General features: G+C 42.7%; 1 pseudogene; it reads right to left on the bottom strand.

The window, feature by feature from the left end:
- Positions 1 to 28094: 28094 nt before the first annotated feature.
- LOC110288031 (splicing factor Cactin pseudogene) lies at positions 28095 to 30814 on the bottom strand (annotated as a pseudogene).
- Positions 30815 to 72089: the final 41275 nt, after the last annotated feature.

The raw sequence follows: 72089 nt of genomic DNA, 5'->3' as shown, positions 1-72089 counted from the left end.
CACTCTGCTAACCCACAAAACACTTTGTTCTGTCCTCCCTAGTGCTCAGGTTTGCAGCATCTTCTACTCATGTTTACTTTTAAAAAGAGTTTCATGGGCCAAGGAAATGGCTCTGTCAGGAAAGGGTTTGCCATGAAAGCAAGAGACCCAAGTTTGGGCTCCCAGCACCCACATAAGAAGCTATATGTGATGGCATGTGCCTTCAGTCCAAGGTGCTGGGGATGCAGAAACGGGGATCCCTGAGGCTCACTGCCTGGTCAGCTTTGCTGAATCAGCAAGCTATCATGAGGTGTCAGAGACCTTGTCTCAACAGGAAGGAAGAGGTCAATCGAGAAAGACACCAAAAATTAACCTCTGACCTCCACGTACATGAGCACCCATGTATGAACACACAGAAACATATGCATATATCATACACACACTTCAAGTAGTCTGCAAGGAATATTGAAGTGATAATTCACTACGTAAAAGCCCATTGCATCTGATAAAAGGCAGCTACCTACCTGTGTCTGTCTCCTGACAGGGCTGGCCAAGGATTCTCCAAGAAGCTTAGCAGGAGTATCCTTCTCCTAGAAGTTATGTATTATTAAATGAAAACTCAGTGCCAGGCATAGGTTACCTCTCTACAAGGTAGTGGTCAAGAAGAACCCAGGAGCGCCCAGAATAACACCTACTGTTGTCATTACCTTGGATTGCCCCCATAAGGCCCTATTGCTTAAGACACCAAACACTTAGCTAGAAAACAAAGAGAAACCCATCTCCAACTGACCAGAAAAATTCCTTCTTGATGGCTAGCTGGATAGTCTCTATAAGCAGGGTACATGCTCACTCTATGACACAAAGGAAGGACCATAGAAGTCCACACCCAAGTTCCGTCTCCCCGAGTCCTTATCAGTTTGTGGTCTTATCCTTTGCCTGGGTGGTGGGGAGTGATATTCAACTGAACATAAGGTAGTATCCAATTTTAACTTTTGTTTGGATTTATAGCATGTCTTCAAGAATTTCTTAGTCATTTGGACTTTCGCTCCTGTGAGTTATAGCTTTCTCTTAGAGTCTTCCACTTTCTTTTTGTTTTGGAGAAGTTTGTATTAGCTTTGCTTAGTCCTGTTGACCTAGACATAGGCAGGCTCTTGGGGTTCATCAAACTCATAAGCAGCTAAAAGATCTCCCAACTACCACCCCCACCTCCACCCACAGGGTTCTAAGAACAATCACTTGCAGGTTAAGCAGGGAGCTTTCCTGAGCATCAGATAATCTTGGGTAGGATTTGGGGGATACCAGCAGCCTCTGTAACCCAAATGAACTCATTGGCTCACCAACCAAGCCTTGAATGGAATTACTGCTTCACTCCATTGTTACCCTTCCTATACAATAGACAGCAATAGATGGTACAGGAAAAGCAACCACGGCACATCACCCTTGACTCTCCTTGAAAAGAAAACCCTAAATATAGAGGGAACTGTGACACTGAACGCTATGTTTTAGGGTTATGGTTTTGATCACAATGTACAAGTAAATTGTTCAGTCTCCATGGCTCCCTCTGGACTCCAGAGCAGAAACCACATTGGTCTTATACCCCAAGTGTCAATAACTTGTTATACTATTGCATGAATAAATGTTTGTAGAAATAACATGACCAGACTCCGCATGCTGTCAGAAGTCAATAAATAGAGGCTGATAATTTTAATGAGTGAATTTGTTTGCCCAGAGGGAAAGCTCAAGAGAAATGTAATGAAGCTGTCTTCTGAAAAGAGACAAAGCCAAAGACAGAGACATCAATACTGATGGAAAAGAAAGATGCCCCAGCTCTCTCCTATCATACTGCTTTAGTTTTATTTTACATGGGAAGCCTTTGGGAGAGGTGTATCCAGGTGTCAGACTATGGAATGGCAATGTTTTTGTTTTAAGTATTACAGCTATGTGTGGTTGATATGGAAACCACAGATGGGGTACCATGTCCATGAGATTCTCCCATGTGTAACACAATGAGGGCCTCTTGCTAAAATCCACGTAGAAACTGTGGTCAGCAAAACAAAGAGTACATGAGGAGTTATGTGAAAGCCTACAATTTGCAAGTCAAGTAGAAAGCAAAGAAAGAGTATCAGAACACATGTAGAAAGAAAGAATGGAGGTGACCAGGAATCTCTGTTGGGCTTAAGACTTTAAGCAGAGGTCAGAGACAGAAATGGGGTAAAGGTAGAACTGGTCAGCCAAAACCAGGGAAGTATGAAGAGGCTTTATGAAAATGCATTCATTTGTAAAGTAATTTTAAAAGTATTTTTTAATAAAACCAGGGTTTGCATAGAGGTGTCCTGCATGGATAAACAATGCTTCTCCTAGAAGTTATGTATTATTAAATGAAAATTCAATGCCAGGCATAGGTTACCTCTCTACAAGGTAGTGGTCAAGAAGAACCCAGGAGTTACCAAAACAACACCTACTGTTGTCATTACCTTGGATTGCCCCCATAAGGCCCTATTGCTTAAGACACCAAACACTTTAGCTAGAAAACAAAGAGAAATCCATCTCAAAGTGACCAGAAAAAATTCCTTCTTGATGGCTAGCTGGATGGTGCCAGACAGGTCATTTAGAGACAAAAGACATCAATGACTTTCCGCTGCACTAGACCTTTTACACTATAATACTGACCTTACAGGACAAATTTGCCCACTGGTACAATAAAGGCATGGCTGTTACAGAGGGAACCAACTGCTTGCTGATTTGAAGATCTGCTTCATAGGAAGTAATTCATGTCTGCTGTTGTAAACCTGGTCAAAGTTCATGGCTGGGAAAGTCATAAGCCCGACTGGAAGACTTACTGTTGTTTTGCTACGTAGTCATCTTGTCAGATTGCCTTCTAAATGTTTATGTTTATGCCCGTAGACCTGGGCTACTCTCAGCTTGGTAAGAGAAGCTCTTTATTGAAGCAAGTAGTGCTTGTTCCCTGACTCGAAGAGACTGTGAGGGTCCAGCCTCTTCCCTACCCCAACACCAACACCAAAAGGCTTAGGGGGGGTAGGTAGAAAGAATGGGAGATAGAAGATAGGAAGGGGTTAAATGCTGTCTTCTGAACATGACATAGAGGTTGTATGCACAAATTCACAGCTGCTGTGGTTACTCTCACAAGATCAAGCCAGTTAAAATTCCAGCATGGGTCAGGGGAGGGACTTCCGAAGTCCCACCTCTAACTGAAAAGTTATTGACACTTGATGGCTTCTGGAAAAGGAAGAGTAATTTTTATTTGGAGGCCTAGAGCCACTGTAGGATGCCCACACTTCAGAGGTTCTATTGTTTAGGAAGGGCAGGAATGAATAAGAATGGAATGAAGCAATAATTCAAGTCTTGGTTGGTTAACCAGTGAGTTCATTTGGGTTACAAAGGCTGCTGGTATCTCCCAAATCCTACCCAAGCCTGACTGACCGGTGAAGCTCCCTGTATAACCTGCAAGTGAATGTGCGTATAGTACATGTGCATATAAGTAGTACTGAGTAGACACAGAACATTATTGAAGAAATTAAGGATATGATGTTGGGAGGAAAATGTGTTGGGGGAAAAAAGGAAGTTGAAGGGTAAAGAGTGAAATGAATATAATAAAGATACATTGTATAAATGTATAAAATTGACAAAGAAAAAAATTAAAAATATTATTTAAGAGGAGAGTCTATGGTTATTGCTTCTGATTCAAGCAAATTATCCCATTAGCGTGTGTGTGTGTGTGTGTGTGTGTGTGTGTGTGTGTGTGTGTGCTCCAATCTCTGGGTTCCTTGTCATTTATGAGGTCTTAGATATTACACTTAAACTGTCTTGATGTCTAAACTACTTTAGAAGGAAGAAGAATTTGCCTTTTTAACAGTTTCAGGAGGCAAGTGTCTAAATTCAAGTCTCCCTAAGCAGAAATGACAGCTTGTCACTGTCCTGATGCTGTAAAGAGACCATGGCCAAGTCAACCCTTTGAAAAGAAAGCATTTAATCTGGAACTTGCTTATCACTTTAAGGCATTAGCCCATTATCGCTATGGTAGGGAGCATGGTGGCAGGCAGGAAGACACGGTGCTGGAGGAATAACTGAGAGCTACATTCTGATCCACAGGCAGCAAGCAGAGAGAGACACCAGGTCAAGTGTGGGCTTTAGATCCTTCAAAGCCTACCCCCTGTGTCATACTTCCTCTAACAAGGTCATTCCTCCTCCAACAAGGCTACATCTCCTAATCCTTCTAATCCTCCTCAAAGAGTTAACCAGCTGGTAACTAAGAATGTAAATATATGAGCACATGGGGGAGGCTCTCATTCAAACCCCCACACCCTCCACCTTGTTATATGTAAGTTGCCCATTGCCAGGGAGAAACTTGATGTAGAAGTCATCAAAAGCCACCTTAGAAGAATGGATTCCCAACATGAGGAGCACCACTGAAGTCTATGAAAATAGGGGGAAAAAAAACAGATTCCAAGAACACAGACATTCAAATGTTTCTTAAACTGTTTCTAAGTGCACACAGCAAATGAGAAACACTATTCAATAAAACCTAAATGTTTTGGCCAGGAAGGCACATGAAGAAATTCCTCTTGTCTACAGTTCTGCTTGTACTTGCTGGCTAGTTTAGTTGCCCATAGTCAACAGCAGTCAAAAATAGGAAATAAAACATTCAAGAAACAGCCAGATGTGGTGGTACACACTTTAACTGCCAGGGGCCTGCCCTAGCTTTTAGGGTTGAATGGTATTGGGTAGGTCACCGAATCTGACAAAGGCTCATGGTCCCTGGCCTTATAGTCTTACTGTTTGTGCTTTAATAAGCACTGGTTTTCTTTCTCTTACTGTCTTGTGCTTTACTATTGTATGCTGGTTTCTTACTCTGTAAGTCTCTCTTACTATTGCATGCTAATAAGCGCCGGTTTCTTTTCTCTCTTGCTCAAGGACCTCTCATTGGCCAGGTGAAAGGCTTGGAACTCATGGACTCTTTGTGAACCAGAGAGTAAAGAAAGGAAAACAATTAAAATATTTTACACAGGCAATATGCACAGACATATACACACTCATACACACAGACACACAGACACACACACATATCCCACTGGTCAGGCCTAACCACCTGTCTCATCAACTCCACAAGTGTCCATGCAAACTTACATATACACACCTATACTTACGTAGACAGAGCGAAACCCCCATGAGCAAATTCTAATGAGTAAGAATCAATGCAGAAAACACTCACTCATATTCTGGATGAAAAGGAAGCTCCAACCTTTATTGCTTAGAGAAAGAAAAAACGTCTACATCTTTATTGCTGCTAGGAAGAGAAAGTCCTGTGTCTCAATCATTCTTAGTTCTTATGCTTTCTTAGATAAATGATCACGTGGTTTCCCAAGCATCTTTACCTTCCAGAAGTTCACAGCAAATGTATGACACTAATCCAAATCATAAACTGATAAGGAGTCACAGCAGGAATGTTTATATGTGTTTCCATTAAGACTAGTATCTGACTAAATATTCATTATCTGTTACTAGCTCGACAAATCCATTAAAAGTTTAAAATAATAATTCTTAGGTCATAAATTAGCATGATTTTGTCAAGAGCAAATCATCTCTCATGTGTCTCATTAGTTTGAAAGTTTTATATACACAGACTGTTGTGCCAGGGAAATGTTAATGATTCCCAAAAACACACACAGGAGCCGATCTGATGCAACTCGCAGCAGGGTCTTTCTTCTATTCGAGCTAGCTGGGGCCCCACCAAAGCACCACCATCACACAGGATGTTTTTTTTTTTTTTTTCGGGGGGGGGGAGTGAATGTCTACTGGGGCAAGGCTTTATAGTAAGCAGCAAGCAGGGAATACATGTGCAAGCATCTAATTGGAAAGTTTCTGTGGCCTATAACATAATTGGCTGGTGCTGGGAGTCATATCATAAACTTAACTTCTGCTCCCCTCTGCATTGGTGGTCGTTAGGCAGGGGGTGGGCTTGTAACCTATAGGTGCAGGTTTACTGGGGAGAATAACCTGGTCTTGTTGGGGATTAGCCTAGAGACTGGAGCTAGGCTCAGGTTTTGTTGAGGGGCAACTTGGAAACTAATGCTAGATACCAGCCTGTTAGTGAGTTCAAACTTAGGTCAAGTTCTCTAAAATGGAGTCTGAATTTAAAAGCTTTGGCATCTCAAGACCAGTTAATATTTTATTTTCTGTCCTCCCACCTACAATAAATTATTCATTCCCAGTTTATGACCTTCAGTTATCACATAGCAGTCTTACAGCTAACCTAGGAGAGATGTTTTCCCCGATTGAGAATCTGTTCCAAGCTGGCTTTCCTATCCTAGTGCAATTAGCCCGTGACACATGAAGGTTTACAGAGCCCTATTTGCAGCTTTTCAGATAACTGGAAATTACTTGCATAAATTTAGAAATTCTATAAAATCATTATCAGGAATTATAAAATCATCAATTTGTCTACACAGCATTGCTGCCTGAGAGTATATCTTTATTGATCTACAGAAAATCTGCCCAATAGGGTGGGCTAATGCCCATGAATCATCTACATCTTGATCTGAAGGCTGCTAGGAGGAGACTGGCATCCTTAAGCAGCTAGGAAGAGGATCTCAAAGCCCACACCCGCAGTGACACATATCCTCCAACTATCCTTCTAATAGTTCCACTCCCTGGGCCAAGCCTATTCAAACCACCACAGTGAACCATCCCCTGTGTTATGAGACTGAGTCTCTCAGTAGCCTGGAGTTTGCCAAGTATGTTAGGATGGCTAAGCCAGCATGTGCCAAGGATCTGCCCATATTCATCTTCCCCGCACTGGAACTACAAGAGTGGACTACTACGCTCATCTTATTTTACATGAGTTCCAGAGTCCAAACTCAAGTCCTTGAGCTTGCACAAGAAAAACAAACAAATATTTTACCAACTGAGCTATCTCTCCAAACTATGGTTTTTACATCTCAACTTCTCAGTTTCTCTCCAGAGAAATACTCTAGAATAGGTTTCTATGTTGTATTATTTATGCATTCATCTCACTAAACTTGTTCATTAATTGAGTTATATTGTCACTGCCCTGTCTCTGAGAGAGAGAGAGAGAGAGACAGACAGACAGACAGACAGACAGAGACAGAGACAGAGACAGAGACAGAGACAGAGACAGAGACAGAGACAGAGACAGAGACAGAGACAGAGAGAGGTGCCTATCTGTATGTGCATACATATAGAAACCAGGGGACAACTGTACAGCTGTGGGTGTCATTCCTCCACCATTTTTGTAACAGGATCTCTAACTAATCTGGAACTCATCAAGTAGGCTAGGCTGACTAAACAGCCAGCCATAGTAATCCACCTGCCTCCATCTCTCCATTACTAGAATTATAAGTACACATCATTGCATGGGATTTAAAAAAAAAAATTCTCAGACCTGTGTGTGTGTGTGTGTGTGTGTGTGTGTGTGTAATTGAACTCAGGTTCTCCTGCTTGACAAACCAGCCATCATCATCTAAAGCCCCCAGTGAATGGTTTTCAAAGGATAAGGAAATCTTGCCTTCGTCAGATAAAGCACATACGATAACAGTGTTTACCCTTTTAATATATTACTGAGTTCATTTGGCTGAAACTGGGTTTATAATGTTTGTTTGTTTGTTTTTTTCTATCAAGTGATGTTGGTGAGTAGTTTCTTCATAGAACTTTTCCTAGCTGGGTGTCAGGGAAGTCCCTATCATACTTAGGATTCTGGAGTGTACTTCCTCTGCTGCTCTGCATGACTATAAACCACATATAAATTTCCCCCAAGCCTTTACTAATCTACAACCTACTAATGAAGTCATCTGAGCCAGGAGTTTCCTTTATGCCATCAATTCAACATAGTGAAATTACATGGTTGGTATGCCTCATCTTCAGTGATATTTTAGGAATTTTTTATGTTTAAGTGGCTGAAGGGCCAGGGACATAGGTTGGTTGGCAGAATGCTTGCCTAGCATGCATGAGGTCCTGAGAATAATTTCCAGCAACACATAGCGTGGTGATACATGCCTGTCATCCCAGCACCTGGGAGGTGGAGGCAGAAGGATCAGCTCAGAGTCACCCTTGGTGATTTAGTAAGTTCAAGGCATGCTCAGGTTACATAAGACCCTGAATCAACAAAACCTTAAGCTGGATCCTGGCACCTTCCCTGCCAGAGGATAGGTGTCTGCCCGGCCCTGGAGGGATTTGCCTGAGCATCTGCAGGAGACATCTTGGCTCCCGGACTCCACCGAGACTAGTCTGCACAGGTGAGAGTGTGGACTACAGAAGCTAACAGTTTCTGGGACAGGTCCTGTTTCGGGACTTGATCTTCTGCCAGGAGGCAAGTCTGAACATCAGATATCTGTGCACCTTCCCTGAAAGAGGAGAGCCTGCCTGCAGAGAGTGCTCTAACCACTGAAACTCAGGAGGGAGCTAGTCTCCCAGGTCTGCTGATAGAGGCTAACAGAATCATGAGAGGAACAAGCTCTAACCACAGACAACAATAACAACTAACTCCAGAGATTACCAGATGGCAAAAGGCAAACGTAAGAATCATACTAACAGAAACCAAGACCACTTACCATCATCAGAACCCAGTACTCCCACCTCAGCCAGTCCAGGGCACCCCAACACACCCGAAAACCTAGACCCGGATTTAAAGGCATATCTCATGATGAAGGTAGAAGACATCAAGAAGGTCTTTAAAAACTCACTTAAAGAAATACAGGAGAACACTGCTAAAGAGTTGCAAGTCCTTAAAGAAAAACAGGAAAACACATCCAAACAGATGATGGAAATGAACAAAACCATACTAGACCTAAAAACGGAAGTAGACACAATAAAGAAAACCCAAAGTGAGGCAACGCTGGAAATAGAAACCCTAGGAAAGAAATCTGGAACCATAGATGCGAGCATCAGCAACAGAATACAAGAGATGGAAGAAAGAATCTCAGGTGCAGAAGATTCCATAGAGAACATCAGCACAACAACCAAAGAAAATACAAAATGCAAAAAGATTCTAACTCAAAAAATCCAGGAAATCCAGGACACAATGAGAAGACCAAACCTACAGATAATAGGAGTAGATGAGAATGAAGATTTTCAACTCAAAGGGCCAGCAAATATCTTCAACAAAATTAAAGAAGAAAACTTCCCAAACCTAAAGAAAGAGATGTCCACGAACATACAAGAAGCCTACAGAACTCCAAATACACTGGACCAGAAAAGAAATTCCTCCCAACACATAATAATCAGAACAACAAATGCACTAAATAAAGATAGAATATTAAAAGCAGTAAGGGAAAAAGGTCAAGTAACATATAAAGGCAAACCTATCAGAATTACACCAGATTTTTCACCAGAGACTATGAAAGCCAGAAGATCCTGGACAGATGTTATACAGACCCTAAGAGAACACAAATACCAGCCCAGGGTACTATACCCAGCCAAACTTTCAATTACTGTAGATGGAGAAACCAAAGTATTCCATGACAAAACGAAATTCACACATTATCTTACCACGAATCCAGCCCTTCAAAAGATAATAACAGAAAAAAACCAATACAAGGATGGAAACCACGTCCTAGAAAAAAACAAGAAAGTAATCCTTCAACTAACCTAAAAGAAGACAGCCACAAGAACAGAATGCCAATGTTAACAACAAAAATAATAGGAAGCAACAATTACTGTTCCTTAATATTTCTTAATATCAATGAACTCAACTCCCCAATAAAAAGACATAGACTAACAGACTGGCTACACAAACAGGACCCAACATTTTTCTGCTTACAGGAAACCCATCTCAGGGAAAAAGACAGACACTAACTCAGAATGAAAGGCTGGAAAACAATTTTCCAAGCAAATGGTCTGAAGAAACAAGCTGAAGTAGCCATTCTAATATATAATAAAATCGACTTCCAACCCAAAGTAATCAAAAAAGACAAGGAGGGGCACTTCATACTCAACAAAGGTAAAATCCTCCAAGAGGAACTCTCAATTCTGAATATCTATGCTCCAAATACAAGGGCAGCAACATTCATTAAAGAAACTTTAGTAAAGCTCAAAACACACATTGCATGTCACACAATAATAGTGGGAGACTTCAACACACTACTTTCACCAATGGACAGATCATGAAAACAGAAACTAAACAGGGACACAGTGAAACTAACAGAAGTTATGAAACAAATGGACCTAACAGATATCTACAGAACATTTTATCCTAAAACAAAAGGATATACCTTCTTCTCAGCACCTCACGGGACCTTCTCCAAAATTGACCACATAATTGGTCACAAAACAAGCCTCAACAGATACAAAAATATTGAAATTGTCCCATGCATCCTATCAGTTCACCATGGATTAAGGCTGATCTTCAATAACAAAATAAATAATAGAAAGCCAAGATTCACGTGAAAAATCAACAACACTCTTCTCAATGATACCTTGGTCAAGGAAGGAATAAAGAAAGAAATTAAGGACTTTTTAGAGTTTAATGAAAATGAAGCCACAACATACCCAAACTTATGGGACACAATGAAAGCATTTCAAAGAGGAAAACTCATAGCTCTGAGTGCCTCCAAAAAGAAACTATAGAGAGCACAGACTAGCAGCTTGACAACATGCCTAAAAGCTCTAGAACAAAAGGAAGCAAATTCACCCAAGAGGAGTAGACAGCAGGAAATAAACTCAGGGGTGAAATCAACCAAGTGCAAATGAGGAGAACTATTGAAAGAATCAACCAAATGAGGAGCTGGTTCTTTGAGAAAATCAACAAGATAAATAAACCCTTAGCCAGACTCACTAGAGGGCACAGGGAAAGCATCCTAATCTGATCCTAACAAAATCAGAAATGAAAAGGGAGACATAACAACAGACCCTGAAGAAATCCAAAACACCATCAGATCCTTCTACAAAAGGCTATACTCAACGAAACTGGAGAACTTGGATGAAATGGACAATTTTCTAGACAGATACCAGGTACCAAAGTTAAATCAGGATCAGGTTAATTATCTAAACAGTCCTATATCCCCTAAAGTAATAGAAGCAGTCATTAGTAAGCTCCCAACCAAAAAAAGCCCAGGACCAGATGGGTTTAGTGCACAGTTCTATCAGACCTTCAAAGAAGATCTAATCCCAGTTCTTCACAAACTATTCCACAAAATAGAAGCAGAAGGTACTTTACCCAACTCATTCTATGAAGCCACAATTACTCTGATACCTAAACCACAAAAAGACCCAACAAAGATAGAGAATTTCAGACCATTTTCCCTTATGAATATCAATGCAAAAATCCTCAATAAAGTTCTCGCTCACCGAATCCAAGAACCCATCAAAACAATCATCCATCCTGACCATGTAGATTTCACCCCAGGGATGCAGCGATGGTTCAATATACAGAAATCCATCAATGTAATCCAGTATATAAACAAACTCAAAGACAAAAACCACATGATCATCTCGTTAGATGGGGAGAAAGCATTTGACAAAATCCAACACCCACTCATGACAAAAGTCTTGGAAAGATCAGGAATTCAAGGTCCATACCTAAACATGATAAAAGCAATTTACAGCAAACCAGTAGCCAACATCAAAGTAAATGGTGGGAAGCTGGAAGCAATCCCACTAAAATCAGGGACTAGACAAGGCTGTCCACTTTCTCCCTACCTATTCAACATTGTACTTGAAGTCCTAGCCAGAGCAATTAGACAACAAAAGGATATCAAGGGGATACAAATTGGAAAGGAAGAAGTCAAAATATCACTTTTTGCAGATGATATGATAGTATATATAAGTGACCTTAAAAATTCCACCAGAGAACTCCTAAGCCTGATAAACAGCTTCAGTGAAGTAGCTGGATATAAAATTAACTCAAACAAGTCAATGGCCTTTCTCTACACAAAGGATAAACAGGCTGAGAAAGAAATTAGGGAAACAACACCCTTCTCAATAGTAACAAACAATATAAAATACCTTGGTGTGATTCTAACTAAGGAAGTGAAAGATCTGTATGAAAAGAAGTTCAGGTCTCTGAAGAAAGAAATTAAAGATCTCAGAAGATGGAAAGATCTCCCATGCTCATGGATTGGCAGGATCAATATAGTGAAAATGGCTATCATGTCAAAAGCAATCTACAGATTCAATGCAATCCCCATCAAAATTCCAACTCAATTCTTCAACAAATTATAAAGGGCAATCTGCAAATTCATCTGGAATAACAAAAAACCTAGGATAGCAAAAACTCTTCCCAAAGATAAAAGGACCTCTAGTGGAATCACCATGCCTGACCTAAAGCTGTACTACAGAGCAATTGTGATAAAAAACTGCATGGTACTGGTATAGCAACAGACAAGTAGACCAATGGAATAGAATTGAATACCCAGAAATGAACCCACACACCTATGGTCACTTGATCTTTGACAAGGAAGCAAAAACCAGTGAAAAGGGCTGGTGAGATGGCTCAGTGGTTAAGAGCACCCGACTGCTCTTCCGAAGGTCCAGAGTTCAAATCCCAGCAACCACATGGTGGCTCACAACCATCTGTAACAAGATCTGACTCCCTCTTCTGGAGTGTCTGAAGACAGCTACAGTGTACTTACATATAATAAATAAATAAATCTTTAAAAAAAAACAGTGAAAAAAAGACAGCATTTTCAACAAATGGTGCTGGCACAACTGGTGGTTATCATGTAGAAGAATGCAAATTGATCCATTCCTATCTCCTTGTACTAAGGTCAAATCTAAGTGGATTAAGGAACTCCACATAAAACCAGAGACACTGAAACTTATAGAGGAAAAAGTAGGGAAAAGCCTCGAAGATATGGGTACAAGGGAAAAATTCCTGAATAGAACAGCAGTGGCTTGTGCTGTAAGATCGAGAATCAACAAATGCATAACAAATCATAAACAAATCATAAAATTCAAAGCTTCTGCAAGGCAAAAGACACTGTCAATAAGACAAAAAGGCCACCAACAGATTGGGAAAGGATCTTTACCTATCCTAAATCAGATAGGGGACTAATATCCAATATATATAAAGAATTCAAGAAGGTGGACTCCTTGTGGTACATTTACACAATGGAGTACTACTCAGCTATTAAAAAGAATGAATTTATGAAATTCCTATGCAAATGGATGGACTTGGAGGGCATCATCCTGAGTGAAGTAACCCAATCACAAAATCAAATAACCCCATTTTAAAAATGGGACTCAGAGCTAAACATATAATTCTCACCTGAGGAATACCGAATGTCTGAGAAGCACCTGAAAAAATGTTCAACATCCTTAATCATCAGGGAATTGCAATTCAAAACAACTCTGAGATCCCACCTCACACCAGTCAGAATAGCTAAGATTAAAAATTCAGGTCACGGCAGATGCTGGCAAGGATGTGGAGAAAGAGGAACACTCCTCCATTGTTGGTGGGATTGCAAGCTTGTACAACCACTGTGGAAATCAATCTGGCGGTTCCTCAGAAAATTGGACATAGTACTACCGGAGGATCCAGCAATACCTCTCCTGGGCATATATCCAGAAGATGTTCCAACCGCTAAGAAGGACACATGCTCCACTATGTTCATAGCAGCCTTATTTATAATGGCCAGAAGCTGGAATGAATCCAGATGCCCCTCAACAGAGGAATGGATACAGAAAATGTGGTACATTTACACAATGGAGTACTACTCAGCTATTAAAAAGAATGAATTTATGAAATTCCTAGGCAAATGGATGGACCTGGAGGGCATCATCCTGAGTGAAGTAACCCAATCACAAAAGAACTCACACAATATGTACTCACTGATAAGTGGATATTAGCCCAGAAACTTAGAATATCCAAGATATAAGATACAATTTGCTAAACACATGAAGCTCAAGAAGAACAAAGACCAAAGTGTGGACACTTTGCCCCTTCTTAGAATTGGGAACAAAACACCCATGGAAGGAGTTACAGAGACAAAGTTTGGAGCTGAGACAAAAGGATGGATCATCTAGAGACTGCCATATCTAGGGATCCATCCCATAATCAGCCTCAAAACGCTGACACCATTGCATACGCTAGCAAGATTTTGCTGAAAGGACCCAGATATAGCTGTCTCTTTTGAGACTATGCTGGGGCCTAGCAAACACAGAAGTGGATGCTCACAGTCAGCTAGTGGATGGATCACAGGGCCCCCAATGGAAGGGCTAGAGAAAGTAACCAAGGAGCTAAAGGGATCTGCAACCCTATAGGTGGAACAACAATATGAACTACCCAGTACCCCCCAGAGCTAGTGTCTCTAGCTGCTTATGCATCAGAAGATGGCCTAGTCGGCCATCAGTGAAAAGAGAGGTCCATTGTTCGTGCAAACTTTATCTGCTTCAGTACAGGGGAACGCCAGGGCCAAGAAGTGGGAGTGGGTGGGTGGGGGAGTGGGTGGGGAGCAGGTGGGGGACTTTTGGGATAGCATTGGAAATGTAAATGAAATAAATACCTAATAAAAAAAAACAAAATTAAAAAAAAAACAATGTCACCTACAGAGAGTCACCCAAAAAAAGGGGGGGGGGGAGATAATGTAATTATATACTAATCTTAAAAATAAAATAAAAAATATTATTTAAAAAAAAAACCTTAAGCTGGTGACTACACCCAGGTGAAGTTGCACAAGGGCCCCTATAGCTGCAGTCTGACAATGCCACTCCATTCATTTTTTTTTTTTATTCAGGATAGTTTACACTATCTTTGTCAAAAGTAGAAGCTGTAGAAACATAAGCATCACCCAAGAGTCATACAGTAAGTTCGGATACACCGTTTCCTATCTCCCAGTGCAGATACTGTCAGTTGACAACAGTACTGTGACAGACACATCCCTGATGGGCAGGAAATGCTTTCTCAGCTTGATGTCATCTCCCACCACGTCAGATATGAGATCCAGGACTCCCTGGTAACTTAACTGCAGGAGGAAAATGTTCAGATCAAGTAGATGTGAGCATGTCTAAGTTCACTTCTTAGAAGCCGCATTCACCCCTGTGTGATGTCAAGCCCACATGGAGCTCTGTGAATCCAAGTGAACTAAGGGAGCAAATGGATGCAAACGCAGGTCTGCCCTGTACAGGGCTGCAGGGCTTGTGGAAGGAAATTATCAGGGGAAGAGGAGCTGTCAGGACCTGCTTTACCATTTTTCCCCTTGCAATACTCCAAAGTCATCACAAGTCCTCATGCCTCTAGCTCTTTTGGGCATTGCACATAAAAGGATTATCCAGACAGCTGGATATTCCATCCCAAAGGATCAGAACTTTTAATTTCAAGCACAATAATCATAGCTGATCTCTCTCTCTCTCTCTCTCTCTCTCTCTCTCTCTCTCTCTCTCTCTCTCTCTCATCTTCAATATTTTGACAAGAGGCATAAATAAGCAACTGAAGCCATACACATTTACAAACAGAGTGAAGTATGTGATCTGTGTGGGTGCATATCACAGCCACAATGGGTGCTAGCCAAAGGAATCAGAGTGGTGCCAATAATGAGAGTCACTTCTCCTACCTCTGTAAACGTGAGCTGGCCTCAATCACTTCTCCTACCTCTGTAAACGTGAGCTAGCCTCAATCACTGTTTGTTAGTTGCCAGGAGCCCCCCTCCTTGTCCCTGCTCCCTGTCTGAAGGGTGACAGAAGAGTCTCTGGCAAAATTCACAAAGGAGTTACAGATCTAAATACAGGGACATGGGAAAGCTCTGAAAGCTTTCATCTTCACAAAATGTCACACACTTGGGGCCTTCTTGTCACAATCGGCAAAACCAGCCACTTCCTGAGTCCTGCTTCCCACCAGAGACCTCTGTCACCATCCTAGTAAACAGATCCCAGTAAATGGCACTGCATATTGACTAGAAAGACAGCCCCAGAGTGTCTTCTTTCTTGCTCTAGACAGGTCGCCCCAAAGGGATGGTCTAGAATTTCAGGAGACTCAGCAAATGCCGGCCAGGTGCTCTGAAGAGAAAGGAGCAGTTGGGAGCCTCCCGGGCATGGGTGCATGGGAATGAGTTGGCTTTGGTGAAGACATCTCAAGAAACTTTGACGGATAGGAGAGGTCAAGAAATGTGAAGCTAGGGATAAGGTTCAGTGGGCAGCAGTGTTTGGGGCTATCATGAGGACCCAAGTGTGAACCACAGATGTAAGTGTAAGGTTATAGGCATGGCCACTTGCCTATGACCCCAGTGTTGGGGAAGAAACAGGAAGACAACTGGGGCTCACTGGCTGCTAACTCAGCACTGGGTTCAGTAAGAGACCCTGTCTTGAGAGAGTGAAGGACAGAACACCATAAGTTCTGCTCTGGTCTCTGTGCATGAGTGTGCACACATGCACATATACCACACACACACACACACACACACACACAATGAAATAAAATAATTTTGTAAGTAAAATTTAAATTTAAGTAAGTGAACTAAATTTTCAAAATAAAACGGTCAGGTTGGGGAGGTGGCTCAGTGGATAAGGGGCTTAGTGCCCTGGCATAAGAACCTGAGTTTGTATCCCCAGCACCCACATTAAAAGCGGCCATGGTAATGCAAGCCCAGTGCTTTAAGGAGCTGAAACAAGCAGCTCCCAGAAGTTTGCTCACTAGCCAGTCTAGCCTGATTGACCAGACCCAGGTTCAATTAGAAACTCTGTCTTAAAAAATAATGTGGAGAGCAATCAAGGACACCTGGTGGTGACCTCTGGCCTCCACACACAGATACACAGGTATACATACCTGCACACACATATATATGCCTGCATGCATCTCTCTCTCTCTCTCTCTCTCTCTCTCTCACAGACACACACACACATACACTGACATACACATGCTGTCACACCCGGATACACACACGTTAGTTCCCCTCCACTTCTCCCCCATTCCAGAGATGGCCCCCAATCTCCAGGAGGAAAGGGGAATGAACCTCATATAGCCTGTTAGGAAAGGAGCCACAGAAACAGATGTGACCCCATCCAGCCTCTCTCACAAATGCCCACAAATACCCCACAAATGCCACCACTGTCATCATCCCTACCTTACCATTCTAGCTTGCCTGTGTCCCTCGCCCATTCACAAGCCTATTTCCCTTAGCTAAGTGTTCCTCCCTGTCACCATTCACACCCTAATAACAGCACAATACCAGGAACACACTGCTCCACTAAAGCAACTGAGCATGCTCAACCAGAGATGAGACATCAACCCCCAGGAACCACGCCAAGGCTTGGGGAACATCCTGGAGGAAGGGGAGAATGTAGGAGCCAGGGGTTGGGGCAGAAAGAAAAGGCATGTGAATTGCTGTCCTCTGGATAGTGCATCCTGTTACACACTTGATCTCACGGCAGTTATGATTAATTGCATGAGATTAAACCAGTTAAAATTTCCAGCATGGGGGACTGGAGAGATGGCTTAGTAGTTAAGAGCACTGACCACTCTTCCAAAGACCCTGAGTTCAATTCCCAGCAACCACATGGTGGCTCACAACCATCTGTTATAGGATCCAATGCCCTCTCCTTGTCCGTGTCTGTAGACAGTTACAGTGTACTCATATAAATAAAAATAAAAATAAACCTTTAAAATAAATTCCAGCATGGGTAGGCAAGGGGATATCAAGGTGCCACCCTTAGCAGATGAGCTATTGGTAGTTGATCCCTGCTGAGATAAGGGGTCACTTTCCTTTGGGTGACCACTGATAATTTGTCCATGTTCCAGTAGATGTCTACACACCCAATAGCAATAATTAGACTCAGTGGGCTACATTCTAATTAATTGACTAATCGATTAATTCAAAAGAATCTTATTCAGGGAGACTTACTTAGCTCTCTCACCCTCACACCCAGGCTCCTGTGTGTTTCCAGAGTGAGCATCTGACCATACTATCCGTACTTCGGCCGCATGTGGATCCCAGAGAACTTTGGGTATGACAAGAGCCTACTACACCTGGACTCTCCTGGCTTTGCATCTTACTACCCCTTCCTTGACAGCTCAGATTTGACCATTTCAGTTCTGTAAAAATGTTCTAAAGAACATCCTGAAGATCTGGAGAAAAACAGCTACCTGTACCATAGGCAAGAGAGTGGGGAGACACCCCCAAATCAAAAGGGATCACCCTCTCTCTTTGCCCTCACATCCATGGCACACAACTTTTTCTATGCAGCTTAGACATCAATTTGCTCTTATTGAGCACCTATGTACAACATGCAAGGATGAACCCAAGCAGGTGATCTGTAAGCTGAATCCTTGCAACTCAGCATTTGAACTACAAGCTCTTGGGCAAGGGAAACTCCAGCTGGCCACAGGACAGAGTGGGGAAGGGTCCTGATGCATCCCTATGATGGGGTTCTGTGGAAGAAGAGGGCTCAGAGGATGGGGTGTCCTACAGGGACAACAGACATTTATTCAAGGCACATAGGGAAGTGTGTGTATTGATAAAAAAAAAAAAAACAAACACTTCCTGATTCTCCTTCCTCCAAATGCTTCATGAAGTTTCTGTGATTGGAGAACCATGAATTTCTGTGATGTAAAGTTTCACTCAGGGTTTGGAGAAGAACATTCTGTCAATTTGAATCAGATACAATCCTACAAAGAATCAGTAAATCCAAGAGCTGGTTCTTTGAAAAAAATAAACAAGATATACAGACTTTTGGCCCAATTTACCAAAATGGAGGAGGAGGAAAAGAAGGAAGAGAAAGAGGGAGGGAGGGAGGGAGGGAGGAAGGAAGGAAGGAAGGAAGGAAGGAAGGAAGGAAGGAAGGAAGGAAAAGAAAAGAAGAAAAAGAAAGAAAAGACCCAAATTAACAGACTCAGAGATGAACATGGACTTAAGAAACTTAAAATAAGTAAGAAAGTACTTTAAAGACTCACACTCCATTTAGAAAACCTAAAATGAAGGATGCATTTCTGGGTTATTCTAAACCATCAAAGCTAAAGCAAGAAAAGATCAACAACTATCAAATAACATCAAAACAGTGGTAAAAAAGTTTTCTGTCTTAAAAAAAAAAATTGTGAACTGAATACAGTCACATATCTAAAGGCTCATCCACCATGACCAAGTCAACTTTATCTTAAACATTCAAAGATAGTTCAACATACATAAGTCAATAAATATAGCAATTCATACAAATGGACTTAAAGAAAAAAATCCACATGATCACCTCAATAAATGCAGAAAAGCCTTTGACAGAATGTAACATGCACCCATGATACATGTTAGTGTGCAATTCTGCTAGGCGGAACTACTACTTTGTGTGCTTTTAGTTTTAACATATACAGCCAGTTTGCTAAAGACATGGAGCTAATTACATCTGCACCAGCCAGATAGCACAAGGACTCAGCTGACTCTCAAGGCTTCAGTTTTGAAGGCTGGGTGTCTTAGGGTTTCTATTGCTGAGACAGAGCACCATGGCCAACAAGCAAGTTGGAAAAAAAGGGTTCATTCAGCTTACACTTCCACATTGCTACTCATCACCAAAGGAAGTCAGGACTGGAACTCAAGCAGGACTGGAATCTGGAGGCAGAGCTGATGCAGAGGCCAGGGAGGGTGCTGCTTCTGGCTTGCTTCTCCTGGCTTGCTCAGACTGCTTTCTTATAGAACCCAGGACCACCAGCCCAGGAGCGGCTACACCCACAATGGGTTGGCTCTCCCCAATTGATCACTAATTGAGAGAATGCCATACAGCTGGATCTCATAGAGACATTTCCTCAACTGAGGCTCCTTCTCTGATGACTCTAGCTTGAGTCAAGTTAAAACACAAAACCAACCAATAAAATGGGTATTGCCAACCCACTGTGGCTTAATCTGTATTGATTGATAGTTTGTATAGGTAAGCATCTTTTCAATTTTGGGGGGCTATTTGTATATTGCTTTGCTGGAGTTTCTAGTCAAGTTTTGTGTTTGTTTGTTTGCTTAATTGATTGCTTGCTTGTTTTGATTTCTCCCATCCCATTTTATATCTATCTTTTCTGAATGATTTTCAGGGTTTCCTTATAGGTATTAAAATATATTCACTTATTTTTATCGATGACTATTTCCTCCGTTTTACTCAATTTTTTAAAAAAGTCCTTAATTTAAGGGCGTGGGGGAAATGTTGTGTTCAATAAAGTGGGGACCTGAGCACCACATAAAAATCCAGGCTCAAAGGAGTGCATCAGTAACCTCAGCGCTGTGTTCTCAGACAAAGGATCCCTGAGGCATGCTAGCTAGCCAGTCCAGTGAGAGACCCTGATTCAGATAGATAGATAGATAGATAGATAGATAGATAGATGATAGATAGATAGATAGATAGATAGATAGATAGATAGATGATAGGAGAAACAATATAAAATGTTGATCTTGTCCTCCACTATCACTATCAAGTGCATGCACAAACATCTTCACATACCTACACACACACACACACACAAACTCACAATATTTAGGGTCTTGTTTCTGACACATAAAACTTGCACATGTTTAGAAATAGTGTAGTAGTTTCTTTCATACATGCAAACTGTGATAGCACATGTGGTTGGAATTTCCATCTGCCTTCACATTTATCATTTCTTCTTGAGTGGAGACCTCACACTCCTTTCTTCTAGTTCATTATCAAATATCCAATAAATAGCTGTGAACTACAGTCTGGTTCTGCTATGCCATAGACCACCGAAATTATCCTTGCTACTTGATTGTATTTATTACCCAGAATTCTACTTTCCCATTCTTCTCAATCTCTAGTGACCACTATTCTGGTCTCAACTACCCCAAAATCAACTGTTTGGGCTGTATGTATAAGTGAGAACATGCAGTATTTGTGATAAAAAGCTAAACTTTAATGTTTTCTAGTTTACCAAGCTCTCCCTTTGCATCTACTACTTTGTGTTTTTTTTTTAATTTATTTAAATAACTCTCAGGCACATCAACACACATCTGTAATCTAAGCACCCAAGATACTAAGAGGGAAAAATGACAGACTGAGCTATGTAACTAGTTCAAGCCCCCCACAGCAGCTACATCCTGAAGCCTGATCTCACAAACAAAACAAACCATAACAATAAAATAAATAAGTGGGTGGATCAAATGGCTCAGTGGATAAGGATGCTTGCCACTAAACCTGACAACCTGAGTTTAATTCCCAGGACACACATAGTAGAAGGAGAGAACCAACTCCTGCAAATTGTCCTCTCAACACATAGGCCATGGCACATGTGTGCTGCCCTCCCGCACCCCACCCCCACACAAATTAATTAATGTCATTTTAAAAGATTTTTTGATGAAAAAAAAATAGCCATAATTATTCTTCACTTTTCATCCCTGGTACTTATTAACCCAATGAGTTACCTGGCTATACCCAGCTTTAAGTCTATTGAGAAAAATGTCCTCTATATACCCAGAAGTATAGAGAGCTGGGTATAACAGAACAGGATTCCTGTTTAGCATACTCTGTTTCCAAGAGTCTGAAAGCTGGAAGAAGACAACAGTACTTAGAGTTTTGAGCCTCTCTAGGAAGCCAGCAAAGCCTCCCAGAGAAAGCAGCTGCTAGATGCACTGAACACCGGCCCCTACCCCACTCACTCACAAGCTTCATTGGCGGCTGCAGCAGCCAGCCCATTGGCCTCATCCTGGTCTTCCCAGACCTAGGAACACAGTATTTGTTAGAATGGAAAGTGCTTAAACTGTGTCACAACTTTCTTTTTCTTGTTTCAAAAGTTATAATTTTCCCTGGCAAAGCTTTGCACTGAGCATGTCAGTGCTAAACTTATTACAAGAAAATTGCCCTGGTAATGATCTGGACTTTAAAAATCCATTTTCCATTTCTGAAATGAGAGCTCAATTTCTCCCACATTTTATTTGTTTCATGACCCAGATTGGAAACAGTATCAATTTTCTGCCAGCGTATTAAAACATAATTTTATTAACTAGTAATTGCAGTGAGACTTAGAAATCAGCAGCGAAATGCTTCTAGAGGATTGAAAAATATACATTTCCCACTTTCTTAATGAAAATTACAACTCTGTCTTTGCTATAGTTTCTCGTGTTCATACATTCTAATACACAGTTGCATCTTGGGAATTTTCTCATAGGCAACTTGAAGATTACACATTAGCCTCATAAACTATTAACTGGCCTTAGAATATGTATCCTGCCTACCATGTACAAGGTCTGGGTTTAACCTCCAGTACTACATAATAATAACTAATAAACAATTAGTTAAACTTGTATCAACTTATTTAAAAGTTGACTTTGTATCTGGGGAGATACCAGAGCAGGAGGAGCTGAGTTTAGAATCCGAGCACTCAAGGAAAAAGCCAGAGTGATGGCCAACATACATAATCTCAATCCTGGGAGTGGAGACAAGAGGATCCCTAACACTCACTGGCCAGCCTAAACTTATGTGGACAGAGTTCAGTGAGAGATCCTGTCCACTTTAAAAGGTGAAGATTGGTTAAGCAATAAGTAAAACATTTGACATCTGTAGCAAACTTTTGGGCTACTTTATTGGCTTCTTACATCTACCACCCTTCCCCACACCATCCCTTCCAACCCCCCAACACTAGGTAGGCAAGTAAGTAGCTTAGAGAGGGAAAGGAGCATCAACCTCAGTAGACTACTTCCTGCTGATTAGAGGCAAGTCCAATTCTCATTGTCAGGATATCTCCAACCAACACCAAAACTGCAAACAGCACATGCAACAACAGGAACCAGCACCACCACCACCACCGGCATCAGCAGGAGGACCAGCAGCTGCCACCCCCTCTTGGGGATCTGGCATTTATATACTCTCTCAAGAGTCTCTAAAATTCCAAATGTAAACTATCTTCAGCTGGCAGAATCGCTCCCCTGCCAGAGCACAAGACAAATCATAGTTAACTGCTGTGGACAATCTGAAACAACCTCATATCCCACAACTGGGATTAAAACAAAAACATATTCACATAATTACATATTCATATAACATAACTTTAAAGAAACCAAAATTCTCACTACAGACATCAACTTCTGACCTCCACACACATGCACACATACATGAACATCTACCCACATATACACCACATGCAGAAATACAATAAACAATGACTGGCAGAATTTATAAACAAAATAGAGATGGCTGATGGAGACTGGTCAGAGCATCTCAGCTTGGAGAACAATGAGAAGTACAAAGTTCAAATCTACCTTGAAACGCTAGATTCAAGCACCCGACTCACAAATGTGTGAACTTGAAAAATCTCAATCTCCCTGGCCCTGTCTGCCTGGTCAGACTAAGATCTGAGTGGTACATTTTTTATTTTACATGTTAAAGGGCCCAGCTCCAGAGGGTGTGTGCACATGAGTGCAGGCACCTACTAAAGCCAGAAGAGCATGTCAGAGTTATATGAGATTGTGAGCCACCTGATATGGGTTCTAGGAACCAAACTTCAGTTCTCTGCAAGAGCAGCAAATGTTCTCTCCAGCCACAGATACATTGACTTTTAACAATACAAGTGACCTGTTTGAAGAATGTTTGATAAATTCAAAGATTGATTGAAAGTATGTGAATCATAGAGACATGAAAACTAATGCCTTATAAAAAGTAGACATGCCATATAACTAGATTTAGATCAACAGTGGATGGACCAAATGATAGCAGTCAGTAAAATGCCTTCCTCTCAAGCATGGGAACCTGAGTTTGATTTTTCAGAACATGTGTAAAAACATAAAAATAAAAATCCAACAGCAAAAATGAACAGACAAAACACAACAACAGCAACAACAACCAGGAATAATAGTGCATGCTTGTAATCCCAGCACCAGGTAGGTAGAGACAGTGGAGTTTACTGGTTAGATAGTCTATAGGAATACTTGGGCCAAAGAGAGCCTGTGAAAGAAAGAAAGAAAGAAAGAAAGAAAGAAAGAAAGAAAGAAAGAAAGAAAAAGAAAGAAAGGGAAAGAAAGAGAGAAAGAAAGAGAGAAAGAAAGAAAGAAAGAAAGAAAGAAAGAGAGAAAGAAAGAAAGAAAGAAAGAGAAAGAAAGAAGGAAAAGGAAAGAAAGAGAGAAAGTGAGAGAGAAAGGAGAAAAGAGAGAACAATGAATGACAACCAAAGCTGCCTTCTGATTACTACATGCATACTCAAGCATACATGAATAAACTTACCTCCCACAGGCACCTACACACACACGAACATACACATATGTAAAATAGTTATGTTTGTAATGGTTAATGTTTTATTATTAACTTGGCTGAACTAATATCACCTAGATTGGTAAGGCATGCTTTTGGGTGTGTCTATGACAATATTTCACAGAGGATTAAGATCTACTCTGAATATAGGCAGTAGAAACCCATGAATGTCATCCTGAACAGGATAAAAGGGGAAAAGTGTATTATCTTTGTGTGTATGTGCCCATTGCACTCATATCAGGGTCCACATGTGGGGATGCTCACATCAGGGTGCACATGTTGGGGTGCTCCTGTTGAGATATACATGTGGGGGTGTATTTGTGGGGGAGCTCATATCAGGGTGCACATGTTGGGGTACACAAGTGAGGGTGGACATGTTGGGGTGCACATGTGGGGTGCTTATGTGGCAGTGCACATGTGGGCATTCATACGTGGGGGTACACATGAGGGAGTGCATTTATGCATACATGCATATGGACATATGGACACCGGAAGTCAGACTTGGTCATTATTCTTCAGATGCTATGCACTTTGTTTCTCATTAAGACAATATCTTCGCCAGGCATAGTGGCACAAGCCTTTAATCCCAGCACTTGGGAGGCAGAGGCAGGTGGATTTCTGAGTTCGAGGCCAGCCTGGTCTACAAAGTGAGTTCCAGGACAGCCAGGGCTGCACAGAGAAACCCTGTCTCAAAAGAGAAAAAAAAAAAAAGGACAATATCTTTGCTGGCCCAAGCACTTGCCAGTTACATTAGGCTTGCTGGAGAGCAAACCCCAAGGATCTACCTGTGTCCATGTCCCTTGCACTGGGATCACAAGCCACCATGCCTAGATCCATTTTCGCATGGATTCTGGGGGTGAATCTAGGGTCTTCCTGTTTGTGCAGTAAACATTTTAATGAATGATCCATCTTCCCAGCTTAAGAATATATATTTTCTTGAAGAAGTGTATTTGCACATCTGTGGCTTCAAATGTTTCTGACATCTACCATATCATTATCAGCTTCTGCCATTAAGCTGGCCTACCAAGATGAACAGAAAATATATAGGCTAAGAAACTTAAACTTCTATTGTCTTTCTTGCAAAAATGTCCGGAAACTTTGGGGTTATTTATTGCTTAAGTGGAATTGTAAATGTGGTTTTTAGGGTTTATTTACCACTTAAAGTGGGTGTTCCAACATGATTTTGGCAATGGAGAACAGCCATCTTGTTAGGCTTTGACAAATATCAAAAATAAACACATAAGGTGTGGTGGTTTAAATATGCTTGATCCAGGGAGTGGCAATATTAGGAGGTGTGGCCTTGTTGGAGGAAGTGTGTCACTATAAGGGTGAGCTTTAAAGCTCCACCCAATATGGAAAAGACAGTCCTCTCCTAGCAGCCTTCAGATAAAGATGTAGAACTCTCAGCTCCTCCTGCACCATGCCTGCCTGGACGCTGCCACGCTTGATGATAATGGATTGAACCTCTGAACCTGTAAGCCAGCTCCAATTAAATGTTGGCCTTTTAAGAGTTGCCTTGGTCATGGTGTCTGATCACAGCAGTAAAACCCTAACTAATATATAAGGGAACTAATTTAATTTTAAAGATTGGAGATACTGACTCCATTGTGTGCTCCCAGGGATAGTACAGCTGAATGAAACCACTCATGAAGAAGCCCAACTTGTATATCTAGGAACTGTGAGATGTGCAAAGACTTCCTTATGAAGAAACTCTTGTAAACCACAGAAGGATCCAAAGACTGATTTTCATCAAAAACCCTGACCCAAGACTTAGTGCTATAGAGAAGTAAGAATATACTCTGGCAATGAAGTTTTGTAGGTGTTGGTAAGTTTGGGGTTTTTTTGTTTGTTTTTTGTTTTGTTCTTTTTTTTTTTAATTGGTCAGATTTATTACAGTAAATTCTCAACCCACAAACACCCTACACAGACAGACTGCAAACACAAATGATATCAACACAAGCTTCACGACTAGATGGGGCTAACCCACCCTACATATGATTTAATCTTCAAAGAAATGCCCACTTCGTATGGCTCCCTGGACCACGCGGTTAGGATTCCTCTTCCTCTCCTATAGGTTCCATCTTATCTACACGTCTCCATCTTCCTCTCTGTCCCTGAGTGCTGGGGCCACCCCAGCATGGGATGTTCTTTCTCGTGGGTTCTTATTGAGGCAGCGGCAGGGGAAGAGCTTAGTTGGAGGGTAGGTCTTTGTGGAGATATTTAGGGTTGCTGTATAATAAAACGTTTACTTATCTAAGCCCAAGTTACTAAGCTGTTGTAGCTGACCTGCTTTCTGTGATCCTCTGAGGCCAGAAACTACAGTTTCTGGCACCTAGTGCCACTTCTTCAAGCCACAAAGGATTAAGTAAATAGCCTTTGTTCTATCTCAGCAGGAACTGCTGGGCTCTAACTTTCAGCCTGCTAGTTTAGAAGTCTCAGGAAGAGAAGACACTTAGAGAAGTGATTATAGAGTTTATTACTAAGTTGTAAAAAGTTTACTATGAAAGCAAAAAGAAAGAAGAAAAAGCAAAAAATCCTGTGTGGGGGAAAAGGAAAAATTCTCTAAGTGGGAAAAGGGAAAAGATTCTAGTCTAAGTGGGGAAAGGCAAAAAAGTCTCCTCTGTTGATCTTAGCTCACTCACCTCTTTGTCCTCAGTACTTATACATCTTTCAGAATACATGAACACGGGGCTGGTGAGATGGCTCAGTGGGTAAGAGCACCCGACTGCTCTTCCGAAGGTCCGGAGTTCAAATCCCAGCAACCACATGGTGGCTCACAACTATCCAAAAGGAGACCGGACTCTTCTGGAGTGTCTGAAGACAGCTTCAGTGTACTTACATATAATAAATAAATAAGAATACATGAACACATGTTACAAAATCACAAGTTCACACAAAAAATCAAATCATACATTGAAATAGAAGTTTACAACAGTGAATGTTTACATGCATATCCATTAGGAGTAGTTATCTGGCCAAACATCCATCACCTGTCTCAGCTCCACAAGTTCACTGAAGGTTTAAAACCATAACTAAGTTATTAGTGAAGTTTTGTATAGGTAAACCCAGTTGATACTTTATCTTCTGTCCCAACATCTATAATAAATCATTAGTTCCCTTTTAACGACCTTTGGTTAATTTTTTTTTTTTCTTTGAGACTGGGTTTCTCTGTGCAGTCCTGGAACTCACTCTGTAGACCAGGCTGTCCTCGAACTCAGAAATTCACCTGAGTCTGCCTCCCAAGTGCTGGGATTACAGGCATGCACCACCACTGCCCGGCCTAGTTAATTGTTTTATAATCTCTTGGAATGTGCTCTGAGTAGAAGAAAGTCTGGTTACCATCTAAGAGCAATTACTGGTGACACTTGGGAGACTGGCAGAGTTTTCATTGCAGCTTTGACTATCAGAAAAAGATCTAATAGCAGTCCTGTTAATAAAAGAGCTTAATATTCACAGATATGATTTTAGGAATTCTAATAAGATCATCACTAAGATTTAAGTCATCTATTTTTCTATATAGCATCACTACAAGATAGTACATCTTCGTGGATCTGCAGAGATCTGCTCCAAAGATGTGCTCCTACTTAGTGATTGTTATATATGTTTAATAATAACATGAAAAGCATATTAATAGCAGGAATCTTTCCTAAAATGAGTCCCTCACAGCCTTGCTTAATGAGGGCTCACATGTCACAGATTATATAATAATCCGAGGCAGGCCACTTCAGGATGATCGCCTGCTAGCTTGTCCCATTATGGCTCCTGACACCTGAGTCTCTCTCTAACCAGCCTCTAAAACTATCTCTTTTCCCACTGCCCAATCCCAGGCCGCCCTCTTTTCCCACTGCCCAATCCCAGGCTCTAGCCTCATTTTTCACCCGCCCTCACCTCTGTGCAGTCAGCAGTCTTCAGCACACAGATTCCCCAAGGCTGAAGGAGGCCTCCTGGTCCTATGGCCTTGGAGCTGTTCAGCTGCGGGCAGTCTATAGGCCTCACCGGCGGTAGCCATAGCGCTTGAAGTGGAAGCGCTGGAAGATTCCGTTGGTGAACTGGCAGCAGAAGTCATGGCGGTGTGAGTAGTCCCACTCGCGCCTGACGATCTTGAAGGCGATGTCCTTGTAGGGTGGGCCAGCGTGGAAGCGCAGGACCGCAAAGTCCGGGTTGTCCGGGCAGGCCTCCAGGAAGTACTCGGGCGTGGCGCGCTTACGGATGAGGTCCGGGTAGAAGATGTTGAATTTGTAGCCCTGCACGATCTTGGGCAGAGGGTTGTCCGAGTCGTCTGGTTGTATTTGTCCCACTCGAAGCCCGTGTGCACGCGGTTGAAGAAGCATGGCTTGTGAGGCCGATACTTGTCGACCCACAGGTAGGCGCTGCCGCCCAGGGGCATCTCCAGGATGAACTGCACATCGTCCTGCCCCATACCCTCCCTCGCGGGCCGGAAGAAGATGTCCTCAGCGCTCCCTCGCATCACCCGGAGCCTGAAGCTGCTGGCGAGACAGCTGCAGGCGCTGCAGGTCCTTGTGCGGCTCCAGCACGTGCGCACCCACGGGCAGCCCATGTGCTGTGAGCAGCCGCGGGCTATAGCAGCCTAGCTCGTAGTCTGCCAGACTCTTCAGGATCAGGCCCTCCTCCAGCAGCACTGCCTCCCCATCTGCCTCCCTTGGTACTGTGGCCGCCTCGGGTTCCGCTGTGTCCACTGAAGTCCCCCGGCTGGGAGGCCACTCCTCAAGTTCGAGGCTGTGGGTAGCCGTGAGCTCTTCTGGCTCTTTCCTGCTTCAGTTGGAACAGATTCTGTCTAAGAACATCTTGGTGGCGCTCATAGAGCCTGGCCCTGGCCGTGTGTGCAGGCAACTGCTGCAGCAGACTCTCCCAGTAGCCCATGTCGAGGTTGGGGCCACCAGCACGGACCTTGCCCTCGATGGCCTGGAAAACGACCCGCAGCTAGTTGTCTTTCCCTTGAACACCGACTGTATATCGGAGCTGACAGAGGCGTTGACCGCCTCGCGGCGCTCGCCTGAGCCCTTGCCAGAGGCCTCCAGCTTGCGGAGCTCGCGAGCTCATCCTCTGTGATGGTCGTCATGCCCCGCCAGAAGTCCACGTTCTTGCCTGGCTCCAGTTCCATGGACACCTGGATGTCCTCGAGCGGGTCCTCCATGTCTGCCACCGTGAGGCCGTTGAGGAAAGTGTTGGGTTCATGCATCTCCGCTGGCAGCTCAAAGTCCTCCTCTGCACTGATGTAGTTGGCCAGCAGGTCGTTGGGCTTCACCTGTCCATCTTGGATTCGGATCTTGGAGCGAAGCTTGGCCTGCCGCAAGTGGAAGCTGTCCTCCTACTCCTCCCAGGCCTGAAAGTGTTCTGCCTCCTTCTCCCGCCGCAGTGACTCCAGGTCCTGCTCCCGCAGGGCTTTCTCCGGTTCCCGCTCTAGCCGCAGCCATTTGACCTTTTGCAGCTCCAGCCAGTTCTTCTCCCGGATCCTCTTGTCGCCTCCTTCGGCTCCTTTTCTCCCAGGTGGCTGATGCCTTTCTTCTCCAAGGCCTCCTTCCAGATGAAGGTGCCCAGCAGGTTGTTGTCTCCAAAGGGGTTGTCTGTGTTGCTGTAGCCCATGTACTCCCCACCCCGGCCCATCTTCTGGCGCTTCTTGTGCTCCTTAGCTTCCTTCTTGGCCAGTCTTCCTGCACCCTTCTCCTCAGGTGTCTCCAAGACCTTGAGCAGCTCTTCTTGCTGCTTGCGCTCCTCATGAAGCCCCAGTCTTTCCTGCAGGCTATGCTGCTGGCTCAGGGCCATGGCAGCTGCCCTGGGACCCCGGGAGCGTCTTGGAGAGTCCAAGCTAGACGCTGATGATCAAGAGTGTCTGTGACCCTTCCGGGCCCAGGAGCCCTGTGCCTGCTCCTCACCCGAGTCATGAGAACTGGTCCTATGAGTGCCACCACCGAGGTGGCCGAAGGCTGCTCTGGTTTCGCCTCCTAGACTCTGCTGCCAGGGTCCTTCGGAATCTGACCTGCGCCCCTGGCTGCTCTGCTTGTCTTCCCACTGGTGCTCCTGTCCCACTGGTGTTCCTGTCGCCTTCAGCTGCTCTGCCTGTGGCCCCGGCTCCAGCTGTGGCTCTGGCTCTGACTCCTACTTTGCTACTTCCATCCCCATCGAGAGTCAGGTCTCATTTGGTGGGCCAGCCAGGTGTTGATAAGTCAAACTCACAGTTGCATCATGGGACTAATGTACTCCCTAGACATATTCCTCGCCACTTATTTCATACAGCTCAGTTCATAAAACTTAGGAATTTGAGCTTTGCTCGGTGTTGTATTAACTTTTCTAGGGAAGACAAAGGTACTGCTTAACGTCTTCAGATGGTCACCAACAACAGACCAAAGATCTTTGTGAGAGCAATGAATTTGTTGGGCTTTCTTTTTTTTTTAAGATTTATTTATTTGTTATATGTAAGTATACTGTAGCTGTCTTCAGACACTCCAGAAGAGGGAGTCAGATCTTGTTACAGATGGTTGTGAGCCACCATGTGGTTGCTGGGATTTGAACTCTGGACCTTCGGAAGAGCAATCGGGTGCTCTTACCCACTGAGCCATCTCACCAGCCCTTGTTGGGCTTTCTTATAGATCATGGGTGAAGGGTTATTTATAGATGTGTAGGTAACTCCAGATAGTGCTATCTCACTGCAAAGCCCTACCCTGTTACGGATAGTGGCCTCATGGAAGTACATCACCGAATCTTGGTCTTCATAAACCTTCTACTGCTCGTATAGTCTAGCATCTCTCAAGACACTTGCAGGCAGGGAGGGCGAGAGGGAGGAACAGTGACCAGAATCTCAAATACAGTCCTGAGTTCCCTTTACTTCAGTAACCAGAGCAGAAATGACTGCATCAACACTACCATAGGCCTAGCTGCTGTTATCTTCATCTGTCCTAGTCAACCTGGCTACTGGGACCAGTTCCAGGATGGCATCCTGTTATGACCAGAAGAAGGAAGTACCACATGCATAACACACTGAGAAAGGTAACTTCTCTCATTCAGCAGAGAGAGAGAGAGAGAGAGAGAGAGAGAGAGAGAGAGAGAGAGAGAGAGAGAGAGAGAGGATATGAGCATGAGCAAAACCCCAGCCCATAACAGCCAAGGTACCTTGCCTATGAAAAGCCATGTACTTTTCTTCACTTGGCCCATCCCCATCCAAAGCAATACTACAGTGGGTGCTGGCAAGCTTTTATCAAATCCCTTGCCTTCATTGTTAAGCACATAATGAAGGAGCCTGGAAACCTTTGTGGTTGTGTGCTTTGTGACTGAACCCACAGCTAATGAAGGAAAGGGTGCTATGTACCCAAATGCCTCCACCCGCCATCTGCCTGTCAGCAGACTTGGACCACTGTACTAGAGAGTCTATATTTGGGGGTAACAGGGGGTCTTACAAACTGGCCTGACGCCTCGCTTCTATGGAGCAGGCATTGTGGGAGCAAGAAATAAAATCCTAAGGTGTTAAGTCATGCCAGTAAGAAGGTAAAGTGTATAACAGGTTTTAAAATTGAGCGAGCATGGGTAGCACCGCAGAATTTAATAGCAATACCGCATTGTTGATGAGACCACACACATCGGTCACAGAACGCCAAAGAAATAATAATAATCATCAAGTCAGGATCTGTAGCAGTAAATTGTTAATCTGAGCTCCCGGAGCGTGACCACCCTTCTAGCCACCCGCCAGAGTTCTCTGGATTCTCGAATGAAAGACGCACACATGTGAACACACACACACACCTGCTTAATTCTGATATGCCTTAACTAGCTCAATAGCTGGACCACCCCTGGACCTCCACATGGCTAACACACTCCCCTCCGATATACCAGTGTTAATACTTGCTAAGTCTATACTTCACCTCTGCTACCCCAGACCCAGTCAAGGGCATGCTCCCTGGGGCCACTTACCCTGATTCTTACATGATTCTTACAGACCTTAAGTCTGATCTTTCTGATTCCCTGTCATGGCAAATCTCCCCTTCCCCTGTCCTGCATTTCCTCTCAGGAACCCTCAAAGTCCCACCTCTATTCCCCTGCCCAGCCATTGGCCATTGGCTCTTTATTGATCAGTCTAAAAACCAAGTGTTGGCAGGAGCCTGTAGTTCCCAGTAAGCACAACTCAAACCCCCAACAATTATTAATGAGGGAGATTTCTTCCTGCTGGCTACCTTTCATGGTTTTGTGAAATGCTATGCAGGCTGAGGAGAGGCGGAGGGGTCAGCAACCTTCTTCCTTGGCTGTGAACCCTGTGAGCTACAATAATCACCAGTGTGGATGGTGGTATACCAGTGGCACACGTGTTACAAAGGATGACCAACAACATTCTTATTGGCTTTAGGACCCATTACATAGGAGGAAGCATACCTGGTACTGCAAATTTGGCTAAGAGCCTATCTCTGGGGAGCTCAGGGGGCCCTAAGCTATTTCTCCCGTTCTGCTAAATGTAAATAGTGTTAAACTGCCCTCCAAATGTTGAACCCATGTCCCCATAGATTAGTGCAGCCCTCAGACTGCATCAGAGAAGTTTCTGAGCACCAGAGAGTGGTGAGCACACAAACTCACCACTGGTGAGCTGTGAGTGATGTGACCAGCTGCTCCGAACTCCTGCTGCCTCCATTTGCCCGTCAGAGTGACTAAACCCTTTCTTTTATTTAAGTTGCTTTTGTTTGAGTGAGAGAGAGAGAGAGAGAGAGAGAGAGAGAGAGAGAGGAGAGAGAGAGAGAGAGAGAGAGAGAGAGAGAGGGGAAAGAGAAAGAGAGAGAAACAAAGAAGGAAAGAAAGAAAAAAGAAATGGGGGAAAGATAGCAATCACATTCTTTCTACTTAATTCCCTATGTATCCAACAGTGTCTTGTATGATTTTATGGAGGCAAAAGAAGAATGGCATTATCTTATGCTAATGCTGCTGGCTGTATCACTTCATCTCATGAATACCAAATTCCCAGTGACAAGCATGATTTCAAAACCTACTGGGTTCATATCTCTGCTGAAGCTGGTAAAATATTTATAGTCCTGAAAGTTATAGAACCATAATCCCAAAGTCAAAACTGGAAGAAAGATTTGAAATTTGAGCATCCACTTAATTTTCAGTTCATTAGAATTTAATCAGGAAAGAAAATTGAACATGCCTGAGACAGGGGAACATTTGGTTCCAATACAGATGCACTCACACATACACCTGCACGCACACACCTCTCCATCCGACATTTCATTACTACAGTACCCTCAGAGTGATGGACGGCCGCCCATTCATCTATCAATGTGTAGGCCTCAGCATCACTATTATCATATCTAAGATCCTCCTTGTTTCACATTTTAAAATTACCTGTGGTGACCAGGTATAATGGATGACTTTATTCCCAGAAGTTGGGAGTCAGAGGCAACAGATTTCTGTGGGTTTGAGGCCAGTCTGGTCTACATTGCAAGCTCCAGGACAGCCAGGGCTACACAGTGAAATTATCTCCCAAAAAAATTGCTTGTTGATGTGTTTTTCTACTGTGTCTTTTATCTAGTAAGTTTGAAGCTAGAAAAAGAGAAAGAACCAGAGAGGCTTCGAGGATGTTGTTAGGGTTATGTCACACTGGGGAAGGAGAAGGAGAATCATCTCAGGCTGGATTTATTCCTTGGTGGAAAGGGAGCAGCTAACAATGGCACACTAACGAGAAGGCTCCTTGTTGCTTTTCTTGGTTTTATGTTATTGAACTCCATTTCCTGAGGTGAGGTAAAAGCAAATAAAGTTAGAAATCAACACATCCCCTGGAATAATTGAGCTTGTGAACCCAGCACTCTGAAAGCCCAAGGCAGGCTAAGTTTCTGAGAGTTCAAGGCCAGCCTGAGCTCTGATGTTTGGGTTCTAACTATCAAATCATTTAGATACAAGATCTCTCATCGTGCTGGCTGTAGCGGTGCACACCTTTAATCCCAGCACTTGGAGATAGAGGCAGGCACAACGCTGTGAGTTTGAGGCCAGCCTGGTCTGCATAATGAGACTCAGAATAACCAGAACGACATAGTGAGACCCTGTCTCAGGAGGAAAAGAAAAGAAAGATCTCTCATTTCCCCCCCCCCAAAGATTAAGAAACCATAGTGAATTTATGAGATAAAGGATGGCCCCTCCAAACTTCACTTATGTTTACAGGGTATCATGGAGCCTAGGCAGGTCTCCAACTCACCATGTAGCCTAGGATGACTTTGAACTTCGGTCCTCCTGCCTCCATCTCCCAGGTGGTGAAACTACAGGTCTGTGCCACTGCCACCATACCAGGTTTATGTGGTTGGTGCTGGGAACTAAACCTAGTGCTTGCTCAAGTTTGTTCATGTTAGGAAAGCAATCCACCAACTGAGATACATCCCCAGACTGCGATCCCCAAATCAGGTGTCTTCTTTTATATGTTGCCTTCATCTCAGTGCTTTGTCACGGAGATAGAAATGTAACTCAAACCATTGGTGAGTGTTTGCCTTGAAAGCCCATGGTCTGCATTTGATCCCCAGAACCCACATGAAAAAGCCAGACATGGTAACACAAACTTGTAATCCCAATCCTGGGAAGGCAGAGGCGGGCAGCTAGGGCTTGCTGGCCAGCTTAGCCCATTTAATGAGATTCTGGCGTGGCAGACCCTGTCTTTTTTTATTATTATTATTTATTAGATATTTTCTTCATTTACATTTTAAATGCTATCCTGAAAGTCCCCTATACCCTCCCCCTGCCCTGCTCCCCTACCCACTCACTCCCACTTCTTGGCCCTGGCATTCCCCTGTACTGAGGCATATAAAGTTTGCAAGACCAAGGGGCCTCTTTTCCCAGTGATGGCTGACTAGACCATCTTCTGCTACATATGTAGCTAGAGACATGAGCTCCGAGGGTACTGGTTAGTTCATATTGTTCCACCTATAGGGTTGCAGACCGCTTCAGCTCCTTGGGTGCTTTCTCTAGCTCCTCCATTGGGGGCCCTGTGTTCCATCCTATAGATGACTGTGAGCATCCACTTCTGTATTTGCCAGGCACTGGCATAGCCTCACAAGAGAGAGCTATATCAGGGTCCTTTCAGCAAAATCTTGCTGATATATGCAATAGTGTCTGCGCTTGGTGGCTGGTAATGGGATGGACCCCTGGGTGGGGCAGTCTCTGGATGGTCCACGCTTTCGTCTTAGGAAAAGAATGCTCCTGAAGAATCACAGCAGAAGTTGTCCGCTGGCCTCCACCTGCATGGGTACACATGCACACACAAAGGAGATGACGGGTGTGAACTGCTTGTGAGTCCGTCATGTTTTAGAAAACTTTGGGATAGTTGTACAAAGATTTTGCTATGTGTTGAGAGGGCTGTGGCTTTAGACCTGTGCATGTGGCTTACTCAATGGCTCCTAAGGATGCCCAAGTGCTAAAGATCACAGCCAGGGGGATATTGAGTCACACCCATCACCACTGCAAGGACTTAGCCCCAGGCTGCAGCCAAGGTGGTGTATCAGAGTCCAGGACATAAGCGGTAGTCCTTATTTTTATAACTTAAACTACATGTATATATTCTATCTGCATCTATATGTATGTCCATACAAATGCACAGATTTTAAAATCAGGCATCTAACATTCAATAAAATCAACTGTGGTCACAGGCCTTATGATACATAAAACAAATTTGCATGGACGAGACACAGAATGTTATGGCCACAGATAACAAACAGCTATAGCACATAAAAATATGCTAACATACCGAAATAACATGATCACATTTAATCACTGAGGGAAAAAGGGTACCGTGAAACTTTCGTACACAGGCCTTCGGCAAGACTCTCAATAAAAGGAGGTTCGTGCAGCTGGAGTGGGTTCTGTTTTCCCTCCCTGAGAGAGCATCTTATCCATAGCTGCCAGGCTGCGGGAGACGTGGCAGACAGGGTGGGAAGCTAGAGCAAGCTCAGACAGGGAGATGGCACCCCTGCAGGCTGGAGAAGTTTGGAGTTCTACAGATTGAATATAACTTTTAAAAAAAAGTCATCTCAGGGAGCAGCAATGAGAAGCCCCTAGTGTGCTCAGTGCATCATCCCAGTGGATGGAGACAGGCTTGTCATCTTAGAGAGGCTGAGAATTTGGTATTTGCTTTGATCTAGAAGTCAGACTAGAGGAGTTGCTCGTGGAGGGTTGTAATTCTCCCTAGACATCCATGCAGGCAGTCTCTGGGCCAGGCACCCACCCGTATGGAGGGTAATGCTCACTCCAGTGTTGGGCTGCCTGGGGTCAAAAGAAGCAAGAAACAAATGGAAATGGCGAGATTGGGAGCCTGGAGAGATGGTATAGTGGTTAAGAGCACTTGCTGCTCCTGAAGAAGACCTGGGTTCAAATCCCAGCACCCAGATGGTAGCTCATGCTGTCTGTAACTCCAGTTCAGAGAATCCAGAATTCTCCTCCAAACCTCCACAGGCACCAGGCATGTGCATGGTACACATACCTATGTTCAGGCAAAACATTCATACACATAACATTCAAAGGAGAAATATGCAGAGACAATGAAGACAGGTAAGTGTACCTTTGACCCTTCATCTAAGAAGCATTTTATTTATTTTTTCAACAGATAGAGGCTATTTCAAGAATCCACAACTTGTCAAAATGTAAAGAATTAGTGACTGTGGTCACATCTCCAATTACATCTAAATTTTCCAAAATTTTACCTATGTATCATGTGTGTGCATGTCTGAATAACAGTAATGTTCATATTTATTAGAAGTCTTTACAAGTACCTACTGAAATGTAAGATATTCAATTACATCCTTAACACCTACTGATATAGTATCTTTGGGTCTATTAAATGTTTTTTTATCTTAAAATCCTATTTTTTATATAAAATATAGTTCATTCAGAGTCATAAGATAAAAGTTTTATTAGGGTTTAAAAGGTAACATTGACCACAAAGATTTTAATTAAAAATAGCTTATTTTTTAAATTGTTAATTTCTTTTGTTTGATAGTCACCGGTAACCAAAAACTGATAAGATGTAAAATTGCTCTGTATCAATTGGGATACTTCTATGTGCCGTTTCCTTTGAATGGTAAAGATAATAGCAGATAAAACACCACCAAAAAAATACCTTTCATAATCGAGGCAACCTCACCCTGTACATAACAGAGATGGCTGTGTTACTGTAGTGGTTTGAATAAGAATGGCCCCTTAGGCTCCTATGTTTCCATACTTGGACCCAATTGATGGAACTGTTTGGTAAGCATTAGACAGTGGGGCCTTAGAGGAGGTGTGCCAGTGGGAGTGTGCTTTGAATCTTCAGGAGACTCTAGCCATTTCCAGCATCTCGTTTGGCCTCCTGCCTGCAGGAGATATGAGCTCTCAGGTATTCCTGCCACTGTGCCTTTTCTCCGCCCTCATGGACTCTAAGACTTGGAAACCATAAGCCCGCTGAGATGTTCCCCTGTATGAGTTGCCCTGTTAATGGTGTTTTATCACAGCAATAGAAAATGACTGTGACATGTATTAAGTCCTGACAGTAATAACTAGTGTCTTCCCTTCCTAAGCTAAATTTTAACTTACTGTCAGAACATTAAGAGGTAAAAATGAGGGCTGGAGAGAAGGCTCAGCCAGTCAAGGTTAGGCTCACAACCAAGCAGATGAGAAAGGAGAAGGTTTCCTCCCTACCTGCTCTCCTCATTAAACACACGCTTTCCAAAGTTCTTACCTTGTCCAATTTAAACTAAAGAAAACAGCGTCCTTTAAAAATCAAGCTGCTGGTGCCTGCTCAGCCTGTTCATCAGTGATCGACTTAGGCTGAAATCAAAGGTCTTTTACCTAATATCAAAGTCGTCTCTAAAAATACAGATTTTGAATTTAAAAATCACTAAAGTTATTAAAATGTAATCAGACTGTCTTAGTTAGGGTTTTACTGCTGTGAACAGACACCATGACCAGTGCAAGTCTTAAAAAGGACAACATTTAATTGGGGCTGGCTTACAGGTTCAGAGGTTCAGTCCATTGTCATCAAGGCAGGAACATAGCAATGTCCAGGCAGGCATTGTATAGGAGGAGCTGAGAGTTCTACATCTTCATCTGGAGGCTGCTTGCAGAATACTGGCTTCCAGTCAGCTAGAATAAGAGTCTTAAAGCCTAAACCCACAGTGACACACCTACTCCAACAAGGCCACACCTACTGCAACAAGGCCACACCTTCTAATAGTGCCAATCCCTGGGCTCAGCATATACAAACCATCACACTGATCAACAGTGTAACCCAAAACTAACAAATGATACAAGAATCTGGTTTATTTTTAAATTTTTCTTTATGACTATGTGTGTATATTGTTTATATATGCTTGTGTTTTTACATTGTACATATTGGCAAAATAAGTACATGGTCTTTTTAATTAAAACTTTCAAGTTAGACCAAATCTCTTCTAATTCATAATATAACCAATTTGGTTATAAATTAGTTATGGTGGAGTTCTTGTCCCTATGTGGGACTCCACCACCCACGGCCAAGGCTCAGGAACATTGCAGGGGCAGGAACAGCATTCAAAGATGAAGGAAGAGGGAGGACAGTGTGACGATATCCTCCATCATGGAAGCCATGCTGTTATACTATTATAGATGACATGGCTGTTATACTCTTGGACTCGTGACATATATGATTACCTGCAAAGGATTGGGCCTGTTATAGAAATGTAAGGCTATCACGAGGACCTTGCTTTTCCCTGAGGACTTATTTGCTGAGAAAATAAAGCAGGTGAATGCAGGAAGGGTGTTTTCTTCAGTGGTGTAGCCTCTGGGCAGATGCTTATAGCATTTGAAATGTAAATGAAGAAAATACCTAATTTAAAAAAAAAAGAAAGAAAGAAACTCTAATGAAACTGGCAGAGTGAGCAAGAAAGAAAATAGGCATGAAAGCAGGAAGGGGGCAAGCTGGGAAGAGAGAGGAGTTAGTAAGAGGTGGGGAGGGTTGAGAAAGGATGGGGGAGTGTGGTTGAATGGTCCCCATAGACTCATATATCTGAATGCTTCATTAACCAGGGAATGCACTATTTCAAAGGATTAGGAGGTGTGCTATTGCTAGAGGACGTATGTCACTTAGGATAGGCTCTGAGGAATCAAAGGACCAAATTAGGCCCCAGTGTCTTTCTCTTCCTGTTGCCTGCAAATCCAGATGTAGAACTCTCAGCTACTGTTCTCTTCCATGATAAAAAAGGACTAAACCTCTAAAACTGTGAGTGAGCCCTAATTTAATACTTTTTTTTTTATAAGAGTTAGCAGCCGGGCGTGGTGGCGCACGCCTTTAATCCCAGCACTTGGGAGGCAGAGGCAGGCGGATCTCTGAGTTCAAGGCCAGCCTGGTCTACAGAGTGAGTTCCAGGACAGCTGGGCTACACAGAGAAACCCTGTCTCGAAAAACCAAAAAAAAAAAAAGAGTTACCGTGGTCATGGTGGCTCTTCACAACAGAGCGCTAGCTGAGACAGGGAGATGGATAGAAATCCATTATGTACTTGTCTGGAAATGTGATAATGAAATCATTTTTATGTATATTAATATATACTAATAAAACTAATTTTTTTTTTAAAAAAAGGAGCCCATCCTTGGATAAAGCTATAAGCTGGGTTGAAATCATGTGATGTGCATATGTCACAGAAACGTAACAGTGGTAGACCAGAGCACAATTTTTATCTATGACCAAACATGTTTGATAAAGTCAGGATTAAGCAGAATTCAGTATGCTTTTCTCCCACAAGAGATCTTGAATTCTTCACTCACGGGACAGGAACATGAGTATTGTCCCTCCAGTCATGAGACTCCTGGAAAGAGCCACTCTAAGAGAGGTTTTTCCACAGAGGGTGTATGAAGCTTGGATGTCTCAGAACACTCAAGTCCCAACGTCCAAGGGACACCCAAGACACCAGGACAGACAACGAAGAGGAAGACATGCATGACTATGCATGAACCCCTGGGGGCTCATAGAGAGATTCATAATACTGGGCAGCAGCAAGCTCAATTCCATTCCCTCAGTTTGGGTCAGAAGGAAGAGGAAAGTGGCCTCACTCTGGTTCACATGCACCTGATTTATCTTAAACTAGCATTTAAGAGGCAGGCATGCCTGTGGGGACTAGGCCTTATGTATATATGTATATATGTATATATGTATATATGTATATATGTATATATGTATATATGTATATATGTGTATATGTGTATATGTGTATATGTGTATATGTGTATATGTGTATATGTGTATATGTGTATATGTGTATATGTGTATATGTGTATATGTGTATATGTGTATATGTGTATATGTGTATATGTGTATATGTGTATATGTGTATATGTGTATATGTGTATATGTGTATATGTGTATATGTGTATATGTGTATATGTATATATGTATATATGTATATATGTATATATGTATATATGTATATATGTATATATGTATATATGTATATATGTATATATGTATATATGTATATATGTATATATGTATATATGTATATATGTATATATGTATATATGTATATATGTATATATGTATATATGTATATATGTATATATGTATAGGCCCAGCCCTCTTGCGGGTGTATCCAAATCTTTTCACATGATGACACAACATTGGCAAAGTTCACACTTGAGTACCTTGCCATCATGTTACCAAAGAAAAGCAGAAGCAGAAGCAGAAGCCAGGCAGTGATGGTGCACACCTTTAATCCCAGCACTTGGGAGGTAGAGGCAGTCAGATCTCTGTGAGTTTAAGGCCAACCTGGTCTACAGAGTGAGTTCCAGGACAGCCAGGATTACACAGAGAAACTGTGTCAAAAACAAAACAAACAAACAAAATGTCATATAGAAAAACTCAAAATGCTTTCAGTAAGCTTATTGTGTTGTATTGGATCACTTTCCGGGATGCAAGGGTTCATGAGCATTTGGGTTAGACGAGCCTGCAAGGTTTTTGTTATCTGTTAGGGAATTGAGCAGGTAAATCCATGTTCCTGGGAGGAGATCAAGGCAGTCATACTCCAGGTGGGGGCAGTAAAGAGACAATTCACGCAGCAGCCAGGTGGTCCTCTACCCAAGGCTCTGCCTTTTCAGTCTTGCTCACAGAGCACCTGCCACCAGGAACATGTGGGCTCAATTACAGCCACTGAGATCCTTTCTTCTGCCAGTGCTGTGACTGCAGCCCCTGAGGGCCTATTCATCATCAGGATTGCCTGTGAAGCCCAGTCTCTGACTCCCAAACAACCCACAATCCATGCCATGGATGGGCATCAGTCCCTTTGGGGATCATGGGAAATTGGAAAGTGGGGGTTCACAATGGCCATAATTATGTAAAACAGCACTCAATTGCAGTCAATCTGTTATATTTAAAAAGTAGAAGAAGGAGGTTAGAGAGATGGCTCAGTGGTTAAGAGTACCTGTTGTTCAAGCAGAGGACCTGGGTTCAGTTCCCAGCACTGACACAGAGATTCACAGCCATCCAGAGCTCCAGTTCCAAGGGATCCACTACTTGTTTCTGATGTGAGGAGGCATCAAGAGTACATGAGGTGCGTGTGTATACATGCAGGCAAAACACTCATGGCTGTAAACTAAAAGAAGTAAATCTAAAGTAAAATGTTTTTATTTTATTGTTTTATTTAAATGGGAAATAAGATTTAAATAAGAAAAAATAATTAGAAAATGCTCAGTGTCCACTAGTAAGAATTCCACTAGAATACCAATCCTCTCAAGGAGCAATAGCATTCCTATGGGTGTTTCATCTCTGACAGCACAGGGGAAAGATCTTTCCCCTGAGCTGGGGAAATGTCTGTGTTTGTGAACAACTTACCTTGCAAGCACCCCAATCCTCTTTACAATCCATGAAAAAATAATAGCAAAAGCAGCCAGAAACAAGAGGATCCCAGCCTGCTTGGCAAATTCTAAGCTGGTGAGAAACTCAAGAATGCAGGCAGCGGTAGCCTGGCATGCTCTGGAGGCAGAAGGCCTAGTAGACTCTGAGTTCAAGGCCGGCCTGGTCTACAGAGTGAGTTCCACGACAGCTGAGTCTACACAGAGAAACCCTGTCTCAGAAGAAGAAAATGGGGGAAGGAGGCAAAGGAAAAACACATGAGATTGTGCTCTGGCCTTCACACATTCCACACATAAGTGCATACCTGCACACATGTGTGCACACATACACACAAACATGCACAGATACACACACAACAGCAGAGCCTTAGCCTGGAAAAATATCAGATTCTGAACAGGAGCCTTGAGCTCACAGAAAAGATAGTGTTTACTTTTTAAGGCATATGTGGGGAATGTGTAGTTTATATAGTTATAATTCACGGACACCTGTGCGTATCGTTTTAACTGACGGACAAGAGCTATATTTCCCAGCGGCCTTGTTTAATGGTCCTAATTACTTTTTGTCTCCTTTACTGAGGAGACAATTTAATTTTCTCTTGGCAGTGAGACATTATCTGAAAATTAGTTCAAACAAGTTCAACGAAACCAGACTCATATTTTAACCTCTTATTAATCATATTCCAAAAGAAGTAAAATTGTCTGCCTGAAGCATTTCCAAATTCCTTTCAGTAGAGGTTTTTGAAGCTTGATTGAAATTACTTGACAGAGTGAGCCCAAAGAAGGTAGCCTGCTATTTACTGCTTCGGTGCCTAGGGAAACTGCAAGCATCCCACGATTAAACTGCTTGAAAAGTCCTAACTACTCTGCACAGACACTTAAGAGAAATTGAATTAGGCCCTGGCTGGTCATCAATTTTAAAAAGTACTAACAGCTAAAAAAGAAAAAAAAATGTCCATGTGCCTACCTTCCAAAGATCTATCTAATTTCATGTTTTTCTGCCTCTTAAAGATACTGGGGCTATGAGAGGGAACTGGAAAGATAGCTCAGTACATCAAAGTGCTTGCTGTGTAGGTGAGTAGACCTGAGTTCAAATCCCAAGCACCCACATGAAAACAGTACCTGTAAGTCCAGTGTTGTGGGCCACAGAGATAGGAGGATTGCTGGGACTTTCTGGATACCAGGCTAATTTCAGGTTTGGTGAGAAAATGTCTCAGGGGAATAATGTGGAGAACAATAGGAGAGGCCAGTGTGTTTCTCTAGCCTCAGTGTGTGCACAGGGGCACACATACCCTATACCTACATACATCACACACACACACACACACACACACACACACACACACACACATGAATGCACTAAAAGAAGAAGAGGTGGAAGAGGAAGAAGAGGAGGAAGAAAAGAGAGAAGGAGAAGGAGGAAGAGGCAGAGGAAGAATGAGGAGGAAAAGGATCCCTTTCCAAAAGCATTTTCTTCTTACTTCCTTACTCATCTGTCTCTTGCCTCCTGGAGAAGGATGCCTCACTTATGCCTTGGAGAGAAATTAAGCCAGAGCCTGCCCCCCCCCCAAAAAAGGGATTTTGCCCGGAGCTGATCCTGTGCCACAGCACTACATACACAAATACTACCAGGAGAGAGCTAGCCTCACAGGAGTACAGACAACCCTGTGAGTGCAAGGAAAACAACTACCACTGCTGCTCAGAGGGACCCTCCTGGAACCCTCAGGACACAAGAACCAAGGAGTGGCCTGGAACAGGAGCCTCCCAGTTTCCTTCTGCCCCCAGGGCCGACTCTGTGCCACAGGGCTCCCTCCATACCCAAATACCGCCAGGAGAGAGCTGGTCTCCCAGGGGTGCTGACAAATGTGCAATCACAAGTAAGACCACCACTTCTCTTCAAATTCCTGGCCCGAGAAGGACTCTCCCACAGCCATCAGGACACAGGAACAAAGGAACAGTTGGGGACAGGATCCTTCTGGTTTCTGTCTGCACCCTAGAGCTGACCCTGTACCTGAGTAATCCATACATAAATTCCTTCCAGTGAGAACTGGTGGCAGGAGGAACTAGCCACAGTCAGAGAGAGCAAGACCAGCTTACACCAGAGATAATCAGATGGTGAAAGGCAAGGGCAGGAACACAAGCAACAGAAACAAAGGCTACTTGGCATCATTAGAACCCAGTTCTCCCACCACAGCAATCTCTGGTTACCCCAACACAACAGAAAAGCAAGACTCTGATTTAAAATCACATCTCATGATAATGATAGAGGACTTTGAGAAGGACATAAATAACTCCCTTAAAAAATACAAGAGAACACGGGTAAACAGGTATAAGCCCTTAAAGACGAAACACAGAAATCTCTTAAAGAATTACAACAACCAAACAGGTGAAGGAATGGGAAAAAAACCATACAGGATCAAAAAATGAAAATAGAAACAAGAAAGAAATCACAAGGGAAACAACATTAGAGTTAGAAAACCTAGGAAAGAGATCAGGAGTCATAGATGTAAGCATCATCAACAGAATATAAGAGATAGAAGAGAGAATCTCAGGTGTGGAAAATACTGTAGAAAATATTGATACAACAGTTAAAGAAAATGCAAAATGCAAAAAGCTCTTAACCCAAAACATCCAGGAAATTCAGGACACAATGAGGAGACCAAACCTAAGGATAATAGGTATAGAAGAGAATGAAGATTCCCAACTTAGAGGACAAGGAAATATCTTCAACAAAGTTATAGAAGAAAACTTCCCTAACCTAAAGAAAGAGATGCCCATGAACGTACAAGAAGCCTACAGAACCCCAAATAGACTGGACCAGGAAAGAAAATTCTCCCATCACATAATAGTCAAAACACCAAATGCACAAAACAAAGAAAGAATATTAAAAGCAGTAAGGGAAAAAGTCAAGTAACATATAAAGCAGACCTATAAAAACTACTACAGACTTCTCAGCAGAGACTATGAAAGCTAGAAGATCCTGGGCAGATCTCATACAGACCCTAACAGAACACAAATGTCAGCCCAGACTACTATACCCAGCAAAACTCTCAATCACCATAGATGGAGAAAACAAGATATTCCACGACAAAACCAAATTTACAAAATATCTTTCTACAAATTCAGCCCTACAAAGGATAATAAATAGATGGAAACGGCCAACACAAGGAGGAAAACGACACCCTAGAAAAAGCAAGAAAGGAATCTTCTTTCAACAAACCCAAAAGAAGATAGCTATACAAACATAAAAATAACATCAGAAATAACAGGAAGCAACAATCACTATAACTTAATATCTCTTAAGATCAGTGGACTCAATTCCCCAATAAAAAGACAGAGATTAACAGACTGGATACATAAACAGGACCCAGCATTTTGCTGCATACAGAATTACCTCAGAGTAAAGGACTGGAAAACAATTTTCCAAGCAAATGGTCCCAAGAAACAAACTGGAGTAGCCACTCTAATATCAGATAACATTGACTTTCAACCAAAAGTTATCAAAAAAGATAAGGAAAGACACTTCTTATTCATCAAGGGTAAAATTTACCAAGAAGAACTCTCAATTATGAACATCTGTGCTCCAAATGCAAGGGCGCCCACATTCATAAAAGAAACTTTACTAAATTACAAGCACATATTGCACTGCACACAATAATAATGGCCGACTTCAACACCCCACTCTCATCAATGGACGAATCATGGAAACAGAAACTAAACAGAGACACAGTGAAACTAATAGAAGTTATGGACTAAAGGGATTTAGCATATATCTATAGAACATTTCATCTTAAATCAAAAGACTATACCTTCTTCTCAGCACCTCATGGTACCTTTTCCAAAAGTGACCATATGATCAGTCACAAAACAGACCTCAACAGGTACAAGAAGATTGAAATAATCTCATTCCTCCTATCGATCACCACAGACTAAGACTGGTCTTCAATAATAACAAAACAACAGAAAGCCCACATACGCATGGAAGCTGAAAAACACTCTACTCAATGATAGCTTCGTCAAGGAAGAAATAAAGAAAGTAATTAAAGGCATTTTAGAATTTAAGGAAAATGAAGGCACAACATACCCAAACTTATGAGACACAATAAAAGCAGTGCTAAAAGGAAAACTCATAGCTCTGAGTGACTCCAAAAAGAAACTAGAGAGAGCATACACTAGCAAGACACCTGAAAGCTCTAGAACAAAAAGAAGCAAATTCACCCAAGAGGAGTAGACTGCAGAAAATAATCAAACTCAGGGCTGAAATCAACCAGTAGAAACAAAAATCACTATACAAAGAATCAACAAAATCAGAAGCTAGTTCTTTGAGAAAATCAGCAAGAAAGATAAACCCTTAGCCACACTAACCAGAAGGCAGAGAAACAGTGTCCAAATTAACAAAATCAGAAATGAAAAGGGAGCTATAACAACAGAAACTGAGGAAATTTTAAAAATTATCAGATCCTAATACAAAAGCATATACTCAACAAAATTGGAAAATCTGGATGAAATGGACAATTTCCTAGATAGATACTAAATAGCAAAATTAAATCAGAATCAGATAAACCATCTAAACAGTCCCATAACCCCTAAAGAAATAGAAGCAGTCATTAAAAGTCTCCCAACCAAAAAAAAAAAAAAAAAGCCCAGGACCAGATGGGTTTAGTGCAGAATTCTCTCAGACCTTCAAAGAAGACCTAATACCAATACTCTTCAAACTATTCCATAAAATAGAAACAGAAGTAATACTACCTAATTCATTCTATGAACCCACAGTTTTGCTGATACTAAAACCACACAAAGACTCAACAAAGAAAGAGAACTTCAGACCAATTTCCCTTATGAATCTTGATGCAAAAATAGTCAATAAAATTCTCACAAACCGAATTCAACAACACATAAAAATGACCACTCACCACAATCAAGTAGGCTTCATCCCAGGGATGCAGGGATGGTTCAATATATGGAAATCCATCAATGTAATCCACTACATAAACAAACTGAAAGAAAAAACCCATGATCATATCATTAGATGCTGAAAAAGCATTTGACAAAATTCAACATCGCTTCATGTTAAAAAGACTTGGAAGAATCAGGAATTCAAGGTCCATACTAAACATAGAAAAAGCAATATACAGCAAACCAGTAGCCAACATCAAACTAAATATAGAGAAACTTGAAGCAATCCCACTAAAATCAGGGACTAGACAAGGCTGCCCTCTCTCTCCCTGTCTATTCAATATAGTACTTGAAGTTCTAGCTAGAGCAATTAGACAGCAAAATGAGGTCAAAGTGATACAAATTGGAAAGGAAGAAGTTAAAATATCACTATTTGCAGATGATATGATAGTATACTTAAGTGACCCCTAAAACTCCACCAGAGAACTCCTAAACCTGATAAACAATTTCAGCAAAGTGGCCTGATATAAAATTAACTCAAACAAATCAGTAGCCTTCCTCTACTCAAAGGATAAACAGGCTGAGAAAGAAATTAGGGAAACAACACCCTTCACAATAGTCACAAATAATATAAAGTATCTTGGTGTGACTTCAACCAAACAAGTGAAACATCTTTATGACAAGAACTTCAAGTCCCTGAAGAAAGAAATTAAAGAAGATCTCAGAAGATGGAAATATCTCCCATGCTCGTGGATTGGCAAGATTAATATAGAAAAAAATGGCCATCTTGCTGAAAGCAATATACAAATTCAGTGCAATCCCAATCAAAATTCCAACACAATTCTTTATAGAGTTAGGAAGAGCAATTTGCAAATTCATTTGGAATAACAAAAAACCAGGATAGCAAAAACTATTCTCAACAATAAAATAACTTCTGGGGGAATCACCATCCCTGACCTCAAGCTGTACTATAAAGCAATAGTGATTAAAAAAAAAACTGCATGGTATTGGTACAGAGACAGGCAGGGAGATCAATAGGATAGAATTGAAGACCCAGAAATGAACCCACATACCTACAGTCACTTGATCTTTGACAAAGGAGCTAAAACCATCCAATGGAAAAAAAGACAGCATTTTCAACAAACAGTGTTGGCTCAACTAGCAGTCAACATGTAGAAGAATGCAAATTGATCTATTCTTATCTCCCAGTACAAAGCTCAAGTCCAAGTGGAACAAAGACCTCCACGTAAAACCAGATACACTGATTCTAATAGAAAAGAAAGTGGGGGGCTGGAGAGATGGCTCAGCGGTAAGAGCACTGACTGCTCTTCCAAAGGTCATGAGTTCAAATCCCAGCAACCACATGGTGGCTCACAACCATCTTTAATAAGATCTGACACCCTCTTCTGGTGCATCTGAAGAGACAGCTACAGTGTACTTAGATATAATAATAAATAAATCTGAAAGAAAGAAAGAAAGAAAGAAAGAAAGAAAGAAAGAAAGAAAGAAAGAAAGGAAGGAAGGAAGGAAGGAAGGAAGGAAGGAAGGAAGGAAGGAAGGAAGGAAGGAAGGAAGGAAGGAAGGAAGGAAGAAAAGAACGTGGGGAAAAGTCTCTAACACATGGGCACAGGGGAAAAGTTCCTGAACAGAAAACCAATGGCTTATGCGCTAAGATCAAGAATTGACAAATGAGTGGGGGGGGGGTAAAATTGACAAATGAGACCTCATAAAATTGCAAAGCTTCTATAAGGCAAAGGACACTGTCAATAGGACAAAACGGCAACCAACAGATTGGGAAAAGATCTTTACCAATCCTACATCCGATAGAGGGCTAATATCCAACATAGACAAAGAACTCAAGAAGTTAGACTCCAGAGAACCAAATAACCCTATTAAAAAATGGGAAACAGAGCTAAACAGAGAATTCTCAACTGAGGAAACTCAAGTGGCTGCAATACATCTAAAGAAATGTTCAACATCCTTAGTCATCAGGGAAATACAAATCAAAACAATCCTGAGATTCCACCTCACGCCAGTCAAAATGGCTAAGATGAAAAACTCAGGTGACAGCAGATGCTGACGAGGATGTGGAGAAAGAGGAACACTCCTCCATTGCTGATGGGATTGCAAGCTTGTTCAACCACTCTGGAAATCAGTTTGGTGGTTCCTCAGAAAATTGGACTACCTGAGGACCCAGCTATACCACTCCTGGGCATATACTCAGAAGATGCTCCAACTTGCAATAAGAATACATGCTGGATCCACTGTGTTCATAGCAGCCTTATTTATAATAACCAGAAGCTGGAAAGAACCCAGATGTCCCTCAACAGAGGAATGGATACAGAAAATGTGGGGTATTTATACAATGGAATACTACTCAGCTATTAAAAACAATGACTTTATGAAATTCTCAAGCAAATGGATGGAACTTGAAAATATCATCCTGATTGAGATGACTCAGTCACAAAGGAACAAACACGGTATGTACTCATTGATAAGTGGATATTAGCCCAAAAGTTAGGAATACCCAAGATTCAATTCACAGACCATATGAAGCCTAAGAAGGAAGACCAAAATGTGAATGCTTCGGTGCTTTTTAGAAGGGTGTCCCAGCTCAGCCACCATTGGTGTTCCACATCAGCCTTCATGACATCTGGCTAAGGAAAGGTTGGAGCAGGAGACTGCATTAGTTAGGGAAGCAGAAACCGGCCTGAGTAGGGCCACAGGCCTCATCCGGCAGGATCAGCGCCGGGGTAGCTGCAGAGCAGGGTTGCCTGACACCTGCCAGCTACCCAAGACCCCCGCCGCAGGATTTTGGGACTGCTGGTGAGTGGAACACAGCTTCTGCTCCAGTCCAATCACGCGGGACCTGAGACTGCTCTGGTTGGGGAGAGAGAAATCCGGCCTACATAGGGCCACAAGCCTCTTCCGGTCAGAAAAGCACCGGGGCAGCTGGGGCGCAGGGTCGGCTCACACTCGCCAGCTACCCACAACACCCACCACAAGATCTTAAGACTTCTGGTGAGTGGAACACAGCTTCTGCTCCAATCCAATTGCACGCGGGACCAGAGACTGCATTAGTTAGGGAAGCAGAAAACCGGCCTGAGTAGGACCACAGGCCTCTTCCGGCTGGACCAGCACCGGGGTACCATCAGCTACCCACGACTCCCGCCGCAGGATTTTGAGACTGCTGGTGAGTGGAACACAGCTTCTGCTCCAATCTTTAAACAGTGACAACGATAACAACTAAACCCAGAGATTACCAGATGGCGAAAGGTAAACGTAATAATCTTACTAACAGAAACCAAGACCACTCACCATCATCAGAACCCAGCACCCCCACTTCGCCCAGTCCAGGGCACCCCAACACACGGGAAAAGCTAGACACGGATCTAAAAGCATATCTCCTGATGATGGTAGAGGACTTCAAGAAGGACTTTAATAACACACTTAAAGAAATACAAAGGAACACTGGTAAACAGGTAGAAGACAGTAAAGAGGAAGCACAAAAATCCCTTAAAGAATTGCAGGAGAACACTGCTAAAGAGTTACAAATCCTTAAAGAAAAACAGGATAGCATAATCAAAAAGGTAGAAGTCCTTACAGAAAAACAGGAAAACACATCCAAACAGATGATGGAAATGAACAAAACCATACTATACCTAAAAAGGGAAGTAGACACAATAAAGAAAACCCAAAATGAGGCAACACTGGAGATAGAAACCCTAGGAAAGAAATCTGGAACCATAGATACCAGCATCAGCAACAGAATACAAGAGATGGAAGAGAGAATCTCAGGTGCAGAAGATTCCATAGAGAACATCGGCACAACAATCAAGGAAAATGTAAAATGCAAAAAGATCCTAACTCAAAACATCCAAGAAATACAGGACACAATGAGAAGACCAAACCTACGGATAATAGGAGTGGATGAGAATGAAGATTTTCAACTCAAAGGACCAGCAAACATCTTCAACAAAATTATAGAAGAAAACTTCCCAAATCTAAAGAAAGAGATGCCCATGAATATACAAGAAGCCTACAGAACTCCAAATAGACTGGACCAGAAAAGAAATACCTCCCGACACATAATAATCAGAACAACAAATGCTCTAAATAAAGATAGAATACTAAAAGCAGTAAGAGAAAAAGGCCAAGTAACATATAAAGGCAAGCCTATCAGAATTACACCAGATTTTTCACCAGAGATTATGAAAGCCAGAAGATCCTGGACGGATGTTATACAGACACTAAAAGAACACAAATTCCAGCCCAGGCTACTATACCCAGCCAAACTCTCAATTAACATAGATGGAGAAACCAAAGTATTCCACGACAAAACCAAATTCACACATTATCTCTCCACGAATCCAGCCCTTCAAAGGATAATAACAGAAAAAAACCAATACAAGGACAGGAATCACGCCCTAGAAACAACAAGAAGGTAATCCCTCAACAAACCTAAAAGAAGACAGCCACAAGAACAAAATGCCAACTTTAACAACAAAAATAACAGGAAACAACAATTACTTTTCCTTAATATCTCTTAATATCAATGGACTCAACTCCCCGATAAAAAGACATAGACTAACAAACTGGCTACACAAACAAGACCCAACATTTTGCTGCTTACAGGAAACTCATCTCAGAGAAAAGGATAGACACTACCTCAGAATGAAAGGCTGGAAAACAATTTTCCAAGCAAATGGCATGAAGAAACAAGCTGGAGTAGCCATTCTAATATCTGATAAGATTGACTTCCAACCCAAAGTCATTAAAAAAGACAGGGAGGGACACTTCATACTCATCAAAGGTAAAATCCTCCAAGAGGAACTATCAATCCTGAATATCTATGCTCCAAATACAAAGGCAGCCACATTCATTAAAGAAACTTTAGTAAATCTCAAAGCACACATTGCACCTCATACAATAATAGTGGGAGACTTCAACACACCACTTTCACCAATGGACAGATCATGGAAACAGAAACTAAACAGGGACACAGAGAAACTAAGAGAAATTATGAATCAAATGGATCTGGCAGATATCTACAGAACATTCTATCCTAAAACAAAAGGATATACCTTCTTCTCAGCACCTCATGGTACCTTCTCCAAAACTGACAACATAATTGGTCACAAAACAGGCCTCAACAGATACAAAAATATTGAAATTGTCCCATGCATCCTATCAGATCACCATGGACTAAGGCTGATCTTCAATAACAAAATAAATAATAGAAAGCCAACCTTCACGTGGAAACTGAACAACACTCTTCTCAATGATACCTTGGTCAAGGAAGGAATAAAGAAAGAAATTAAGGACTTTTTAGAGTTCAATGAAAATGAAGCCACAACATACCCAAACTTATGGGACGCAAAGAAAGCATTTCTAAGAGGAAAACTCATAGCTCTGAGTGCCTCCAAAAGGAAACTAGAGAGAGCACACATTAGCAGCTTGACAACACACCTAAAAGCACTAGAACAAAAGGAAGCAAATTCACCCAAGAGGAGTAGATGGCAGGAAATAATCAAACTCAGGGGTGAAATCAACCAAGTGGAAACAAGAAAAACTATTCAAAGAATCAACCAATCAAGGAGCTGGTTCTTTGAGAAAATCAACAAGATAGATAAACCCTTAGCCAGACTCACTAGAGGGCACAGGGAAAGCATCCTAATTAACAAAATCAGAAATGAAAAAGGAGACATAACAACAGATCCTGAAGACATCCAAAACACCATCAGATCCTTCTACCAAAGGCTATACTCAACAAAACTGGAGAACCTGGATGAAATGGAGAAGTTCCTAGACAGATACCAGGTACCAAAATTGAATCAAGATCAGGTTAATGATCTAAACAGCCCTATATCCCCCAAAGAAATAGAAGCAGTCATTAATAGTCTCCCAACTAAAAAAAGCCCAGGACCAGATGGGTTTAGTGCAGAGTTCTATCAGACCTTCAAAGAAGATCTAATCCCAGTTCTTCACAAACTATTCCACAAAATAGAAACAGAAGGTACTCTACCCAACTCATTCTATGAAGCCACAATTACTCTGATACCTAAACCACAAAAAGACCCAACAAAGATAGAAAGCTTCAGACCAATATCCCTTATGAATATTGATGCAAAAATCCTCAATAAAGTTCTTGCTAACCTAATCCAAGAACACATCAAAACAATCATCCATCCTGACCAAGTAGGTTTCATCCCAGGGATGCAGGGATGGTTCAATATACGGAAATCCATCAACGTAATCCAGTATATAAACAAACTCAAAGACAAAAACCACATGGTCATCTCGTTAGATGCGGAAAAAGCATTTGACAAGATCCAACACCCATTCATGATAAAAGTCTTGGAAAGATCAGGAATTCAAGGCCCATACCTAAACATGATAAAAGCAATCTACAGCAAACCAGTAGCCAACATCAAAGTAAATGGTGAGAAGCTTGAAGCAATCCCTCTAAAATCAGGGACTAGACAAGGCTGTCCACTTTCTCCATACCTATTCAACATTGTACTTGAAGTCCTAGCCAGAGCAATTCGACAACAAAAGGAGATCAAAGGGATACAAATTGGAAAAGAAGAAGTCAAAATATCACTTTTTGCAGATGATATGATAGTATATATAAGTGACCCTAAAAATTCCACCAGAGAACTCCTAAGCCTGATAAACAGCTTCGGTGAAGTAGCTGGATATAAAATTAACTCAAACAAATCAATGGCCTTTCTCTACACAAAGAATAAACAGGCTGAGAAAGAAATTAGGGAAACAACACCCTTCTCAATAATCACAAATAATATAAAATATCTTGGCGTGACTCTAACTAAGGAAGTGAAAGATCTGTATAATAAAAACTTCAAGTCTCTGAAGAAAGAAATCATAGAAGATCTCAGAAGATGGAAAGATCTCCCATGCTCATGGATTGGCAGGATCAACATTGTAAAAATGGCTATCTTGCCAAAAGCAATCTACAGATTCAATGCAATCCCCATCAAAATTCCAACTCAATTCTTCAACGAATTAGAAAGTGCAATCTGCAAATTCATCTGGAATAACAAAAAACCTAGGATAGCAAAAACTCTTCTCAAGGATAAAAGAACCTCTGGTGGAATCACCATGCCGGACCTAAAGCTTTACTACAGAGCAATTGTGATAAAAACTGCATGGTACTGGTATAGTGACAGACAAATAGACCAATGGAATAGAATTGAAGACCCAGAAATGAACCCACACACCTATGGTCACTTGATCTTCGACAAGGGAGCTAAAAACATCCAGTGGAAGAATGACAGCATTTTCAACAAATGGTGCTGGCACAACTGGTTGTTAACATGTAGAAGAATGAGAATCGATCCATTCCTATCTCCTTGTACTAAGGTCAAATCTAAGTGGATCAAGGAACTTCACATAAAACCAGAGACACTGAAACTTATAGAGGAGAAAGTGGGGAAAAGCCTTGAAGATATGGGCACAGGGGAAAAATTCCTGAATAGAACAGTAATGGCTTGTGCTGTAAGATCGAGAATTGACAAGTGGGACCTCATGAAACTACAAAGCTTCTGCAAGGCTAAAGACACCATCAATAAGACAAAAAAAACCACCAACAGATTGGGAAAGGATCTTCACCTATCCTAAATCAGATAAGGGACTAATATCCAATATATATAAAGAACTCAAGAAGGTGGACTCCAGAAAGTCAAATAACCCCATTAAAAAATGGGGCTCAGAACTGAACAAAGAATTCTCACCTGAGGAATACCGAATGGCAGAGAAACACCTGAAAAAATGTTCAACATCCTTAATCATCAGGGAAATGCAAATCAAAACAACCCTGAGATTCCACCTCACACCAGTCAGAATGGCTAAGATCAAAAATTCAGGTGACAGCAGATGCTGGCGAGGATGTGGAGAAAGAGGAACACTCCTCCATTGTTGGTGGGATTGCAAGCTTGTACAACCACTCTGGAAATCAGTCTGGCGGTTCCTCAGAAAATTGGACATAGTACTACCGGAGGATCCAGCAATACCTCTCCTGGGCATATATCCAGAAGATGTCCCAACCGGTCAAAAGGACACATGCTCCACTATGTTCATAGCAGCCCTATTTATAATAGCCAGAAGCTGGAAAGAACCCAGATGTCCCTCAACAGAGGAATGGATACAGAAATTATGGTACATTTACACAATGGAGTACTACTCAGCTATTAAAAAGAATGAATTTATGAAATTCCTAGCCAAATGGATGGACCTGGAGGGCATCATCTTGAGTGAAATAACACAATCACAAAAGAACTCACACAATATGTATTCACTGATAAGTGGATATTAGCCCAAAACTTAGGATTCCCAAGATATAAGATACAATTTGATAAACGCATGAAACTCAAGAAAAATGAAGACCAAAGTGTGGACACTGTGCACCTTCTTAGAATTGGGAACAAAACACCCAGGGAAGGAGTTACAGAGACAAAGTTCGTAGCTGTGATGAAAGGATGGACCATTTAGAGACTGCCGTATCCAGGGATCCATCCCATAATCAGCTTCTAAACGCTGACACCATTGCATACACTAGCAAGATTTTGCTGAAAGGACCCAAATATAGCTGTCTCTTGTGAGACGATGCCGGGGCCTAGCAGACACAGGAGTGGATGTTCACAGTCAGCTATTGGATGTATCACAGGGCTCCCAATGGAGAAGCTAGAGAAAGTACCCAAGGAGCTAAAGGGATCTGCAACCCTATTGTTGGAACAACATGATGTACTAACCAGAACCCCGGAGCTCTTGTCTCTAGCTGCATATGTATCGAAAGATGGCCTAGTCGGCCATCACTGGAAAGAGAGGCCCATTGGACTTGCAAACTTTATATGCCCCAATATAGGGGAATGCCAGGGCCAAAAGAATGGGAATGGGTGCGTAGGGAAGTGGGGGGCGCTATGGGGGACTTTTGGGATAGCATTGGAGATGTAATTGAGGAAAATATGTAATAAAAATATTAAAAATCAAAAAAAAAAAAAAAAAGAAAGGTTGGAGCAGATGAAAGGAAAAGAGAGCATGTGTCAGGGGGAACCAACCAACCAGCGTGTGTTGAGGACATGCAGCAGTGAATCAGGATGCTCAAAATGTAGACCAACCTTGCTCCCTCAGTTACCAACTTCGAGTTTATACTAACACTCCACACCTCCCTACACCTGCTGCATCCTAGCAATCGGGACACAACCTTCCTTGTTCAATAGAAACACCCTTGTTCAAAAACACAAAAGCACCTGGGTAAACTGGACCCCAGAGACACATTCTCATTTGCACCTCAATGACATCTGCTTGGGAGCCACCTGATGTTGGACAGACACCAACGTTGGCTTCCCCTTGCTAAAACAATGGCACCCCAGGACCTACCAGGGCTCTTGGTGGCTGTGCTCAGCTTCCTGTGAGCTCTGGGGCTGCAGGCTAGGAGTCAGCTGCAACCCTGCCAAGCCCAGTCATGCATAGGAGCACTGCACTTGGGTGGGTCAATCTCAGGGTAGCTGAAGCTCATATGCTCCTGACTGGGCTCACTAAGGTGGAAGTGGAAGCAGATGATGGTTGATGAGGGGTGGAAAGATATTTTCTTTCACATGTTCTGGATTAACTACCCTCCTGATCTCATTGGGTTGTTTTTAATAGGGAGATAAGAACATAGAAGGAGGGGCTGGTGAGATGGCTCAGTGGGTAAGAGCACCCGACTGCTCTTCCGAAGGTCCAGAGTTCAAATCCCAGCTACCACATGGTGGCTCACAACCATCCGTAACGAGATCTGGTGCCCTCTTCTGGAGTGTCTGAAGACAGCTACAGTGTACTTACATATAATAAATAAATAAATATTAAATAAAAAAAAGAACATGGAAGGAGAAGGACATGAGAGGGAGGGAGAGAGGAACATGGCAAATATGGGCAGACTATGATCAAATGCACACACAGGTAAACACATGTATGCATCCACACATACACACGTATACACACATTCACACATACATGTATACACACATATGCACACACAGATACACATCTGTACAAACTATATTCCATAAAAGCAGAGGAACGATAAATAAAACTGGTCTTCATTAGAGGATGGAGGATTTAGGGGAGAGTCATTCGTGTTTTCACAAAAAGGGTCTGTTTGAAGCCAGGCTCTGTTCCAAGGAAAGACACTGTACGGCATTCAAGAGTTGTTCTGATAGAGGACATCAAGCTGCGAAGATGTTGGAGTCCCGAGAAGAGCTGGAGGAAGGTAAAGGGAGGGGGATGGGTATGATCAAAATATATTGTATACATGCTGAAATTTTCAAAGAGTAAATGTATCATTTATCTCGTCCTGGAGATGCCCCCACCTCCTCACCCCCGTCCATTGCAGATTTCCATTCATTCTCATGGCCATCTGGCCATCTCTCCTGTCCTTCCCCACACCTGAGAGTGAATCCCCCATACCCTCTTTTTCCCAGTTCCCTTCCTCCACCTGCCTCTTATGACTATTTTGTTCCCCCTTCTATGTGAGATTCAAGCATCCTTGTTTGGGTCTTCTTCCTTCTTATTTAGCTTCTTTGGGTCTGTGGAGTATTTTATGGCTAATATACACTTATAAGTGAGTGCATAGCATGCATGTCCTTTGGGGACTGGGTTACCTCACTCAGGATGATATTCTCAAGTTCTGTCCATTTGCCTCCAAAATTCATGATGTCTTGGTTTTTAATACCAGGCCTCCCCACTCTTACGTAGAAAATGTACAGCTTGACATTCATGTGGAACCCAAACAACTGGAACTGGGGCTATCCTAAAAGCTGTTGCCTGTATGTGGAATATGTTCTTCTAGCTGGGCTGCCTTGTCTGGCCTCAGTGGGAGAGGAAGCGCCTATCCCTGCAGAGGTTTGAAGCGCCAGGGTGGGGAAAACCAGAGGAGCCTCACCCATCTCAGAGGAGAAGAGGAAAGAGAGGGGGGAAATTGTGGGAGGAGTGACTGGGATGGGGGCAGTGAGCAGAATGTAAAGTGAATAAATAAGAAAATTATTTATATGTATATGATGGTTTGTATATGCTCAGCTCAGGGAGTGGTACTATTAAAAGGTATGGCCTTGTTGGAGTAGGTGTGTCACTGTGTGTGTGGGCTTTATCCTAGCTTCCTGGAAGACAGTATTCTGCTATCAGCCTTCAGATGAAGATGTAGATTCTCAGCTCCTCCTGCACTATGCCTGCCTGGATGCTTCCATACTTCCTGTCTTGATGATAAAGGACTGAACCTCTGACCCTTAAGCCAGTCCCAATTAAATGTCGTCCTTATAAGAGTTGCCTTGGTCATGGTGTCTGTTCACATCAGTAAAACCCCAACTAAGACAACATAGATAGATAGATAGATAGATAGATAGATAGATAGATAGATAGATAGATAGATAGAATTGATAACCTGACAGACATTAGACTCACCTAACAAAAGATCTTCTAGGAATGTCTGTGGAGAGTTTATTGTTATTTCATTCATTAATGTGGGAAGACTTGCCCTCTGTGGGTGTCACCATTCCCAGGCTGAGAGCCTGGACCGTATAAATGTAAGAGGAAGTGAGCAGCAGCATGCATTCATCTTTCTGTTTCCTGACTGGAGCTGTGAAGTGATCAGCAACTTCGGGCGCCCGCCTTGACCGCCCTGTCATGACTGACTGTACTCTTGCACTGTGAACTGAACTAAACCCTGGAGAAAAGGATTTTATCACACAACCGAAAAGTAAGACAAATGCCATTTTATCAGAAGTTATTTACTGTGGGGCCTGCTGCATGCTAAGCAAGCACTTTGCTACAAAGCTGTAGCTCTCTAGCCCCTGTGAATCGTTTTATTTCGGAAGTCTGAATGCCAGAAATGTCCAAGTTCAGCAGTCGTAATTGCAGAAAGTCCATCAGTGGGAAAGTTGATTACATCAGCTGACACAAAGGACATCCCAGAACCACAGTGCTCCTAGAATCCTTACCTTCTGAGAGGCTGAGGTCTGACAGACCCTCCCCTAGAGGCCTGATCCTGTTACTGAGACTTTGACTAAGTGGGAGAAGACATCTCATAGGCCTTAAAAAATAGCATGTGTCAATGATTCAGAATAATACAGTGTGTCTGGGGTTTTTTTCCATTTCATAGAATAAGGCTGGACCATCACTGTAACATTACCTTTGACATATATGGGATGTATCTTCAGATCATATCATGAGAAGCAATACAGAACAATATACTACAGTGTAATAAGTGGAACAGGGCTGGGGGCATAACTCAGTCAATGAAATGCTCACCTTGCTTGTATCCTCAGGACTGGTGGATCCCTGGAGCTCATCAGCCAGTCAGATGTCAAACAGGTGAGCTCCAGGCTAATGAGTCTCTCTCTGTCTCTGTTGTTGTCGCTGTCTCTGTCTCACACTCTCTCTCATGTATACACACATACATGCATGAATGAGGTGGATAGCATCTGATGGACTATCCACATATTCATGTAGGCACAGATGCATGCATAACATCCCTAACACACATTGTGATGGTTTGTATATGCTTGGCATGGGGGGGGGGTACACTATTAAGAGATGTGGCCTTGTTGGAATAGGTGTGTCACTGTGGGCATGGGGTTTAAGACCTTCTTCTTAGTTGCCTAGAAGTGAGTCTTTCACTAGCAGCCTTCAGATGAAGATGTAGAACTCTCAGCTCCTCCTGCACCATGCCTGCCTGGATGCTGCCATGCTCCCACCTTGATGATAATGGACTGAACCTCTGAACCTGTAAGCCAGCCCCAATTAAATGTTGTCTTTATAAGAGTTGCCTTGGTCATGGTGTCTGTTCACTACAGTTAAAGCCTAAGACACACACACACACACCTGCATGCACATGAGCCTCTCTCTGTGTCTCTGTGTCTCTGTCTCTGCCCCCTCTCCTCTCTCTCTCTCTCTCTCTCTCTCTCTCTCTCTCTCTCTCTCTCACACACACACACACACACACACATACACACACAGAGAGACACACGCTACAAATGGGGTGGACAGCATCTGAAGGACTAACCCCACATTCATGCAGGCACATGTGCATGAGCACCCCCCACATATACACACCTGCATACACATGAACCTCTCTCTGTGTACCTCTGTGTATCTCTGAGTCTCTCTGTATCTCACTGTCTCCGTCTCTATCTGTCTCTCTGTCTCTCTCACACACACACGCACACACACACACAGGACAGTGCAGCATAATATCATATTAGACACATGTTGCCTGTCTTAGTTCCTTTTCTTGTTGCTGTGATAAAAATCCTAGCAAAACCACCTCAGAGTGGAATCTCTCCAATGATTCTATTTTCTATTAGGCTGATAACACCATCATAGTGATTCAACGCACAATATTTTCATTTTATAATAGTGTAAATGTGATATGCAATCAGGAGATAGATAACCACAAGACTCCAATTTTTGAATTCCCAACTCTCTAGGGGATTGTGACATGTGGTCACAAGACTTGGTGAGCCACTGGGTGGCAGCAATGAGCCATAGTTCCTAACCAGCCCAGTTGTCACCAAAGGAAAACAATCTACACATGACTGTGTGCTGTGAAGCTGAGCTGGGGTGCCTACGAGGTTGATGACTTAGATGAATTTACGCTTCTGGTGGATTCACCAATGGGGCTGGAGCAGTTAAATTGAATGTAACCGCACTGTAAATAAGAGTTTGCCATATGGTTCTTTACAGCTCAGTACAATACAATACAGTAGATTAAGTATAGTGAAGAACTTTCCTTGCAAGCAAGAGATTTTGAGTTCAATCACAAAAATCACATTTAATAGCCAGGCAGGGTTTGAAGAGATGGCTCAATGGTTAAGAGCACTCACTGCTCTGCCAGAGGACCTGAGTTCAGTTCCCAGTGCCCATGTTGAATGTCTCACAACTGCCTATAACTATAGCTCCAGGAAATCCAATGCCTCTGGTTTCTACCGGCACCTGCACTCATATGTGCTGGTCATATGCACGCACACACATGCATGCACTCCCACATACACATGCACACATATACATACACCTAAAAGAAAACCACAATATAATGTAGGACCATACAAAGCAATATGGAACAGCAAAGCACTGTGTGATGTAGTCTACGAGGACGTGAAATTCAGTCCCTCACCATGCTATAGGACATAACACCACCCATCACTACACAGCATGACACATACTTGCCAGTATTTGGGTGGACAGGATATGAATTCAAATTCTGTCCTTGAGGAAGCCCTCTTAGTATCTTCCGTCTTCGGTTTATTCACGTAGAAAACGGGAACAGCAGGAGGGAATCCCTTCCACAGTTTATGGCAAACATTGTGCAGAAGCAGGCACACAAAGCTCCAGCCCCACCTTGTGTCAGCACAGTGCAGCATAGCCCTGTTCTACTGGGCCTGATGCCTGGGTGTGCCCAGGGTGACACCAGCTCTGTACCTGAACTCCCAGATGCCTCCTCTCACACTAGGTCACCAGGCCAGTGCTCACTCTCTTCCTATCCCTGCTTCCTCTTTGTGCTAATGTGTCTTGGAGGTGCCTAGCCATTAGCATATAGCCTGGACCTTTTCCTACTGTGTCAGCCAAGTTGTTCTAAAGAAACCGAACCGACAAAAGACATATGCAGTATAAAGGGGACTCGTTGGATTGGCTTACACAATGGGCCCTGGTAGTCCAGCAACGGCCAACTGCATGCTGCAGAGGATGAGAACTCCGTGGTTGCCCAGTCCATGAGGCTAGGGCACGGTCTCAACTTAGTGCTGAAGACGGGGAGGATTTCTAGAGAGCTGCTGGTCCCCAAGATGACATCAGAAAGCCAAGTAGACTGAGTTCTAGCATCAACGAGCACAGGCAGCAGCTGCTTGACAGCAGCAATGTAGATGCACTCACCCACAAGGCAGGTCACCAGCAAGGCAGGCAAATGAATGCTGCTTTCCCTCAGCAGCATTCTGCGGAGGGAAGGTACTGCCTACAGTACATTGCATCTAGCCTTTGAAACAGGCTGAGTCTCCTCCTTCTGCCCCTCCTGCAGATTTTCAACCCTCCACATCCCCTGCCCCAAATGAGCTCAGGTCAAAAATGGGTTTCAGCCTTTGATGGGGTCCCCTGTGTCCCTCTATCCCTAGCCACCCTCTCTCCCTGATCCGTGGATTCCTTCTTTCAAGGGAAGACTTAAAAGCCTATATAAACAGGTAAGGGAGCTTATATAAACAGCGAGGGGACCCCCAGTGCTCAGTAAAGGATACCCTCTTCCCATTTATGTGCCCATGATGCTGTTAACAACTAGCTGCAAAGCTGGAGTGTGCTATCTAGGACACCATGCATCTCACAGAGAGAGTCTTCCTCATCTCCTTCGTTAATCCTCCCTTCAAATGGCCTCACAGACTCACCCGCAGCAATGTCTCTTAGTTGGTTCTGGATCCAATCATGATGACAACCAGTATTAGCCATCACGCCTGTCACATTGAGAGCTGTGCAGCCTGAGCCTCTTCTACACCAGCCCCAGAAGCCTCCCTGTCCTATGGCTGTGGTGAGCTTGCTCCTCAAACTCAGCACCGAGCCTCCCCAGCCTGCACCAAGTTCCGTTTCTCACCCTGTAGTGTTAAGCTGGTACCGTCTGCCACAGCTAGAAGGACTTTTCAGAGGGAGGCCTCCATCCTTCAACAGTATTTATGAGGTTGTCACCAAGTAACGCACAAATATTCACAAGATAAAGGGCCTCACAGTGAGCCATGGAGATGACAGCTTGAGCTACGCAGAGAAATCCTTCCGACACAGTGATCAAACCAAAACAACTTTTCCACATTTATGCACGGTGGCATCTCAAAAGTCATCCATTAGAAGAATCTTTATGCCACTGCCAGCTCCAGGAGAGACGCCCACCATCAGGCTTTGGGCAATGCACTCCAGGCTCTTATCCTAGGGCAGGGATGGCTAAGCGATGCACCTAGCTCACAGGGCACAGTGTTGCATGGGGCTGTGGCCACACCTAGAATGGCAGGTTCCTAGAGCACCCAGGACTTCACAGATGTTTCTGCCACCCCTGGCTTTTGAACCAAGGGGCTGAGTCTCTGCCCTCTGATTCCATGGCTAGATTATCAGCTCTTTCCTCCCCCTTCCAAATGAGCTCAGGTCAAAAAATGAGTTACAGCCTTTGGTGGCATCTACATTGTCCCTTTATCCCTAAACAGTGCCCCCTCCCAGTGCATTCATTTCTCAAGGGAAATCTTAAAAGAAAATATATATAAACAAAGGGAACTACTATAAGCAGACCTGCATGGGGATCCCTGGCGCTCTGCAGAGGACACCCTCTTCTCACGTATGTTCAAATGCTGCTGTTAACAGATAGCTGCGGAGCTAGAGTGTGCTATGTAAGGCACCATGCATATCACAACATGATAAGACCCATCCCAGAACATAGGAAAGTCCCTTATGGGATGCGCTTGTGGAGTCGCCTCACGTGAACCACAAATGAGCAGCTCCCATTCATTTCTCAAACTCTGAATGACATCCAGACTGCCTTTCCACAGATCTACATCTGTGGGCAGAGCCTCGGCCTGGCCCCAACCTCTGCCAAAGAGAGATGTTGGCCCGGTTCACAAGTTCACCAAACCAGATGGGCCCTTGAGTCTTTCTGGCTCCACTGGACAGACTAGCTCCCCCAACTGGCTCAAAGAGGTATTTTCTGAGCAAAGATTACAAGTGCAGAATGCGGCCACCAAGCTCTGCTCAGCATTCTTCTCTTTCTTGCTTATTATGAAAGCCTTACTTACATATGACCAGCAAGAACAGGCAGCCAAAAGAACATGGAGACAGTGCAATCACAGAGTGGAAATTTCTAAGCCCTGGGGGTTACTGGTACCCAGGCACTTCCCACAACCAACAGGTTCTTCACTCAACTCATTAGCTTGCCCTGCTCCCCATGCCTGGCTTGGTCTTAGCTAGGACAGAGAAGCAATTACAGAGGGGGATGGGGGAATGAAACAGCAGGGCGGCTTGGTGCTAGATATCATCATCCAACTTGTCCCTCCAAGAGAAAGGAAGCAGAGAAGGGACCAGCCGAGGAAAGGGGAAAGAGGTAGGTGCTCTAGCACCAAGCCATTCCTCACACCCCATCTCTCCTCCATCTTTGCAAGCGTTTGTCTGCCACAACTGAGACTAGACCCAGTGGGCGGGGGTGGGGAGGGGCATGTGTTGGATGAAGACTCTGGTGGGAAAACCTAGGAGATAAGAAAGAAGGGAGGAAGCAGATAGGGGGAGGAGGGATGGGGATGAGATGGAAAGGCAGAAGCAGGAGTCTATATATACACCAGGTCAGGGGGCAAGAGGCACTGCTGTCCAAATGCTATAAAGATACCTGCTGAAGACTGTACACAGGCACCCATAGACAGCCTCACACCCAGCACAGGGATATGGACTGGAGTATTCCTGTTCTTAACCACACACTGTTGCTGAACAAGTTCCCACCCAGGCCTAGCTTTCAGCAGCCGCTTACAAAACATCTGGGGAGGAAATGAGGGTGTCAGTAGATGAGAGGTGAGATAGATGGGTACATGGGTAGATGGACGGATAAATTGGTAAACGAATATCCTAAGACATGAAGTGAAGAAGTCCTTGATTTACTTCTGGTCACAACTTCTATCTAGTTCAGTGCAAAAGACTGGTGTTCACGTCTTCCATTCACGGCTACAGTAGATCATCGGCCCTTTTATACTCTTTGAGTGCCCTAGGTACCATGCCTGCAGACCCCATCTGGCCAGCAAGCAGAAAGAAAACTCAAGTCCATATAGGCAGCCTGCATGCCGCTGTTGCATGGATATGGAAGGGGTGTGCCTAGAAAGGTCAGCCTGGTTTCTGCATGGCCACACCTAGCCAGAGCCCTGAGATGCAGCTGTCCAAGCTCCCATAGGAGACCTTCCAGTGCAAAGGGCAAAGCCTGGCATGATAGCTACACATCTCAGGCATCCGCACCGGTGACAAGAATGATAGTTTAGGTGGAAGTAAAAGAATGCTTAGATGTCAGCAGTCAGCAGTAGACGGCAGGAGATCTAGGGCAGGGAGGATAGATAAGCCCACCAGGGGATTCATACTCTCTAACAGGCACATATTTTGTAGGACATGTACTCTGTGAAGCATGTATTCTCTGTGGACACAGGTTCACACTGGACTTGTCTTCTCGGCTGTAAACTTCTTTGAGCGGTTGCCTTGGATTAAGCATTACATTAGCCTTCACCTCTCCCTGCTATCCCCCACCCCGTCAGATGCTGTGCTCATGTACTTCATAAAAGGTGCTTCTGGAACTGGGGAGGATACCAGTGGGGAACAGAGAGAGCCTGTTTCTTCTTTCTCTAAAACTCTTCTTATCTCTGTACTCCACTGAACAAGACGCTGCCTCCTCCGGCTAGTGACCACGTTCCCTGACAGCCTCTATGTCCTACATAGCATGTGGCAATGAAAACAACCAGATCTAGGCCATTCACAAGCTGGCACAGGCCAACCTCAGACTGGCAGTAAAAAACCTCACTGTCCATCCAACTTAGGGTCTGCCTCAACACCAGTGTGACAGAAAATGGGGAGAAGAGACCCTGGGTCTTAGGACTTAGCATGCCTTCCTTTTGCTGAACACCTCATCCATCAGATACCTAAAACGTCTGCAATAGACAGGCTGTTTTTTGAGGGTGGGGAGGGGTGCACAATTCAGGTAAGGAGCATGAATGCAGGGAGGTGCTCATCCTTCATGCCTCTCCTTGTGTGCTAAGCCTCCAAGTCAGCCCTAGCCACTCATCAGGTTTAGCTGAGGCTGGGTGACAAAAAGAGACTTTTCCTGGGGCCACCCTGACACCCAGTGGCAGCTCCCAGTACCAGCAGCTGACTGGAAGAACAGTAAATGCAGAAAATTCTATGCTACAGGAGAGAGAAGCCTTCCTGCAACTAGTTTCTCCAACTTAAATGGAACTGTGCGGAGTGCTGGCTTGGATTAAAAATCCAATGGGTTCTCATGGATTTCAGGGCTATGGGGCTGGCATCCCTGGGAACCGCGGGTCAACAAGGGCAATGGAGAGGCTAGAGGAGAAAAATCTGTATGCCTACAGGATGCCTGGGAGGTGAGATTAGTTCACATAGAGGAGGAAACTGAGGTGAGAGGCCCAAGCTGCTTGCCCCGGTCTAGAAAAGCAATGGAGAATTGAATTCAGTTCCCCAGAAAGTACGCCTGCCCCCACTGTGGGCCTTCCTGCAGATTCCACTGTAGGTTTCAGAGGTGAATGGTGGCACCTTCTTTTTATTTTTATTAGATATTTTCTTTATTTACATTTCAAATGTTATCCCCTTTCCTAGTTTCCCCTCCGAAAATCCCCTATCCCCCTTCCCCCTCCCCCTGCTTCCCAACCCACCCACTCCCATGTCTAGTCCTGGCATTCCCCTATACTGGGGCATAGAGCCTTCACAGGACCAAGGGCCTCTCCTCCCATTGATGACCAACTAGGCCATCCTCTGACACATATATAGATAGAGCCACAAGTTCCACCATGTGTTTTCTTTGATTGGTGATATAGTTCCAAGGAGCTCTGGGGGTACTGGTTAGTTCATATTGATGTTCCTCCTATGGGGCTTCAGTCCCCTTCAGCTCCCTGGGTATTTCTCTGGCTCCTTCATTGGGGACCTGTGCTGCATCCAATGGATGACTGTGAGCATCCACTTCTGTATTTGCCAGGCACTGGCAGAGTCTGTCAGGAGACAGCTATATCGGGCTCCTGTCAGTAGGCTCTTGTTGGCATCTGCCTAGTGATTGGGTTTGGTGGTTAAGGGGTGGATCCCAGGGTGGGGCACTCTCTGGAAGGTCGTTCCTTCAGGCTCTGCTCCGAACTTTGTCTCTACAACTCCTTCCATAGATATTTTGTTCCTCATTCTAAAAAGGAACAAAGTATAGACACTTTGGTCTTCCTTCTTCTTGGGTTTCATGTGTTTTGCAGATTGAATCTTGGGTATTCTAAGTCTCTGGGCTTATATCCACTTATCAGTGAGTGCATATCATGTGAGTTCTTTTGTGATTGGGTTACCTCACTCAGGATGATACCCTCCAGATCCATTTGCCTAAGAATTTCATAAATTCATTGTTTTTAATAGCTGAGTAGTACTCCGTTGTGTAAATGTACCACATTTTCTGTATCTATTCTTTTTTTTTTTTTTTGGTTTTTCGAGACAGGGTTTCTCTGTGTAGTCGTGGCTGTCCTGGAACTCACTCTGTAACCCAGGCTGGCCTCGAACTCAGAAATCTGCCTGCCTCTGCCTCCCAAGTGCTGGGATTAAAGGCGTGCGCCACCACGCCCGGCTCTCTGTATCTATTCTTCTGTTGAGGGACATCTGGGTTCTTACCAGCTTCTGGCTATTATAAATAAGGCTGCTATGAACATAGTGGAACAAGTGTCCCTATGACAAATTGGAACATCTTCTGGGTATATGCCCAGAAGAGGTATTGCTGGATATTCTGGTCGTGCTATGACCAATTTCCTAAGGAACCACCAAACTGATTTCCAGAGTGGTTGTACCAGCTTGCAATCCCACCAGCAAAGGAGGAGTGTTCCTCTTTCTCCACATCCTCGCCAGCATCTGCTGTCACCTGAATTTTTGATCTAAGCCATTCTGACTGGTGTGAGGTGGAATCTCAGGGTTGTTTTGATTTGCATTTCCCTGATGATTAAGGATGCTGAACATTTTTTCAGGTGCTTCTCAGCCATTCGGTATTCCTCAGTGGAGAATTCTTTGTTTAGCTCTGTACCTCATTTTTAATAGGGGTTATTTGATTTTCTGGAGTCCACCTTCTTGAGTTCTTTGTATATATTAGATATTAGTCCCCTATCAGATTTAGGATTGGTAAAAATTCTTTCCCAATCTGTTGGTGGCCCTTTTGTCTTATTGACGGTGTCTTTTGCCTTACAAAACCTTTACAATATTACAAGGTCCCATTTGTTAATTCTCGATCTTACAGCACAAGCCATTGCTGTTTTGTTCAAGAATTTTTCCCCTGTTCCCATATCGTCTAGGCTTTTTCCGATTTTCTCCTCTATAAGTTTCATTGTCTCTGGTTTTATGTGGAGTTCTTTGATCCACTTAGACTTGAGCTTTGTACAAGGAGATAAGAATGGATCAATTCACATTCTTCTACATGAAAACGGCCAGTTGTGCTAGCAGCATTTGTTGAAAATGCTGTCTTTTTTTACACTGGATGGTTTTAGCTCCCTTGTCAAAGATCAAATGACCATAGGTGTGTGGGTTCATTTCTGGGTCTTCAATTCTATTCCATTGATCTACCTGTCTGTCACTGTACCAGTACTGTCTTAGTCAGGGTTTATATTCCTGCACAAACATCACGACCAAGAAACAAGTTGGGGAGGAAAGGGTTTATTTGGCTTACACTTCCATACTGCTGTTCATCACCAAAGGAAGTCAGGACTGGAACTCAAGAAGGTCAGGAAGCAGGAGCTGATGCAGAGGCCATGGAGGGATGTTTCTTACTGGTTTGCTTCCCCTGGCTTGCTCAGCCTGCTCTCTTATAGAACCAAGATTACCAGCCCAGAGGTGGTCCCACCCACAAGGGGCCTTTTCCCCTTGATCACTAATTGAGGAAATGCCTTACAGTTGGATCTCATGGAGGCATTTCCTCAACTGAAGCTCCTTTTTCTGTGATAACTCCAGCTGTGTCAAGTTGACACAAAACTAGCCAGTACAGTACCATGCAGTTTTTATCACAATTGCTCTGTAGTATAGCTTGAGGTTAGGCATGGTAATTCCCCCAGAGGTTCTTTTATTGTTGAGAATAGTTTTTGCTATCCTAGGTTTTTTGTTATTCCAGATGAATTTGCAAATTGCCCTTTCTAACTCTGTGAAGAAATGAGTTGGAATTTTGATGGGGATTGCATTGAATCTGTAGATTGCTTTCAGCAAGATAGCCATTTTTACTATATTAATCCTGCCAATCCATGAGCATTGGAGATCTTTCCATCTTCTGAGATCTTCTTCAATTTCTTTCTTCAGAGACTTGAAGTTCTTTTTTGTTTGTTCGTTTTTGTTTTTTTTTTTTTGGGAGATTTTGTTTGTTTCTTTTCTTTTCTTTTCTTTTCTTTTCTTTTTTCAAGACAGGGTTTCTCTGTGTAGCCCTGGCTGTCCTGGAACTCACTTTGTAGACCAGGCTGGCCTCAGACTCAGAAATCTGCCTGCCTCTGCCTCCCAAGTGCTGGGATTAAAGGCATGTGCCATCACCGCCTGGTTGAAGTTCTTATCATACAGATCTTTCACTTCCTTAGTTAGAGTGACGCCAAGGTATTTTATATTATTTATGACTATTGTGAAGGGTGTTGTTTCTCTAATTTCTTTCTCAGCCTGTTTATCCTTTGTGTAGAGAAAGGCCACTGATTTGTTTGAGTTAATTTTATATCCAGCTACTTCACTGAAGCTGTTTATCATGTTTAGGAGTTTTATGGTGGAATTTTTAGGGACAGTTATATATAATAACATATCATCTGCAAATAGTGATATTTTGACTTCTTCCTTTCCAATTTGTATCCCTTTGATCTCCTTTTGATGTCTAATTGCTCTGACTAGGACTTCAAGTACTATATTGAATAGGTAGGAATAAAGTGGGCAGCCTTGTCTAGTCCCTAATTTTAGTAGGATTGCTTCAAGTTTCTCTCCATTTAGTTTGATGTTGCCTACTGGTTTGCTGTATATTGCTTTTATTATGTTTAGGTATGGGCCTTGATTTCCTGATCATTCCAAGACTTTAATTATGAATGGGTGTTGGATTTTGTCAAATGCTTTCTCAGCATCTAACGAGATGATCATGTGGTTTTTGTCTTTGAGTTTGTTTATATAGTGGATTCCATTGATGGATTACCGCATGTTAAACCATCCCTGCATCCCTGGGATAAAGCATAGTTGATCATGTAGGATGATCGTTTTGATGTGTTCTTGGATTTGGTTTCTGAGGATTTTATTGAATATTTTTGCATTGATATTCATAAGGGAAATTGGTCTGAAGTTTTCTATCTTTGTTGGGTCTTTTTGTGGTTTAGGTATCAGAGTAATTGTAGCTTCATAGAATGAGTTGGGTAAAGTACCTTCTGCTTCTATTTTGTGGAATAGTTTGAGAAGAATTGGAATTAGGACTTCTTTGAAGGTCTGATAGAACTCTGAACACATCTGGTCCTGGGCTTTTTTTGGTTGGGAGACTATTAATGATTGCCTCTATTTCTTTAGAGAATATGGGGCTCTTTAGATCATTAATCTGACCTTGATTTAACTTTGGTACCTGGTATCTGTCTAGAAAATTGTCCATTTCATCCAGGTTTTCCAGTTTTGTTGAGTATAGCCTTTTGTAGTAGGATCTGATGATGTTGTGGATTTCCTCAGGTTCAGTTGTTATGTCTCCTTTTTCATTTCTGATTTTGTTAATTAGGATACTGTCCCTGTGCCCTCTAGTTAGTCTGGCTAAGGGTTTATCTATCTTTTTGATTTTCTCAAAAAAACAGCTCCTGGTTTGGTTGATTCTTTGAATAGTTCTTTTTGTTTCTACTTGGTTGATTTCAGCCCTGAGTTTGATTATTTCCTGCCATCTACTCCTCTTGGGTAAATTTGCTTCCTTTTGTTCTAGAGCTTTTAGGTGTGTTGTCAAGCTGCTAGCGTGTGCTCTCTCTAGTTTCTTTTTGGCTGCATTCAGAACTATGAGTTTTTCTCTTAGGATTGCTTTCATTGTGTCCCATAAGTTTGGGACACAATTGACTAAGACTGATCTTCAATAACAACATAAATAATAGAAAGCCAACGTTGTGGCTTCATTTTCATTAAACTCTAAAAAGTCTTTAATTTCTTTCTTTCTTTCTTTCTTTCTTTCTTTCTTTCTTTCTTTCTTTCTTTCTTTCTTTCTTTCTTTCTTTCTTTCTTTCTTCCTTGACCAAGGTATCATTGAGTAGAGCGTTATTCAGCTTCCACGTCAACGTTGGCTTTCTATTATTTATGTTGTTATTGAAGATCAATCTTAGTCAATGGTGATCTGATAGAATGCATGGGATAATTTCAATATTTTTGTATCTGTTGAGACCTCGTTTGTGACCAATTATATGTCAGTTTTGGAGAGGGTACCATGAGGTGCTGAGAAGACGGTATATCCTTTTGTTTTAGGATAAAATGTTCTGTAGATATCTGTTAAATCCATTTGTTTCATAACTTCTGTTAGTTTCAATGTGTCCCTGTTTAGTTTCTGTTTCCAGGATCTGTCCATTGATGAGAATGGGGTGTTGAAGTCTCCCACTATTATTGTGTGAGGTGCAATGTGTGCTTTGAGCTTTACTAAAGTTTCCTTAATGAATGTGGCTGCCCTTGCATTTGGAGCATAGATATTCAGAATTGAGAGTTCATCTTGGGAGATTTTACCTTTGATGAGTATGAAGTGCCCCTCCTTGTCTCTTTTGATAACTTTGGGTTGGAAGTCGATTTTATTTGATATTAGAATGGCTAATCCAGCTTGTGTCTTTGGACTATTTGCTTGGAAAATTGTTTTTGAGCCTTTTACTCTGAGGTAGTGTCTGTCTTTGTTCCTGAGGTGGGTTTCCTATAAGCAGCAAAATGTTGGGTCCTGTTTAAGTAGGCAGTCTGTTAGTCTATGTCTTTTTATTGGGGAATTGTGTCCATTGATATTAAGAGATATTAAGGAAAAGTAATTGTTGCTTCCTGTTATTTTTTGTTGTTAGAGTTGGGATTCTGTTCTTAAGGCTATCTTCTCTTAGGTTTTTTACTTTCTTGCTTTTTTAGGGTGTCATTTCCCTCCTTGTGTTGGAGTTTTCCCTTTATTATCCTTTGAAGGGCTGGATTCGTGGGAAGATATTGTTTGAATTTGGTTTTGTCATGGAATACTTTGGTTTCTCCATCTACAGTAATTGAAAGTTTGGCTGGGTATAGTACCCTGGGCTGGTATTTGTGTTCTCTTAGGGTCTGTATATCATCTGTCCAGGATCTTCTGGCTTTCATACTCTATGGTGAGAAGTCTGGTGTAATTCTAATAGGCCTGCCTTTATATGTTACTTGAACTTTTTCCCTTACTGCTTTTAATATTCTATCCTTATGTAGTGCATTTGTTGTTCTGATTAGTATGTGTCAGGAGGAATTTCTTTTCTGGTCCAGTCTATTTGGAGTTCTGTAGGCTTCTTGTATGTTCATGGGCATCTCTTTCTTTAGGTTTGGG

The sequence above is a fragment of the Mus caroli genome, unplaced genomic scaffold, assembly GCF_978045245.1.
Source record: "Mus caroli unplaced genomic scaffold, Mus_caroli_1 scaffold_1, whole genome shotgun sequence".
In the NCBI taxonomy this organism is placed as follows: domain Eukaryota; kingdom Metazoa; phylum Chordata; class Mammalia; order Rodentia; family Muridae; genus Mus; species Mus caroli.
Note: the sequence above shows the minus strand (reverse complement) of the source record. Positions and strands in the feature narration are given on the sequence as shown.